The sequence below is a fragment of the Phaethon aethereus genome, assembly GCF_964289735.1.
Source record: "Phaethon aethereus genome assembly, chromosome: 5".
Taxonomy (NCBI): Eukaryota; Metazoa; Chordata; class Aves; order Phaethontiformes; family Phaethontidae; genus Phaethon; species Phaethon aethereus.
The window spans coordinates 55,851,440-55,923,151 of NC_138579.1; the positions used below are offsets into that span (position 1 = coordinate 55,851,440).

Sequence of the window (71,712 nt, forward strand, 5' to 3'; positions counted from 1 at the left end):
TTATTCCCATGTTAAGAATCTGAACCTCCTCAACTGCTGTTGCCTATGGAATGGTTTACTGCTTCAACAGGTGGAGCAGTAATACCAGTGACTATTCTGATCAGCTAGCGCTGTGACCCACTTCCAAATAGATAAATGCATACACATCAAAGTGAGCCCACCTGCCTTTCCTTTGGAACAGCAATGCTTGCACTCTCCTGTGCTTAAAAAACATATTTTTTTAAAATCATATTGCAAATTAGCATTAATCAGTATCCTAAGGGTACTTTGTTCTGAAGGCATGAAATCTTACCTTTTTTTAATTACCTTGTATGGAATTCCCTTGAAATTTTTAATATATCTTAATATCTGTCATCAGGCATTGTCAGTCATTATTTCAGAGCAAATATATTCTGTTCAGGTGAAGGGTGATTCTACATGGAGTTATTATCTTAATCCAGACAGTAAAGCTGTACTTCTCTGGAAGCAATAAAATTATTTTACCTGGGTTTGGAAAAAAGAATTACAGGTTTCCCTTGTTTGAGGGCAGTTTTTAATTGTAATTTATTTGAAGTAACATTTTAGTTCCACACGACAGAACGGCAGTTTAGTCATCCCATAGACAGCCTTTTCTTACCACTCAAAATGCGTATGGAAACATTATTTTTCCATAAGCCTAGAGATACAAAAAGCCTTTGACATATTGTGCTTAACATACTCTGTGGGATGAAATTAAAGACAGAAGAGGTTCCTGAAGTAATGAAACATGTCACCAGTTAGGACTAAACTTCTCTGTCCACAGCTGATTAATTGTTTTCCCAAACCATCTGGTGCTTAATTTGCTGCTTAGGAATATCCTTTTCCCTGCACTGGCAAATTAATAAATTTTTTTTTGTGTGCTGGATGGAACTTCTGCCCAGTTTTTCAACATTCCTCAGTTGAAGTAAGTTGAAGTGCAAGTATCTGATGCCATCTCCTGTCATACTATGTGTATGAAAGTTGATAGCAACTGACAATTTAAAAACATCAAGACCTTCAGTGAGTTTTTTTCTTGTGTAGTGTTCCAGGTTTTATAGCACACTTGGAATAACGATGAGACAATACTTACGCATACACTGAGCGTGAAATGATGTTTTTGAGTGCCTTACATGTACCTCAATGTATTCAACCTCTTCTGTGGTTACTTCTTCATAAGGGGTAACTAGCTTCCCTGAATGATACAGCTAAGGGTATATGATGTTTGTTATGGGTCTGTCCTCAACTCCTTGTTGCAGTAATTCTCCCTGCCACCTGCTTCCAGCTCTTGTGTTGCATGAATGCTTTGTGGTCCCTCAACGCATGCAGTATGTCATGAGATTTGTCCAGACAAAGCAGTGGTGTATGTCTTGGAGCACTACACCTGCTGCTCTGCAATTGATAAAGGACCCTGCTTATCATTATTTTTGCACACAAGGGGCACTAAGGAGAGTCAATTCACTTTATCTGGTTCTTGATTTCTATGGAATGTGCAGGAAGCCTGTTTGAGATGTCTACCATGGTGTCAAATGTGAATGTAAGTAATGCATAGGCAAGCAGCCTGGTCATACAAGGTGCATCTTCAGAGTTCATGTGGAGTGATGCACTGTCATTAACAGTGCTCTTTCCCTAGCCAAAATGAGTGAACCAGCAAACCCGTTATCAACCTGGCTTCTGTCTGCTAGCTGCATGTGCAAAGGGAATGTGGTTTGATGGCAGTGTGTAGTGTGAGATGTGGCCCAGGGCTACGGGGAGCCCTGTTTACAAGCAGTATGAAAGATGCTGAAACTTGCAGGAAAAATTATTTTGTAGAAGAATATTTGCTGCCATATGCAGTTAGCAATGAGGTCTGTACCTCAAAACTGGTAGTTTAAATCTAGCCTTGGTTGGTGTCATGGTTTAACCAGTTGGATGGTGCTTTTAAACTGATAGTTACAACGTATAAAATGGTCACAGTGTAGTTCACGTACACGGGTGACTTACTAGTTATTCAGAAAAAAGATGAACACTGAGATAAATAATGCTCTTATTTGTGATTATTTTCAGTCCCGAACCCAGTTTGGGTTCTGTGAGGAAACTTGTTCCTGCCTCTTGTGTTGCAGTTGGTCTTCATTTATTCCCCAAACTTCAGTATCTGGGACGATCACTGGAGCATATTTCAGAAGTGCAAATTTTGTCCATGGCATTTAATATTTGTAAGTTTGACTTGTAATTTCCATTCCATTACTCTTAACTCAGTTTGGACAACTCGTAGCATTGCATGATTTTCTCCACTGGAGAAAATTCGTTGAAACACTTCCTGAACTGTAGTTTCATGTTATTGAGAACCCTTTCCCTAGGATTTGCTCTAAGCTAGCATACCTAGAGATACAAGATGCCCACAGGTATGAAAGTAAAACAGTAAAAAGGATGCTGTTTTCCTCTGGTATGGAGCTGAATAAAGTTCAAATGCCACATGCTGTAGAACTAGTTCCGTGTTCCACGAGACTGTTACTCTATTTTCCCTCTTCCTTAGCATCTGAAGAACTGCAGCCTATTTTTGGTACCAAGTCTCAGAGAAAACATTTCAGTCAGTAAGAGGACCCATACTGCTGGCAAAATGCTATGTTTTTGAATACACAGAGTGTGCTTTTATGGAGAAAGGACTTCTTTAAAAGAAGAGTTGGATGCATTACTCAATAAATGCAGTTTCGGGAATTTCCTATAGCCTGTTTGGTAAGAATACATGCAAAATGCTACGGTGTCATTTGTAACAGCACAGTGTTGCCAGTCACATTGGCTTTACCGGATTATTTGTGTTGAAAGCCAATATGCATTTAACAGTTTTTCTAGAGCAGAGACAGTGTTTGATAATATATGACTTCATCCTGAAAGCTAAGTTTCATATTTTTTGCCTCTAGAAATCATATAAACTTAGAATTGACACCAAATCAGAGAGATGTTGGTCCAAACTATGGCCAATAGACAATCAAATAGATTAAAAGAACAAACCTTCTTGTAGTAGATGAAAAATTAGTATCACAGAATCATTAAGGTCGGAAAGGACCTTCAAGATCATCAAGTCCAACCATTAACCCAACACCACCATGCCCCCTAAACCATGTCCTGAAGCGCCACATCCACACGTTTTTTGAACATTTCCAGAGATGGCGACTCCACCACCTCCCTGGGCAGGCTGTTCCAATGCTTAACCACTCTCTCAGTGAAGAAATTTCTCCTAATATCCAATCTAAACCTCCCCTGGTGCAACTTGAGGCCATTTCCTCTCGTCCTATTGCTGGTTACTTGGGAGAAGAGACCAACACCCACCTCGCCACAACTCCCTTTCAGGTAGTTGTAGAGAGCGATAAGGTCTCCCCTCAGCCTCCTCTTCTCTGGACTGAACAACCCCAGTTCCTTCAGCTGCTCCTCATAAGACGTTTGCTCCAGACCCCTCACCAGCTTCATTGCCCTTCGTTGGACATGCTCGAGCACCTCAACATCCTTCTTGTAGTGAGGGGCCCAAAACTGAACACAGGATTCGAGGTGTGGCCTCACCAGTGCCGAGTATAGGGGCACGATCACTTCCCTACTCCTGCTGGCCACACTATTTCTGATACAGGCCAGGATGCTGTTGGCCGCCTTGGCCACCTGGGCACAATGCCAGCTCCTATTCAGCTGGCTTTCAACCAGCACCCCCAGGTCCTTTTCTGCCAGGCAGCTCTCCAGCCATTCTTCCCCAAGCCTGTAGCGTTGCATGGGGTTGTTGTGACCCAAGTGCAGGACCCGGCACTTGGCCTTATTAAACCTCATACAGTTGACCTCTGCCCATTGATCCAGCCTGTCCAGATCCCTCTGCAGAGCCCTCCTACCCTCCAGCAGATCAACACTCCCACCCACCTTGGTGTCATCTGCAAACTTACTGAGGGAGCACTCAATCCCCTCATCCAGATCATCAATAAAGATACTGAATGAGACCAGCCCCAGAACCGAGCCCTGGGGAATGCCGCTTGTGACCGGCCACCAGCTGGATTTAACTCCGTTCACCAGAACTCTCTGGGCTCAGCCGTCCAGGCAGTTCTCTACCCAGCGAAGAGTAAACCTGTCTAAGCTGCAAGCCGCCAGTTTCTCCAGGAGAGTTCTGTGGGAGATGGTGTCAAAGGCTTTACTAAAGTCCAGGTAGACAATGTCCACAGTCTTTCCCTCATCCACTAGGTGGGTCACCTAGTCATAGAAGGAAATCAGGTTGGTCAAGCAGGACCTGCCTATCATGAACCTGTGCTGGCTGGGCCTGATCCCTTGGTTATCCTTCAAATGCCCTGTGAGCACTCTCAAGATGAACCACTCCATGATCTTCCCTGGTACGGAGGTCAGGCTGACAGGCCTGTAGTTCCCAGGATCCTCCTTCCGGCCTTTGTTGTAGATTGGAGGCTTGACAATGTGACACCCGTCATCTGGGACCTCCCCTGTTAACCAGGACTGCTGATAAATGATGGAGAGTGGCTTGGCACACTCCTCCACCAGCTCTCTCAGTACTCTTGGGTGGATCCCATCAGGCCACATAGACTTGTGGGTGTCCAGGTGGCTTAACAGGTCCTTAACTGCTTCCTGCTGGATTATGAGGAGTTTATTATGCTCTCCATCCCCATCTTCCAGCTCAGGGGGCTGAATATCCTGCAGATACCTGGTCCGGCTATTGAAGACTGAGGCGAAGAAGTCATTAAGTACCTCAACCTTGTCCCCATCCTTGGTGACAGTGTTCCCCACCATATCCAGTAAGGGATGGAGATTCTCCTTGCCTCTCTTTTTGTTGTTAATATATTTGAGGAAGCATTTTTTGTTATCCTTTACAACTGTGGCCAGACTGAGCTCTAGCTGGGCTTTTGCCTTTCTAATTTTGTCCCTGCTTGACCTAACAAGATCTTTGTACTCTTGAGTTGCCTTCCCCTTCTTCCAGAGGTGATAAACTCTCCTCTTTTCCCTGAGTCCCAGCAAAATCCCCCTGTTCAGCCAGGCCGGTCGCCTTCCCCGCCAGCTCTTCTTATGGCACATGGGAACCGCCTGCTCCTGTACCTTTAAGATTTCCTTCCTGAAGGCTGTCCAGCCTTCCTGGACCCCTTTGTCCTTCAGGACTGTCTCCCAAGGGACTCTCTCAACCAGTGACTTGAACAGGCCAAAGTCTGCCCTCCGGAAGTACATGGTAGCAGTTTTGCTGACCCCTCTCCTTACTTCACTCACAATTGAGAATTCTATCATGTCATGGTTGCTAAGCCCAAGACGGCCTCCGACCATCACATCTCCCACGCGTCCTTCTCTGTTTGTAAACAGCAGGTCCAGCAAGGCACCTCCCCTGGTGGGCTCACTCACCAGCTGTGTCAGGAAGTTATCCTCCACACACTCCAGGAACCTCCTAGACTGTTTCCTCTCTGCTGTGTTATACTTCCAGCAGATGTCAGGTAGATTGAAGTATGTCCAGTAAAGGACATCGCATCACTGTCTTGCTACCACCCATGGATGGTGTAAGGCAAGGTGTGTGTATCTTCAGGACCGCATTTAACATAATGCCCTCGTTGCTCATGGAGCTATCAGTATCTCCCCATCTGGCCGTGTTCAACTTCAGCACTACCCTGAGTGCTTCCGGCCTGCCTCATACCACTATGGCTGACTGAAGCTAGTGTGTAAACACACACAGATGAAGTAAATAAATGGCAGAAAATATCTTCAGGAATGACAACTGTACTGCTGGCTTCCTTCTTGCTTAATGCTTGGGAGGTGCTGGGCTAGGGAAGTCGGGAGCTAGCTTCAGAAACTGAAATACAGAAGGGAACTTTAGTGACAAAAGGTAGAGATCAAGTGATGGTGGAGGGGAAAGTAACTACTAGAGCACTGGTACAGGGTGGTACATGGGGTAGCAAGGCTGCCCACAGAAGTGTGGGCAGAACGTTAGCCTGCTAGCAAGATACTTCATTGCCTAGAGATTAGCTGGCATTAGGATCTGTTAATTCAACATGGAGTTATTAATTGCAAATGAAGTTTAGGGCAGATTTTGAGTCAGAGGGCACAGACACAGTTCTGTATTTAAAGGAGAGTTTGAACAGTGAGTACTAAGAAATTTGGATCTGTAGTTTGGGTGCAGGCTTAGTCACAGGTGACCGCTAAGCCTTGCACAGAAATGGTATTACCACTCTTAATAAGACAGTAGTGATACGTCACTACCAAGGGCATGTTATTACTGTTCTGGTTTCTATGATTATTTTGGTTATGTATGCACATAGAGATTTTTTTAAAGTGTTTCTAAACACCTAACCTACTAATAACTGTACATATCTATCAGAATTTCCCAGTTGTTTTTACTGTGAAACAAGGAGAAATTTAAAATTTAAATGCTTGAGATTATTAAAAATTTAAAAGGACTGCTTTATTCTCAAACATTAGTCTGTGCTAGGACCTTTGTGAACCAAAATGGTTTTCCAAATGTCTTTTAAAAGGGTTTAGATAAATGTTCATGCAGATCATTCTGTAACAACTCATCGTAGGGTTCGCTATGTTTCTAACCTCCAAAAAGCCACAGAGTCTGCAGGAGGCTGGGGTGAAAGCAGCTGCCATTGAAAGGGGTGAAAGCATGTGTCCCAGACCAGAGCTCTCAGGGTCCCAGTAAAGCTTTAATTTCCTATTCCTCCTACCACAAAACCCAGGTTGCTCAGAATACTTACCCCTGTTTACTGAGAGTCTCTACCACAGTGCCCACCACCCCAGAGAATGCAGCGTGCAACGTCATACTGGTCCCCGAGACAACCTTCCTCCCTCCCCTCTTCAGGGCAGGGGCTTCTCTGGCCCGGTGGGCTTGGGGACACAGCACCTGGGACACTGCTGGCCTCGCACATGCAGTGCAGAGTAGGGCTGGGGGCTCAGAGGTGACATGCCGGGTCGCTGCTGCTGTTTCATGCATCACTGCAAACACTGCAAACACTCTCCCGGGGGTCAGCAGCTTCTGCACAAATACGGGCCTCAAGGAAGGGTAGGACCAAGCAAAGTGAGACCACCAGGAAGGAGGAAAGGCGGTTCTCACCATATCTCCTATTCACAAAGAGCCAGTCCGTGGTGAGTTCGGCATCCTGCCCTATGCCCCTCACCTATTCAAGAGGTCCCATAACCCTTTCCCCCTCTCCCTGGGGTTCACAAAGCCCCAGCTGTGAACTTCTTCAGGAGATCTTACTGCTTGTAGAATCATGCTACTATCATGTTTGGTCTGTTCTGTTATGATCTGGCAGTTTTCTGGTAGGTTATGGGCATAGGCTTGGCATTTGTCTCCATTTACCTAGCTGAGCCCACAGTGTTTTCCACTGAATTGGCCATCAGGTTTTCATGGCACACTCTCCAAAAGGCAGTTTTCTGGTATCTTTACTGTGTGGTAGGGAGGCTTACGAAATGTGAGCTAGATTAATATAGGGCAAGAAGTTCATTCCAGATTTTTATTTACATACTGGTAACTCCATAAAGTTGCAAATCAGTTGTGATACTGTCAACACAGAGGCAAGAAATCCCTGAATCCTTATAATATCCGCATATGCATACTTTATAATATCTGCATATGCATATCTCCCCTATTATTGCACAAAGCCAGATTACAGTCAAAATTGTGAGAGAAGAAATAGAAAGGAAAGGAGGACAGTAGCTGAGTGCTGCCATCATGTCCATAGCCAGGTGCTGACATGCATTAGAAGCGATCAGCTGGAGGAGCATTTGTTCATCTCCCACATGGGTTCTGTAATGTTTTTCTGCAGATGTCATTTTTCCAGTGCAGGACATGGCAGGCATACTCCAGGACATGCCCTTGCCAAGCGAGCGCCCCAGGAGCTGCAAAACCTCTGTTCTCTGTCTACGAGTGCCACATGTGGCACACGCTTGCCTGTTGTTGTGAAGAGCATGGCTAAGCAGGCTTCTGGATAGCTGTAAGGTGATTTTTTTCCCCACAGATTTCAGCCGTTTTTAGATGCTGCGGCCTGGCTGGCAGGTTGGTGTATACCATGACAGGTGGAAATGGCACCCAGCCGCACGCTCTTTGCATTCGTCTGTCGCAGTAATGTACCGTCGCGTTTATTTGACCTGCCGCTCACAGATCCATGACGAAGAAAATACAAAGTTTGGGTTTTTTTTTTTTTTTCCACCGGTGCCCCCGGGGAACACGGGCCGCCGTCGCCCCACGCAAGGGCCGCTGGGAGGCGGCCCGTCCCCGCCTGCCGCCGCCGCCATGGCGTTCTCGGAGGAGGCGCTGAGGAAGCAGCTGGGCAAGGTGCGCGCGCCCGCGCGGGGAGGGGGTGCGCGGGCCCCTCCGGCCGTTGAGACGCCGCCGCGGCGCGCCGGGTGGGGGGAGGCTGAGGCGCTGGCGGGGCTGCGGCAGTGGAAGGGTTGTGGAAAATGCCGACTTTTTAGGCGGGGTGGAGGGGAACGGAGTGGCTCGCCCGAAGCAGGAGGGGATGGAGCGTGCGGTTGCGGGCGTGGGAGATGCAGCGCCTGGCGGCCCCCGGCCGGCGAAAGTTTCCGCGAGTCAAAAAATGGGGTGCTGGGAGGGGAAGGGCAGCGGTGAGGGAGTCGTGCAGCTCAGCCACCCTCCCCTTCCCTGCAGGCACCGCGGTGCCGCCTTTAATTTCGTGATCGTAGCTTGTACAAAAAGACTTCTGTCCCGTTCGGGGTGCAGGGTTTACTGCAACTTTCGCGTGGAGTTGCGCCACGCATAACCTTACGCCTGTGGTTCAGGACACGGTAACAGGTGTGATGTGGTACATGCGACTGAAACCTTACTCTGCATTAAGTTATTAATTTCTGTGGGGATTTTTTGTGACAATCCCTGCATTTGTATCTCCGTGCTTTAGAAACAGTGATTTGTTTTTATAGCATCCCTCTGAGGTAAAGATGCTTTAATTTCCGTATGAAAAACTGAGGTATGCGTATTTAAATTTTGGGCATGCCAGATAATTTTAGGTGCAAAATGAGAAAGGTCTGTATCTGACTCGCCTCATAAATCTCCTGATCTTTACAGAATAACAGAATACTTAATAGAAGTGCCTCATTTTGCATTACAAATAAGAAGGGGGTCAGCCGGGGAAAAATGGCTTTGGTTTCACAACCAGATGTGTCAGCATTTGTGAAAATGTGTTAAGTTGTGTAGACACTCCTAATTTGAGTACCTTTGATTATTTTTTTTTCTTGCTTGACTTTGCAGTATCCTGTAAGATTGAATGGGGAGAAGCTGACTAAAAGGTGTTTCTTTTCAGCAGCTTTGTGTTTTCTTGTACAAAGTGGAAAATAGTCGTACCATCCACGTAGCTGTAGTATTGCTGCTGTTTCTGGTGGGTGCCTTACCGAAGAGATCGTAGATTTTAGCTACTGCTACCGTCACGAGTATTTCTGTGTGCTGTGCAGTGAGCAGCTCTTTAAGGCATTCTCAGGCCATAGTTGTGTTTGGTTGGGCGAGGGTTCCAGGATAACTCCAGATGTCCTAAAATAAAAAGCAGATGCTCTAATCTAGGAAATGGAAAATACTCTTCATAACTTTGAAATGTGGGAGGATGCAAATCTCTTGGCAGTTCAGGTATCGGACTGGCTGGGGACGATCTAAATGAAGGAGCAGTGATTAATTCCTGCTGGTATTTACTTTCACATTTCAAGCATCAGTACTTCTGTTAATCTGTGGGCAGGTTTTCTGCAGGCGGGAAAGAGGGATGCATTATTTTGTTTTGATTTTCGCAAATCTCAAGCACAGGGGAAAAAAATTTCCCAAAGGCTAGTTACTTACACATTTAACATGTTTGTGGAAATCAACATCTTATGAAACGCCTTTAAAATGTGTGCAGGTGGATCTGAGTTTTTAGTAGTAACTGTGTCAGTAATAAGACAGCTTTTTTCTAAGAGTTTTATACTTTTATGTTGTTTTTAATTATTGTGTGCAGAGGAGACTAAACTTTATCAAGCCTCTGCTCACACAGCTGTGAGGGGAAGGAACAGTGTATAAGGAGTGATGTTCAGAATTTGAGTTCTAACGTAGCAACAGTAGACCTGTGATACCTTTAAAGCTTTTTTTTAAATCAGATTTTTTTGTAGTTTATTTCACACCAAAACTATTTATAATACTACAGGTCATTATTACCTTCCTCTTCTTGTGTTTCTACTTGGTTCCTTTTCTCTCTCTCTGGTGATGAAAGAAGCAGCCTTTGAAATTAAACATTTTTTCCTGGTCTTTTTTTTTCTCCCTCTTTCCCAGTATAAGTTCAGAGACCTGACCATAGAAGAACTAAAGAATGTTAACAAGACCTACCCTAACTTCACATTCTCCATGGACACATACAGTAAGAAGTCATACAGTTACTTTGAACTAATTGTAATTCTTACTTGGCATAGATTTCAGACTGTGTGGAATAGAATCTAAACAGTGTGAATATCTTTCAGTTGTGTTCCTATCTTTATTTTGACTTGCAGTAAAATTTCTCATGCCATGTGATTATTTTTGAATGATCTTCCAAGAATGCACACATATAAAAACCTAAGTGACTCATTCTCTAAATTTTATTTTATTTTAACTTGTCAGTAATTATAGAAGATTGATGTTCTTTTAAATTTTTTATATGTAACAGCATTTTTCCCATATCCCATGACTGTATTGAAAGCATTTTGATGTCTTTAGCTTATCAAGTGTAACTTCCAAAATCCCTCAACCTAACTGAGAGCCCCTAAAACACCAGAATTACCCAGGACAAGGGGTTTTCAGACTAATGATGTGCCTAGTTGTACCAATGCAATTTTCATTAAGATTCCATTAAGGAATTATCTCAAAGGGGGAAGGGGAATCTTAGTAACATTTTAGCCTTGGTTCTTTCAGGAACAGTATATTTGATTTCTAAAGAAAAATTAGCGTTATATATTGCTAGTTGTGGATGGAATTGCCATGCCAGATTCAAAAGGATTTATTATTATTTTTTAAAATCACATTTTTAATTTCAGCCTTCAAAGATGGATCCCAGAAGGACCTCCTGAATTTTAGTGGTACTGTTCCAGTGAAATACGGTAAGATAAGTCAAATATCATTTCCTTACCGGTTATGAATCTAATTGTAAAATATGTTGGGTACTGCCTCTTAACAATGTACTGTGCAGCTTCTTTAAAAGTGGCTGTGAGGGATTTTGCATGAATTAGCAGAAGCCACTTCTACTGCATAAACAAGTGCCTTCATGCACTCATCGATGCTGAAATAAGGTGGTATTAGATAAGTTAATTAACTATTAAAAAATAATGTAGTTTGAGATTGTGTAAGCAAACTCTTTGGTTCTAATGGAGGTTGCATGAACTCTACAAGCCCTATGCTTATATAGGCTGTGCCCAAAAATAACTGGTAGGTAAATTTTTGTTTTTAACTTAAAGCCTTTGAAGTCTGAGGTAAAGCTTTCAAGAGATGCCTCTTTGCATCAGTTGTTGAGTCCTAAAATAAGTATGAAATGGGTAGCTCTAAGAGTTTTCTTTGCCTGGAAAAGGGAACATGTTGGCTGAGAGAATACCCTGGGAAACAAAACAATAATGACACTTTGTATTAAGAAAGACACAATCGGTAGCACTTCAAGTTGATCCAGACAAGTCTACTTTTATTAACTAGCCGAAGTAACATAAATACTATCCAGTGTGAATCTAGAAAGTGATCTGTCAGGCTTTTTTTCTTTGTTATTGGGAAGTGCGAGTCACATGCACACATGCCTGGTTTTTAGTACCTCTTCTCAATGCAGAAGTTAGCAGTGGCTTTTGTTTTGTGTTGAACAGGTAATTCCTATAACATACCTATTCATCTGTGGATTCTGGATTCTCATCCCTTTGCTCCCCCCATTTGCTTCTTGAAGCCAACTGTGAACATGGGCATTTCCGTGGGGAAGCATGTTGATGCTCACGGCAGGATTTATTTGCCCTACCTGCAAAACTGGAGCCATGTAAGAGGTGGAGTGGCTGACGGGAGGAAAGTATTTGGGAATAAAGCATGGTATCATACGGAGATCAATGGAGAGGAGTGGATAGGGTTTGGGGCTTTTTGTTTTCTGCATTTTTGTTAAATATGTAATGATTATGCAAGCAGAAGCAGAATGTTACATCTCTTGAAATTACAGTTTTCAGACTGTCTGAAGTGATTGTAAAGGAAGTTATAAGTAATTGTAAGGAAGATTATTTTAAGCTGAAGGAAAAAGGGACTGAACTTTGTTATAAAGCAATATAAGCCTCGTGACCCTTTGATACTTTTTCCTTTTGTTGCTGTGAATAATGAATAATAATACTAGACTAATTGACCAGTTTCCTCTGGAAAGTTTAGTGGAAGTTCCTACCTTTTGGGTATGTCTCTTTGAGCAGAACTCTGAAACATTAGCATAGAGATTCAAAAGCCAGTACTGTTGCTAAATGATTTTATGCAGTGTATTAAATAACTTAAAGTATTTTTTTTTACTGCTACGCCAGTAAAAATTATATAATGAATGCTAGTTTTCTGAAGTAGATGGGATATGTTTTTCATGACTGATATAGAAATTCTCAGGCTTTTCTTTACCTTAAGTGTTTATGTAAGTGTTAAGGGTGTCACTATTGTGATTAAATTTTGTATAGCTATGGTTCTTTATGAAATACTGCCGTTTACAGCTGATACCACTATATGAAATAGCTAGTCAACTTTTTTATCTTCTGTATTGCTATATTTCAGCCTAAATCAACTGTCATTGGATTAATCAAGGAAATGATTGCAAAATTTGAGGAAGAGCTCCCTTTGTATTCACTGTCATCTTCTGATGCAGCCAGGCAATCGGAACTTCTCTCCTACATTGCAAAGATTACTGAAGGTGTGGATGTTTTAATATATTTGTCTGTAATGTTCCTACACAATATCTGTTTTATTTATTGCTATTACTTGATATCACAAAGTTGCCTACACAATTTTAATACCTGAATTTTTGGTGTTTGCGTGTTCACAGTGTTTGGCATTTTCTCTGTATGACCAAGAATGCCTCTTCTGAACCGAGAGCTCAAATGAATTTGAATGAGCAGCTCATTTTGGATGTTTGCATTTAAGCCTACTGAAAAATGCTGTAGACTTGGTACTAGTCATTTGTTGGAAAGTACTGCAGCAAAACTCTATGTGAGATCTTGAGGAAGAGAAATGTGATTTTATTATAAACAAGTTGATTTTACCCAATCACAGTCATTCATTCTCTCAGATCTCATTCAGTGACACTCTCGCATCCAGTCGTAAGCCCTGATGTCTGACCACCATCTACTGGTGTGCAACACTGAGGACAAGGAGCGCTGGCTGTTGAGCCCATACCATGTCTCTTGGGTTCTTCTTCTTCAGTGGTGACAAGCTGATTTCGTACTTGTCTTTTACACCCTTCAGGAGTCGATGCTATTTAGCATTTTTGCCTCATTACTTTATCTCACTCATTGTAAGTCTTGGGCAAAACTACTGAATTTCACAATTCTCATGTTTTCCTTATCTGGGTATTTTAAGGCTCCAGTCCTGTTGTTCTTCATCCTGACACATTTCCTTCAGGTCAGTCTTTTCTTCTTCCTTCTTCTAGTGAAATCACAGATGGTGATCTGTGGCAGCTAGTGTAAACCTTTCCCTTTAGCCCTTTTCTGCTGTTTCATCTGGTAATTGCGCACACATACATGCTTGTGAGCATATGTGTGTGTGCGTACAATACACATTTCTAATCAATCAATGTTTCTGTTACAAATCTCTCTGCATTATAGTTAGAATGAGAATCATTGTGTTACCAGTAGCATTGGCTAAACAACCTCAGATCACTGTATTTTAATCAAATTCCATTTTGCATGTCTTTTCAAAATACAAAATATTTTACAATTTTCTGACCATGGCATATATTCACACCTGTAACAGTAGCAAAGGTTTGTATGGTCTTAGCGTCTAGCTTCTTGATATTGTTATGCTCATATTTTCTACTCAGTGAAAAAGCATTCCTATCCAGAGAGAAACGTTTGTGTTTTACACCTTGTAAGTTGAGATGAATTTTCTGTGGTCAGGCTTGACTGCCATTTTGAAGAAGTTTATGTAATTTGGTTTAACTTTGGCACAACCCTGATCCTTTATGAAGCAGCAATACTTGTATTGATAGAGTGTGGGCCAGCACTTAAGTTTGTGGTTTTCTTTTAATTGTAGGAGAGACTGACATGAAATCAAATAGTAAAATTGGTGGAGGCAAAAAGGAAGGATGTTTTAACAAAATTACTGTTGTTGGAGCTGGAGACCTTGGCATCGCATGTGTGCTAGCAGTTGCAGCAAAGGTAGGTAATTATTATAAATAGCAACAGACCTGATTAACAGAGGCTTCCGACCTAGTTCTTTGTGTCTGACACATAGAAATAACTCAGCAGTTTTAATAGCCATGTCACTGCTTATGTCATTTGCCTCTTCAGTTAACTTATGGACACACAGAAGTGTTAGTTTCTGCCTTGTTTTCTCAGTCAGCTTTTTAAATACAAATGCTTCAATATTGAATTAATTTATTTTGAAAATCCTTAGTTAAAGAGCTTTTGCCTGAGTGGTGGCCTCTTACAAGTGGGATCTCCTAGTCCGCTGGAAAAGGATAGCCTGTAGACGGTCTATACTTCATTACAGTTAATGTGCTCAGAGACAACAGTAACATAAACATTTGTAACTTCCCAGAGGTGGTTTTGTGAGTTTTTATTTGTTTCATAATGAGTACTTTTCCATTAAACTCACTAAACAAAATTCTTTCTCTTGTGATTTGACAGTAATTTTGGTCAGTAATTTTGTTTTATACACAGTACAACAAACACTGGAATTGGAGGAATACTTGTTTTTATTCCTGACCCCCACAAGAACAAGTTTTGGTTTGTTTTATTGTTGATCTGCATTGTTTTTAATCATACAGAGTGCTGCAGATAAGGTGGTTCTTTTGGATCTTTCTGAAGGTGCAGCAAAAGGAGGGACCCTGGACTTGGAGGTCTTTGCTCTGCCAAATGTGGAGATCAGCAAAGGTATTAGATATTGTTTCTGGAGTGGGAGCCAGTACTGTACTATGTGTGTTTGTGCTCGTTTTAATGAGAGCAGGACACATGGGGAGATATGGAGGCTCTGGCATATAGGCCATCTTTTTAAAATGATGTTGTTATCTTTTCATAGCATCTTGCTTTTCTTTATCTTTTCAGGGCAAAATTTGGAAGGGGAGGTTCAGCAAAGCTTGCATCGCTTTTACTTCAGGCTTTTTTCATTCTGTTTATAGAGGTAGAGGTGTGTGAGTCTGCACTTCCAGAGTAAGAGGCTAATGCTGAAAATGGACTTGTGCAGAAACAAGAGAAGCCAAGCTAGTACTTCAGTGTCATAGGAGGAGAGAGGGAAGGAAGGAGGGGAAAAAAATGTATGTATGTTAGGGAATTAGCGATAGCTGTGAGAGCAGTGTTAAAAAGGCTAATAAATAAAGTTAAGTTTCAAAGTACTACTTTCCTAGATTAATCTTTATTAAACATGCACATGGCCAATAGTTAGTTCTTAATCATTATCACTGCATATTCAAACAATTGGTTCTTAACAATCTTGTTCTCAACTAGCTGTGAGTGTACAACTCAACAGAGTCCATGCCATGTCTCCGTAATTAATGATGATGGATATAGTCTTTGATGGTCTTAATCACAGAGGCTGAGGTCATGCAGCTCAAAAGCTCTTCCACAGGGGAAGCTGAAACTGAATTGAGCAACTTCCCCATTCTTTCTTGCTTGTCTGTGGTGGTTTTATGTTCCTTGCACCCTCTGCGAGATGAAATGGGGGGGCTTTCTTGTGCTTCTGATGTAATTTATCTTATTTCAGGGACAGGGACTTGTACTGGTTCCACCAGGCATCTTACTTGCTTATTCAGCACCTGACATTGCCTGCTTTACATCCTTTGATCTTACCTTGCAGGTTTTACTGCTAGCACATTTTTTCCTGAACCCTGGTTGTGCAACTGTACCACAAATCTGTTTGTGTCTTTGTGGTTACCTATTACATATTTACATTTAGCTGTGGTACAAAAAGCTTGTATGTTGTTGCTGGCTATGCTGTTAGTAGTGTTACAGTATTACAAAAAGCTTATACGCTGTCACCTGTTATTTTAGTATGCTTATATCTAGGGTTGGGGCAAGCTGGTATTAATTATATCCTCCTTAGTATGCTTCCAATTTGTCAGTGCACTAGGCCTGTGCTTTGTCTTCAGCTGGTTCCAGAAGTGGTGTGACAGTGAAATTACCTTGCTTCTGTGTCCAAACTGATTACCTGTTATGGTACCCAGATACTGAGTTACCCGCTCAAGGCAACTTTGACTTATGAATTTCTGCAGCAAATGTAGTTGTGTGTTTTCTTGGGCTAATAAATATATGTCCCTTACTTGAGTTAATAAATAGACTGTTGGAACACTTTTTATGGTTGTCTACATGTCCTTGATTGAGCTGTAAGATCAAAAATTACAGAAGCTTGAGATAAAGAAGTAAAAGTCTTTCCCCTTCTTTAAGAATCGCAAGGAGCCTTTTCATGGATGTATTTTTTTTTTCTCTCTTGCCAAGAAAACTTGGAAAAGCTTATCTAGACCCTATCTAGATGTCTTCTGGTCTCTGTTGTGTAACCTTGGACAAATTGTAGTCTGCCTTATGTGTTTGCCAGCTATGAAACAGGAAAAGTAGTTCTGTGGGAGAGCTGTGCTTTACAGATGCTGTGGAAGTGCCCCAGAATCCACATTGGGGGATACGGGAGGAGACAGGAGGGGAAGAATCCCTAAGCTGGATGCTGCAGTTCAGCCTTTAGGATGGCTCTTTGTTTTGCATACAAAACTTGGTCGAATGACATAAATTTTAAAAACATACTATCTTTATGCTTTCAGATTTTTCTGCTTCAGCTGATTCAAAAGTTGTGGTACTTACAGTTAATTCTCTGGGTAATGCTCAGACTTATCTTGATGTCATACAAAGCAATGTGGATTTGTTCAGAGGAATTATCCCAGCAATATCACACTACAGTCAGAACACTGTTCTCCTTGTTGCTTCTCATCCAGGTATGTTGGTACTTAGCCTAATGTTCTGTCCCTCAGCTGGCTTTCTCTTTGGCCTTTTTTAAAAATATGTTACAGCCAAATACACCTAGTCAAAAATTTTTGCTACTCTGAAAGATGTTTTCCTTTTCAGCTTTGAGCAGGACACTGTCTTTGAGAGTTTTTTCTTTACTGTTACCAAGATAAAAGAAAATAGTGTACTTTGTTTTGTATAAAAGGTAAGTATTTCTGTATGTTTCTGTATGTAGTTTCCACCTAACTGTAGCTACAAGATTAGCATCCATTGGCTGTTGTCTTGTCAGTTGTGAGTTTTATGTATACATTTCTCCTGTGCAGTAAGGATGTATGTGCGTTATGTGCCATATGATCAGACTCATAGACTACTAATGTACATAATGTAGTGTTGATAGTAAATATTGCAGCTACGTTTTGGTGGAAAGTTTAAATCTGTTAGGTCAGTGATACTGTGAACTAAGGCAAAGCAAAAACACTACTTAAAAGGGAAAGAAGTATATGTGAACATTTCTGTCCTGTAAACACACTGAAGACAGGCCTCTTCTATTTCTCAAGTGCTTAAAATCATGGAATAGTTTGGGTTGGAAGGGACCTTTTAAAGATCATCTAGTGTGACCCCCACTGCAATGAGCAGGGGCATCTTCAACTAGATCAGGTTGCTCAGAGCCCCATCCAACCTGACCTTGAGTGCTTCCAGGGATGGGGCATCTACCATCTCTCTGGGAAACCTGTGGCAGTGTTTCACCACACTCATTGTGAAAAATTTCTTCCATCTAGTCTGAATCTGCCCTCTTTTAGTTTAAAACCATCCCCTTGTCCTATCGCTACAAGCCCTACTAGTCTGTCCCCGTCTTTCTTATAAGCCCCCTTTAAGTACTGAAAGGCTGCAATAAGGTCTCCCTGGAGTCTTCTCTTCTCCAGGCTGAACAATCCCAACTCTCTCAGCCTTTCTTCATAGGAGAGGTGTTCCATCCCTCTGACTATTTTTGTGGCCCTCCTCTGGACCTGCTCCAACAGGGTGCTTCTTACTCTTCCTATCACTTAGAGCTGTGGAGATGGAGAAGTGAGTGCTTGCCAAATGAAAAGAAATTAAATACTGGCTGAATTAAATTTAGAAGTATGTGAGATTTTTGATTGAGGGAAGCATGGTGACTCATTCTGAAGTTTCACTTCTCTTAAAACTTTGCTTGGGCTGTGAATTTTCTTCACCTCCTCCCCTCTTGACTTGGTGTTTCAGGTTGAAATAAACTACTGATCTGTTCTTAAATGCTTATGCCTTTTCTAAAGTAAATGACTTTGTCCTGAGTTTTTCGTAACTGTGATTCATGGTTGTGTTGAATTTTGAGTCGTCTTTTATTGTCAACATATTTTTCTTTCATATATAGTTGAAGTAATGACATATGTGTCATGGAAGCTGAGTGCATTTCCCAAAAGCAGAGTTATTGGAGTAGGTGCCAACCTAGATACTGAGAGATTTCAGTATATACTGACAAACCTTTTGAAAGCACAGGTGCTGGCAAAAGATGCTTGGATTATTGGTGAACAAGGGGAAGACAAAGGTAAAGTGATACTTTATTATGACTATGAGTATATAATGTCCTGGCAGTGCTTAAGTAATTGAGTAACGAAAGAATAATTGAGAAAAGTAATGAAGGTAGTCATAAGTAGGGTGATAGATTTTCACGATGATGGTTCTAAATAATACAATTTTGATGTGTGCCCGAGACTGTAGACCTGGAGTGGTAGCAAAAGTATTTTACATTTGTCACAGGAAAAAAATAGAAAATTCACCCTCAAATGCTTTTTATTTGGTATAAGAATATAGGTTAGAGGTACAGAAGGAGGAAGGAAATGTGGTATAATATATGGTAGGTTACTGCTAATGTAAGAATTACTACGTATTACTTCATTTTTAAGCAAGTGTCTCTGGCCAGGTGCTACTATAGAGTTTATTTCAACAGTCCAGGGAACCTTAGAAGGTCATCAACTATATTTGGGTTTGTGTAGGGGAAGGAAAGTTTGGAAAGCTTGAATTTTTAAAATATTTTTTTCTTCTTCCCACCTTATCTGGTACCTATTTTAGTCACTGTTTAGATGTGCATCTAAATGTTGGTTGTTTCTGTTTAGTACCATCATGGACCAGTTGTAATTTAGTTGCAAATCAAATGGAAGCAATGGCTGCTCGTAACTCAAGGGAAAAGGTGGCTAACAGGTAATGCCACTATAATCTTAATTTTTTTTTTTCTTCATGTTTAGGCACTTAATGTTAGCAGAGTTTTTTTCCTTCAGCTCTTTATGAAAAGGAGGAAGTTTGCTCTCAAATGTTCACACATTGAGTTTATAGGAAATTACAGGTCTGGGTGTCATTTACTTTCATATACGTGTATATGCCCAGTATTCTTCTGAAGTTCTCAATAATGGTGTGCCTGTAACTATCTAAGGACAAGACAAGCTTTGTAGAATATACACTAGAATAGTAGAGCTGACAGTTCAATTGTGATCTTTTAAAAAAAAAAAAATGTAGACAAGCCTTCTGGCACACTTTTCTTAGAGCTTGCATGGAAGCTGTTTACTTCGAAGTGAAGTACATGTGTGGATCAATTTACCTGATCTAATTAGCCACGTACCAGTTACACCTCTTGACAGAAAACAGAATTATTATTAGTGTGGGTAAAATATACACAAAGAAATTGTTTAAAGCAGTTCTTTATTCCCTTCTGTTGTTTTCCAAAACAGAGAATCATGTTTTTATAGTATGCTTTACCTGATGTGGTACATTTAATCTATCTTTTGGGTTTTACATGTAAACCAAAATAGGAATAATTAAAACCTAAACATCATGTTTTTCTCCTTTTCCTGGTTTATATAGAGCTATGGAAGTTCTAAAGGGAAAAGGCCAGAGATCTTGGTCTGTGGGGCTCTCAGTTGCTGATTTGACTGACAGTATATTGAAAGATAAAAGAAAGGTTCATTCTGTATCCACTCTGGCAAAGGTAAATGTGTTACTAATATCTTTTGGTTGGCACTGTTATGACATTATTTATACTGAATTTGACCATTAATTTTAGCAGCAGAGACATCTCACTTAAAGTAACTGTTCTGAAGTAGCACTATTTCCATTACTTTCTTGTAACAACAGCTTTCAATTCTAGTCCAAAAAGGAGCAAAAATCAGTTGTTGTGTTAATTTGAAACCATTATTAGAAGTGGATTATTGTCCCAAAAATACAAGAGCCCAGAGAGAAAATATGTTCAAGGTTAATGATCAGCTTCCCCGGAATAGCTGGATTTGGCAAATGAAGAGAAATGTGTGTCACAGTTTCCAAGTGATCAGTATTGAATGTAGATTTTTCCAGGGGCCAAGAGAGTGCAGTATCTTTTATGAAAGTATAAGATGCATTTTCTACCAGTATTTTATCTGACTGGCTTTGAAACAGCTGCTATTTTACCCCTTGATACTTTACACTGAGAAGATGATGAAGCTATATTTAACTTAAAATTGTAGACTGAACCTTGTTTAAAGTTTATCCTAACAGGCTTCATTAAAGCATTGTCATTTCATATGAAGAAAAAAAACATGTAGAAACATTTACTTGTCACTTCTATTTACAGGCTTCAGAAGGGTGATTTGCATGTCCCAGTGCAGGGAAGTTGAGCAGGCTGCTTATTCTATCAAGTACAGACATACACCTAATTTCATCATTATGTTTTCAAGTAAAGTTTTTAATTGTTTACAAACTAAATACAGATATAGAGGAGTGACAAGTCTCTTAAACTGCAGAGTAACTGCAGAATGTCAAATTCCCCATACAGACCCTAAAAATAAACAAAATCTACAGTGTAAACTTGAATTATAGGTATTTAAGTTTAATGAATACTCTCACAGAATGAATCAATACTTGAAAAATATTCCTTGGATAGCTCTCTTTGGCTGTGTATTTTAATTTCTTTTGTTCAGTCCTAAAAGAACTAATGATGCTGTACTATTAAGTGTCCCTGCTTGTTCTACCTAGGAAACTGGTTAAACAGTGTTTTACAGTATAAACTTTGCTGCATTATTGAGGTCTGATATACCTATATTGGGAAACTCCTCCAAGTGTGGCATGGTTCAAGATTTTTTTTTTATCTGCACAGTAATATTTTACAGTTTCTATGCAGTAACCCATTGCACAGGATCTAAGATAATTGGAATTTGACCTACATAACACATGCCATATGATGGACTATCCTTGTTTAATTAAAATAATCAAGTTATTTTGTGTAGTTCCATGCTTCAGACAGAGCAGAAATAAGTAACTCTGTGACATTCGTCTTTGTGTTGTTTCAGGGATGTTGCAATATAAACAGTGAAGTATTCTTAAGCCTACCATGTATTCTTGGAACCAATGGAGTGATTGAAATGGTCAAACTAGAAGAAGATCCACTAGTGCAAGAGAAACTGCAAAACAGTGCAGGATCAATTCACGACCTTCAGCAGCAGCTGAAACTGTAAGCAAGCACAAAGGAATCCACAGTGTCTGCTCACGAAAGTCGGAAATTTGTTAGGCAAAAAGGGTTTCTTGGTATACACAGGTTTCCATACAAAACAAAAGTGCTTTCTCGGTTTCAGTTCAAATTATTTAATACTGCACCGCACAGTAATTTCTTATTTTAAAAGTGCACTTTTGGTAGCCAAAATGAGGAGGGTAATGTGCACGAATGTTTTACATAAATTCAGGTGACACTTGCCTGTGGTTCTTTGTTGCTAATTATAGCCTGATTCTTGGGTTATTCTTAGCTCCTTTGCACCTCCTTAGGACACAGTCTTGGAGAGCAACTTACCCATCTCTGTGGAAACTCCAGTGTGTAGAACCAACTAGAATTCTTCCTCCTGGTTTTTAAGTGCTGCATCAGGGGCTTGTCTAGAATATGGTCACACTCCAGCTTTCCAGGGCACTGGGGGATGCAGTTCAGTAGCCTGATCTTTCACACCTATCACAAATGCTCTTATGTCAATGTACTCCTGCTTATTACTAAGGGGAAAAAAAAAAAGCAAAAAGCGTGACATTAGCAGCACCCTTCAAACCTGAAGTATTGCGTATGAATCTGTTGTATGTTTACTGATGTCTGAGACTTTCTGGTCATGACTTGTTGGCTCTTATTTTGTAAGGATGTTCAGAGTGCTAAAGCATCTGCCATTTTTGGTACATACATGTAACACACTTACCCTGTGCAGCATTGGAACAGGTGCCCTTCCTGAAAGGGAGGAGCAGGGGGTGGGCTTCAAACAAATATAAAATCTCACAGTTGAGTAATGCAGAAATATCTGTGAGTTCAGGCCTTGATCCAAAGCCAGCTGATGTCAGTAAGCTTTACATCAGCCTGAGGAGATCCCTCAGAGGAGGCAACAGAACCCGTAACCCTCCTTGAGGGAGGCCAAGGATGTGATGAAAAAGCAGGATATGGATTTTTAGATAAATCAAAAAGCAGGTGTTTTTAAGGTAAAGGTTTTTTGGGGGGTTCTAAATTCTTGATTCATTGCACTAGTAAAATAGTATATTCATCCCGATTATACCTCAGCATCACGATACAGGCAGAGGAGACATGGGCGCCATCCCTGCTGTGTGCAGTGTAAGAATGTTATTCCACATTTACGTTTTGAGGTGTGACTGGTTAAATATTGATGAAGCTTTCTAAGCAAAAAAGGATATGCATCAGAGTGAAAGATCTATTCCTTTGTGCCTTCCAGTTATAGCTCACAAAGAGCCAGACTTACAAGGAATTCTGAGTTTATATTGATCTCGGAATTAAGATAAAAATAGAAAGAAAAAAAACCTTCAGTAATTCAGATTTTTTTTTTTTCACGGAATACTCAAATTTCCTTCTTTGTGGTCATCAGTGATGGGACAAAATTAGTGATGGCTGCAGGTGACTGACTTTGCTGCTGTATTAAAAAAAAGCACCCAACGCTATGGCTGGACTTTGGGGTTTGGTTTTTTTCTCTCTCTGGAAAAAACAGCATATCGAGGTGTTGTGCTTAATCTGTTGAGCATTTATTCTCATGTGAATAGTCGAGGTGTTTTGTTTATTTTGGGTTTTTTTATTAATAGTTTTATTCATAAAAAGTTGCAAACTCCTCCAGGGATGTCTTTTAGGTTGATGCTTATGTTATAAAATAACTAATCTTGGCGACTTAGAAGAAATGTCACTCTTGTGTTTGTGTTGTATTCCTTGAAAAATAACCAAAGGACAGCAGCTTGATCAGTGTGGTGGGAAATGGCACTTTACATTCTCACAAGGAAATTAAATCCCAGCAATACTTTTTAACAATAAACTGCACTGCAGAGAATCTCTTAGACATTCTGTGAAGTATTTTTGATACAGATACAGAAAGTACCACTGGGGTGTGGCATCTCTGAGGGACGGCTGTGGGCAGGGTGGGAAGTGGCTGCCAGCCAGGGTCAGTGGAATGTGGTGGTGTGGCCCCCCCTGCCTTGCTCCGGGACTGCTCTGCTGCCTTAGGACTCCGGTTGCCTGGCAGGCCTTGGCAATGAGTTTGGCAGTTAGGAGTCAATTGACCGTACCAAGCGCTCTCATGTAGATAAGGTGGGGAATGGCGCTGACTGTACCTGGAGCTTGGTTGCCTGGCCAGGACGAGGAACAAGAGCAGGAATAACTAATCATCAGCCCCTGACAACCCTGGAATGAATGAAACTAGCATTACTGGAAATTTGAGAATTCTGGTAACTACTGACCCAGATTAGGGCCAGGATGGAAATTTACTGTTGCCTGAAGTCAATCATCTGCCAACCCTATAAACAGTGACCCTCAAGTGAGGCCTTCTGAGCTCTCCTGGACTGCAGTGGGCTGCAACTAGTGGGATACCTCTTGGAGCTTGCAAACTCTCAAGCTGGCGAATTTCGGAGGACCGTCACTGAAAACCAGTGATGGGACCTGGGCTGAAACCCTCACTCCTTGAGGCTCAACCCTCGCCTGCTGAGAAATGCAAAGGCATTCGATGTACATGTTTCACTCAGCTCAAGGGCAATTTTTAACAGGTGTAGCTCTGTGTCTGTACCTGTGTGTGTGTGCAATTTGCTCTTCAGATGTAAACTGTTGATTAAGTCCAGGACTAGGAGTGGATTCAGCTGGTGAATCCACAATAGACTCCTCTCCAAGGAGAGGTTTAGAAGACAAGAGGGTTGTGACTCAAGGGGAGGGTATCCCTCATCTGCTTCCCCTCATTCCCATGTAAATCACATTCTGACTCGAGTTCCCTGACTCTGGGTAAATCATGTACAAATCGTTCTAACCCAATTCTAATTTGATTGCCCTTTGCATGCTCTTTTTTTCTATGGTGGGTGAGGGATGGAGTAAACCTTGCCATCGAATGCTATTAAGTCGCGCCCTTTACAAATTCCTATAAAAACGGTTTTCTGGTTTTTTTGTCTGGTATCTCTGGCGGCGATTCCTTAAGCGCCCTAGCCCCCGCAGTCGCGACATGGGGCTCCCGGTGGGAGCCCCGCCCGAGGCCCGCAGCGCCCCCGGCAACGAGCAACCCTGCGCACGCGGCCCCGGCCCCCCACGTGACCTTCGCCTTCTCGCGGAAGTGTCGTCGCGGCCGGGAGGAAGCGGGTGTCTTTGCCGGAAGCGGGAGCACACGGCTGCTTCCTGTTTTTTATGTAGGGGCGGGGAAGGGCTGCTAGGCCGGGCCGGTGTGTGGCGGGGGCGGCGGCACCGGGAGCGGCGGTTGGGCGGAGGAGGAGCTGGCCGCCATGGCGGTCTCCGAGAGCCAGCTCAAGAAAATGCTCGCCAAGGTAACGGCGCGGCCGGGGGCAGCAGGAGCCCTTGCCCTGCCGTACCGGCCCGGCTAGGTGGCTGCGGGCAGCCCCTGCCCTCTGCCTGCCCTGGCGTGTCGGGCGGGCCGCCCTCTGGGCCGAGGCGGCGGCAGCCTCAGCGAGGGGCTGGGCGGAGGGGAGCGGGGTCCTGCCCGCGGCCTGGCGCAGGCGCTGGGCGGAGCGGGGGCCCGGTGCCTCCTTCAGCCTCGCGCTGGCCCCCGGGGGTGGTCGGCTCCCCTTTCTCGTTTCCCTCCTCGCCGGCGGTCACGGACACTCGCCAGCCTGCGGGGAGCTCTGGGGGTAGTCGTGTCGACGGCCGGGCGAAGCAGCGGTAGAAAAGGCTGTGTCCGGCCTCTAACTAACTGGAGTTAGTTTGTGAAAACCTAAACGACGTCGTTATTTGTAGTTCTACGAAACTTTAGTTCTGGATTAGGATATTGCCGGTCAAAGCTGAATAGAAGCCATTTGTCTAGCTGAGGCTGTCGTGCATCGAAGTGGGATGGGGCTGCGGTGTGGCTTGTTGGGTTATATAGCGTCATTTGCGTTCGCTGGTTAAATGAAGGTGGAAGGCGAGTTCAACTTCATTGACTAGGGTAGCGGCGGGTTTTTATCACCCTTGTTTAAGGAAACAATAAAATCTCTTGGAAAGTAAATCATTAATCACTGAATAATACAGCACCATGGGTAGTGGCTCTTTCCACTCTTCAGGTGAAAGCTGGGCTTTGTCCAGCAGCTTGAAATGAAACCACCTGAGGCTGACTACTTAGGGAGAATTAATGGTTTTGGTTTGGTGGGGTTTTTTTAACAACATTTAATCGTTGTATTTGCACAGTTTTAAAATTCAATACAATATGCAAGAATCTGATCAAAACTGAAGAAGGCTTATTAAAGGGTCTTTCACCTGTGTGGAATCATAAACAGTTTTTTTTATCAGCTTGAAAATGAGTGCCAAATGCTAATTTGTTGTCAGCAAATGAGATCATGTGTATATTTGTATATACTGGTCTTCCCTAAATGAATTATAGCCATGCCACAGAAGAAAGAGAATTTAAGGTAGTCCCGTGTCCTCTTTCCCCTGCACTCGCCTATTTTATACCCCCATCTGACTTTCCATAGGTAAGTTCAAAGTGCAATGTAGTTAATAGCTGATGAAAAATGAAATTACTACTTCATTATTTTTCAAAAACAGTTACACTTTCTGTTTTGTAGAGGAATGCTTAGTGATGTTTCCCATATTGAATAGTTCAGTGTGTGAGATAACAAAAGACTTGAGCACTAGTTTGGGTAAACGTAAGCACTTAACTGTTGTCTGATTTTTTAAAAGCTTCATCTCTGTGATCTATTTCCTGATATGTAAAATGAGGATGATGCATTTGCCATCTGAGAATGGAGGAGGAAAAAAGAAAGTTTAGAAATTAAGAATTCAAATTATCAGTTTTAGTCACCTTTGTAGAAATCACTAGGATCTTATATTTTCCACAGAGATTTTGACATTTCTTGGAAATGCTCAGCTACTTACTATATGACCACAGGAAAAGATTGTTGTGTAATATTCTAGTACTCCTTAGAATGGAAAAGAGAAGCAACCACAAAAGAGTATACTTTGTGCTTTAAATAATAAAAAAAATCTAGAAAAGCCATCATTCTCATTAGGAAAAACTTCTTCGTATGTCATTTTAATATACAGAACTTTGATCTTCTGTAGTTATCTGGATCTAAGTATTGAAATTAATAACTGATGTAGCGCTTAATTTTGCGTGTGGCAGTTGCTGGAATCTTACAAGCTTACCTCTACTAGGTAATTATTCATCACTCAGTGTGAAAACTATTTGCAGCAATATTCATTTTTGTGGTTTTAAGAGACATATGAAAATAATTTTTAATTTTCAAGTGTTGGGCCTAATTTTTAGAAGCACCCCAGATAACCAAATCTAGGTTTTATCAGCCCTGTCGTACCAGACTCCTGGTATGTCTGCTGAGCAGGCAGACGTTGTTTCATCTATTCCTTGACTAAACTGACTTGAGACTCTTGTGCCAAAAGTGGAGTTAAATCCTGACTCTGAATCCCTGTGCTTGTTAGGAGCTTCTGTTAGTGGAAGACAATTCTTTTTTTAATAGTGATTATGTCAATCTTCTTGAGCCTGTATCCTGCACCATAAGGTATGTTCCTATAAAAAGACCCCTTCTAGCTGGTGACGTTTTCATTTGTACTGTAGTAACACATTCAGTGGTGTGGGTATGTGCTGCCGGTCTCTGGCTGGCCTAGCCGAAATTTCACAAACATCTGTCTCCATGTTCTAGCAATGCCTGTTCTCTATTTCTCGCTTCTGCTGGGTGTTGGGTAAGGAGGGATGGATGTATTCAAATGCTACCAAAGTTGTCTCTCCTCTGTCAAGCCCCTCCTGCATGCTCCCAGCCCTGCACCCACTTTGCAGAGGAGGTTGAGATGCTTTGCTATAGCCCTCTCATCAGAACAGCACCCAGGGGCTGGCTGACCTCTACGTTGGTGCCTCCCTGCACACACAGGCATCCCTACTGGAGGGGTTGCTTGCTTTCCCACAGACCAGCATTTTGCAGACTGACCAGATGGCTGTTTTGCCCTTGGTCATTTCCGGAAGATAAGTCACAGCATCCCCCAAAGCGCAGGTGCTTTTTGTAGACTAAGGTGATGTTATGGGAAATGGCATGGTGTGTTCATTTCTGCTCATTAAATAAGAGTTGTCATGCCCAGGAGTAGTATCCTTGTCAATCTCTGTAGATAAGAGGAAGAAGCGTTAGTTTCTAAGCTTCACAAATTACCAGTGTTTGTCAGAGCAAAGGTGACATTTAGCTGTGGCACCACACTTTGCTCTTGGGTAATGTCTGAATTAATTTGTTCAGATGTTGCTAACATCTGCGTGCTTTGGGTATCAGATATTTCATTGTGTTGGGCCTTTGGTCTTGCTGCCATGGTTGAATGAAAGGATGCTGTCTCTTTATGTTCCTTAAGACAGCTGAAGATTGTAATTTTTTTTTTTTATTTTATTACAGTGAAAACATTGTCAAGGGACTACATTGTTAGCTTTTCTTTTTAATGGTAGTTATCAGGAGGAATGGACACAAGGTTAAAGAGCACAAGGTTCACCATGTGGTGAACCAACTCTCCGTTGCCCAGGAGCATCTCCTCTGTTGTCTGTGGATTATAGTTCTGAGGCTGTTAAATTCTGTAGTCATGTATCTGTGGCTTACAGATCCTCTGTGCTGTGAGTTACTCCCTGCTCCTGAAGAAAGGAAGTGAATGAAACCAGTATTATTACTAATAATATCGTGCCTTGAAATGTCTTCTTTCTAGTGGATAGAATACATGAAAATACTGATCAGTAATTGATAAGTACTGTGATGCTTTGAAAAGTTCTATGAAAGATATCTGTGAGGTTCAGATCCCAGATAGCTGTGTATCGGGAATGTTCAAACCATCACTACATGAATGCAAATGCAGTAGCTTTACCCAAATCACTTCATGTATGGACCCTTATTTAAGCCTAAAAGCATCTTAACACCTTGTTAAAGTTTGGTAAGTTACATAGGCAGCATTCAGTTAAGTAATACGGAGAAATAAATTCTTATTCCAAAACAAGAGTGGAGAAGAATGTCCATATATCAATGTAAACTCTCATAAATGCAATCTGTTGGGTAAAATAAAATGAAATTAAATTATACTGAAAATTTAGTCTCTAAAGTAATTCTTCTGTCTTTTGTTTTCCAGTATAAGTATAGAGACCTAACTATACAGGAGACAACCAGTGTTATTACCCAGTACAAGGACCTCAAACCTGTCATGGATTCATATGGTTAGTCTGCGCATGAGAAAGTTTTTGTTACTATTCAGTAATGTTGATGGTTTAGATATATTTGGTAGGTTTTGTGGGGAAAAGGGAGAATAAAACTAGAAAACATAATTTGAGTTTCTCTTCTTGATCTTTGACATCAATACTTCCTTAGAAACAGTTATTTTCTAGAATAACCTTTCTATATTCCTCAGTCTATCGAATGTGCCAAGTGTTGCATTTTTCACAGCTTCACTTTTAGTTAATCACTCAGTGATGTCATATCAGTTGGTGTCTTGAGATTGCTGGTATCTTATAAATTCAGCTTTGCTGCCATATAAAGATATTTTTAGAGTTCTGTTTAGAAAGAGCTGTAAGTCAATAAACAGATACTTCATTAAAAGTGATCATGGCAGTCCTTAAGAGTATGAAGAAAACCTAGTCAAGTATATAGAAAATTGGTATGAGAGGTTCTGTAATGTACATTAACAACGACAGTCACTGTTTGTTGTCCTAAAGGTTCTGGGTAAATTCAAGCGTGTTAAATTAAGGTGATATCTAGGGTCAGCTCCAGAGGCTGAGGGCATGGTTTCACAACATACAGTGAGCCAGCACAGGTGCTGAGGTTATCCTCCTTCTGATAACCTTTTTCTAACTGTCACCTGAAGGATTCCTCTGTGAGCTAATTTATATTACTAATACATCATCAGAGATTTTATAGTATACTTTCTGAATTGTAGATCTGGATTGGGAAGTATTAAGAAGGGACGTGAAAGGTCAAAGATAAATTAGTTTTAACTTGAATAGCTGCAAGCCAACAGCTGCACAGAAATAAAAATTCATGCAGTGACTGGAGAATCAGAAACAATAGTGAAAGGACTGTGGTTGGAATAACGTACACCAATTTGCATAATGATAGTGATCAGAATTACAGGTAACTTTGAGCTGTAGAAGAAGCCCGTTTGTGTTACCTAAATCTTTCTAAGCTGCCTCAGAAAGGCTGAGCACAGAACCATTTACAGATAATTGCTGGTTTTTTGGAGCAGTGAAATGATCAACAAGAAAATGGTTGCATTGCTGTTGAGGTAGTTTTCAAGTTTATATTAATAATGAAATATATACCTCCATTTACATCCTAACATGTTCTAGGTGCCATTGCAGAACATTAGCACTAAAAGAATTGTACATGATACACCACATTTGAAGTACGACTAGAAACTTTTAGGTGAAATTAGGAAAAGCTTTATTACCAGAAGTTGATTTATTCAGCCAAGAATAATCTATTGGATCGAAAGTATGTGAAAACTAAATGCAGCAACTCAGTAAATTGAGGTTAGGATTCCTGTGCAGTTTATGAACTAAGACTAAGATCTGGTAGCAAGTCAAGTGCTATGCATTTCTTCCTCTTCAGTGTATTACTGTTTCGTTGAATTACCTTTACTGATTATGTAACAAATGCCTATGGCCCAGTAATTTTCAGTGTTCTTGCTGACCTGTTTTTTTGGAGAAAGCATAAGGAATTCTTTGTAACCCTAAAATGGCAATTGTTATTTAAATTACGTTTGAGTTCAGATTATCTTTGCAGCAATTTGTATGATTTGCAGTTTGTATGGTTCCGACATGTTTTACTTGGCCTCTGAATGAGGAAACAGTTTTATTTGCAGTGAAGGTAGTTTGACAATAATTAGGCATTCATCTCTCAGAAATACGTTATTCATAAGAACTTACCTGACTGTAGATAATAATTTCCTAGTCCATAAATGTGCGAGAGCAGAACCTTTCAAGCCGAGTTTATATATGTGTAACTTCTGAAAACTTATGCTAATAAATAGATGGGGTATAACCTAAACGGAGATTAATGTAGCAAAAATGTTTGTTTTAAAAATACTCTTTGTTTCCTTTCAGTTTTTAATGATGGTTCATCTAGGGAGTTGATGAGCCTCAGTGGAACTATTCCTGTGCCTTACAGAGGTATGCATTTATTATTGTTACCATCACCGTTATTTTCCCAAATTACATGAAAAACGATTTAGATTTGTCCCGGTTCAACTTCGCTACTTCAGTGATCACTATTTTCTTGAAATCCTTCACTTGTCCAAAGTATAATGTTTTAAAGAAATTGTTCCCTACTATTACTGTGAAATAAAATGTTAATGTTGAACATTGCTTCTTCAGTCTTGTACAGCTCTGTAGCATCTCTCTTCTTTCAATGCTGCACGTTTTTCAAGCGTCTCAATTGAGTGAGGGTTGAAACCCATTTATTGCTGCAGCTAACAGTAATTCAGATCAGGGTCTAGTAATGTTGCATTGTAGAACAAATGAGATAAAGTATTAGTGGTAAATGATAACTGTAAATCAAAGTTAAATTGTTCTGAAAAACGTTGAGTTCATGGCCATATTGTGAGCTCTTTGTTGAATGTTATTAGTGGATTTTGGCTTTGGCTTCTGACTCTGTGCAGTTGAATTTACTGTGTTAAGGATTTTTTTAATGAATCTGGATACAAGAGGACAGTTGAAGAGTTGGAATAACTTTTAAAATCTTTCAAAATGTCTTTTCTAGGTAACACATACAATATCCCAATTTGCTTGTGGCTGCTGGACACCTACCCTTTCAACCCCCCAATTTGTTTTGTTAAACCCACTAGCTCTATGACAATAAAAACTGGGAAGCATGTTGATGCAAATGGAAAGATATACCTTCCTTATCTGCATGAGTGGAAATACGTAAGTATAGGGAACATGAAATTCTCAAATTGTGCAGTTCTGAATTCTTTTGACCAAAAACATAATCCTCTTTATTTGAGATCTTAAACAATTTTTAAAATGAAAACAACTGCTGATTATTTGTAATGTCTTAAGGTTCAGGATGTTGCATTTTGCCTGGTTAATTGCATCTTTAGTTACAGTTTGTCTGATCAAACAGTGCAGCATAGGCATCCTTCTCTGTCAGGACACTGACATAAAGATCTGTGAGATAAGAATGTTTACGAAAGGGAACTTATACATTCTGTTAGAACACCCCTGGGCTGCAGTTAATCTCGGTGACTAAAATGGACTCGTATGAGCACTTGGACTAATTTATGTAGACATTGCTCGTGCTTCGCGTATATAGGTGTATTTGCTTTACCAGTAAAGGCATTGAGCAGTGCAGGCCTTGTAGAAGTTGTGACCAAAACACGGGCTTGTAAAGAAGATAAACTGCACTGACAAGGTTAGAAGACTGGTACAAGATACATGGTTCTGTAAAAAGTGATTAACAGGAATAAATTTATGAAGCATGGGTGGTAGTTCAGCACTTGCATTGTACTAGTGGAAAGTGACTGCCCAGATCAGGATGCAGGTCTTGCACAAGCAAGAGGATCATTTAAGGTACAGGTGATACAGAATTCATTCAGTTTGAGAGGCTGGTAAAAATAATTAAGTGGATTATAGAGCTAAAAAAATTTGGAAATAGGATATTTAATCTAGTGCTGCATTCAGGATGCTTGTCCTTATTTTGACAAAATTAAGTCATGCCTATATTAAATGTAGTTATAAACTGAGAAGCCTCATTTAGCTATATTTAAAGGAGATTTGTGCCACTCCTTAGTGGGTTAAAACATTTTTTTCTATTGAGCCATTCTGAACCTGAGCAAAAACTATATGCTGTATGAAATTGAAATGTCTGAAAACTTAGTGACCTGTACTTTTTTCATGCTGGAGAGTGGATTGAAGTTTTAACAAATGTAATATAATCCATCATTGCACTGTCATCTTCAGTTATTTATTGCCCTGCAGTTGAAATGAAATCATGTAGTACCCGGTTTATTCTGAGTATAAACGTTACTGTGTGTAAATGATACAGTTTCGAATACCAGCTGGCTGGGTTTGGTATCTGTAAAGGAATCCAGAAAGGAAGTTAAATATGCACATATATATATATAGATATATATAAAAAAACTTAAAACCCACAAATAAAAAGATGGCTTTTGAAAGCTGATGGAATGTTATAATTTTGTTATTATAGTCAGCTAAACTGTCTGTTAGCAAAATCAACAACTTGTGATTTGCTTACCCTCACAGCCCCAGTCAGACTTGCTAGAACTGATTCAGGTCATGATTGTTGTGTTTGGTGAGGAGCCTCCAGTCTTTTCTCGGCCTACCGCTTCATCAAGCTACCCACCATACCAGGCAACAGGCCCACCAACTAGTAAGTGGTCATGGCTACTAATATCTGCAAATACTCATATTAGTATTCCAAAGTGATTGTTGCTTTGCATAGTTTGTCAACAAATGACTTTCTATATTGCTGGCTAATGAATTCACCTGTGCTGTACTTGACCTTTTTGAGCTATGTTGGAAGAATGTGGTTTTTTGGCTTTTAGGAGGGAGGGAAAAATAAAGTTTGCATTTAAAAAACCCAACAAACCAAAACACACACAAATGCCCCCAAGCCTCTCAAAACAGCCAGTAACCTGTCAACATTCAGAGATATGCTTATGAAGAGATTATTCAGATAACTGTCTTTGTGTCTTTCTTTTTTAGTTCTCATAATACAAGTCCATCTGTTAAGTTCCCTGCAACCATTGATTTCATAAGCAAAAGCATACTGCTTGTGTTTCCTGTGACCACACTCCTCTTTTTTTTTTTTTTTTTTTAATAATTGCTGGCTCAATATAAAAAAAACCTGCCTTGCGATTTTTCATTCTTCTGTGTTGATTTGGTACTCTGATTTGGTACCCATTCTTATTTTCTTGCCAAAATTCTCAAGAATCTTTTATTTATTTAAATTTCTGGAGGCATCTTATTTTTAAGACTGAGGATAGGTGGGTGGGGGTAAAAAAGGGAAGTGGGAAACAGAAAATTGTTAAAATTCTTCCAAGAGGAGACTGCATTGGGTGGAGGCAAAAAAAAACCCCAGTAGAATAGACCTACTCAAGCCAAAGACTGGGGCAGGAGGAGTTGGGGAGCAGATAAACTGCAGATTGTTTAATGATGTTGTAACACTTCTACATTAATTTAATGATAGAGTGGCTGTATTTGGGGTTACATGGTTTTGCTGTATTTTTAAGGCTGTGTCTGATTTCTTTTGAAATACAGCTGTTATCAGATCATAGTGTTACATCTGAAAAGCTGAAGTACTATTAGTTACAGTTTCCAGCAGAAACCATTTTTACCAAGGTCTTAGGTTCTTAACATGTGAGAAAAGGGGTAGCAAACATAAATGGGACCATTAGGGGTAGCTGGTTAAAGGTAAGTGTTTGGGACTTTTTAACTTGTCTAGTGCTACTCTACCTGTAAGAGCACTAGATGATTCTACTGTTCTGATTTTTCAAGAATAGTGGGTGTCAGTACAAGTATAGTTTCAGTAGAGACTGTGACCTGTATTGTGCTTTGAGGAAGGACCATCAATTGAAACACACTTGGTTACTCTTGCAGTCAGTCACTCAGTGCTGGCATAGCTGAAATAATTTCAGTGGAAATGTTTCATGATTTTCACATTGTTAATAGCTACTTACTTTTACTCATGTAATCAGTTTTTCCTTATTTTACAGACATTCAGGTTTGGGGTGTTTTAGGTTCTAGATACACTGTTTAAGAAGAAATGAAGCCCTTAAATTGAATTGTTTGAAAGCATTCAAAGATGAAGATAGCTTGTCACTTTAAAAAAAAAAAAAAGCTATTTGATATAATATTCCTAAAATTGCTAGAAATGTGGAAAATATATTCAAAATTAAAATTTTATATTTTAATAATAGAATTGTCAGTTTTCCAGGAAGAGGCTTAAAATTGCCAAGGCTGTTAAAATCTTAGACATTTATATGTGCTGATACTCTTTTTTTTAAGTATAACTTCTAAATAGCAGAAGTTACTGGGGAAGAACATGGTTGGATTGTTAAATAGCTAATCAACTGTTGTGAAGTCTAGCTATTCTGAAGGTACTTGAATGATACACTCATTATTTAGTGAGTAGAGAACAATGGCTACATTGGAAAGGTTATTTTCTGTTTTTCAGCTATTGTATAAAAAATGGAGACAGCTCTTCAAGAGAGTCATCTTTAATAACATGCCTTTTTTTTTAGTTCCCTAGCTGCAGATACTTTTTCTTATGTATTCACATTTTACTTAGTACAACTATTTGTTGTGCATTTTTAAATCGATATCTGTTTTTATCCATGCAGTGGTTAGTTTAAAGTAATGATTAAGAAAAAAATAAACATGCAGTGAAAGGTGTTCTAGCTAGTTGCTCTAAGGAATGTGCGGTTGACTTCAATTACAGTGCTCATACTTGCCTTCCAAACAAAATACTCTTGAAAATATTGTAACCACAGTTCCTAGGTAGAGGTAGAACCTTCAGAAATGCAGAAATTGCTTGCGTTTTATGGAAATGTGCTTGGATACAGAAGGGAAATTCTAACTGGTCAATACATGCAGGGAGGGCCCGCTGCAGTTTAGTCCTTTACGTGTTTCCAGGGGAAGCAGCTGCCTTGGTCAGTTGGCACAGAGATAGCTCACAGCAAACATCTGCATGTATCCCTCTTGCCAAGCTGCACAAGAGCAGCATGGGAAACGTCTGGGAGTGTTGTGAGAAGTGATGGTGTTAGAGGATGCAGGGTATACGTTTTTGAGGGGGTTTGGCCATAGAATGACTTGTCTTACTGTTGTTTTATATTATGTTATATTCTATTCATTGTCCAATACTACTTTGAAGAGCGTCTTAATGCAGCTTAAGACTTCATATACATTAAACTTACAAAAATTAAAAACACATCAAATGATTATTTTGTTTAGCTTCCTATGTGCCAGGCATTCCAGGTGGAATATCTACCTATCCAGCAGGAAGCACTCCAAACCCGAGGTAAGAACCCCTTTAAACTATCATCATTTACATAATAGACAGTTTCAATGAATAGCATCTAGTCTTAGTTGTATTTTTTTATGGTATATTTGTTGTATAATTATGGTGCTGGCAGGTTTTTTTTAAAGTGAGGACTCAATACTTGTCAATAGCCAAAAGAAAGTTTGATAAAGGTTTAGCTTCCCTAGTGTTGCTTGCTTCAAATGCTATGTACTTGGTTGGTAAATATATTTTGAAAATTATTGCCTAACTGCCAGATGTTATCTTGCTTTACTCATATATCGTATTAGTTTTTATGGGCTTGGTATGTTTACATGATCTAAAAAGAAATGTACCCCTACAAGCTGGGATTTTTTATTAGCATTGTTAGTATTGCTTGGGGTAATTAGCAACTCAAAACATTGAAGAAAGAAACCAAACAGTTGATGGATTAATACAAACCTTGACTCCATAAATGTGGAATTAATTCGGAGCACTCTAAGAGAATTTGAAGGGCACAAAATTATTTTTAAAGCTTTTATTAATATAAAGCAAGGCTTTTATTTTCCAGAGAACTTGCAGTTCTGTCTTAGTAAATAGTAAGATGCTGATTGCTGCCTCCTAGTGTGTACCTACATTCTTTCACATCGTAATTAATTCTTTTTATTATTAATACCCTTATGTCTTGATTTTGTGTTAGAAGCATATGAGGAGTTGTTGTAGTGTAGAACATCTTGATTTAAAAAAAAAAAATTTAAAACCCTGTGAGCATTGTGAAAGTGGGGTGTTTTGTTTTAAGAAGTGAAAAATGGGGATTTTGGTAAGTTCTTATGGCAAGTTTTTTCCTCCTAAATATGTTTATTTAAAGTGGTCTTAATCTTTGTACAAAAATGAATAATAGAACTATTTTTAAAATAATATATTTTATGAATGAACAGAAAGGTTTCAAGAACTATTAAATTTGCAATTATCTGAGGAGGCACAGAATATGCTTATCTTATATTTTACATGTTTTCTTAGACCACTTTGTTTATTGTCGCCACGGTTAATGCTCTGTTGTATGCAGGTGTTTGTCAGTCTAGTACTAACTAATTTGAGTCTTCATTTCAACTGATAGTAAATGTATTTCAGAAAGGTATTGTAGGCTGTCATGTTATATGTCATCTTGTAATTGTTTCAGTGAATAAATGAATACTTCTGCTTTCCTTCATCCTTCAGAGCAGGGCTGAGAATATCTGGAGGAGTTTCATCTTGCAACCATATTTTGCACAACATTTTAAGGTTTATATAAAGCAGTCATCTTGTGAACTATTATCATATTAAAAATTATTAAATTGAAATTGCGGTTGTGAGTTTGTAGGTAGAGTAATTTCTTTCTTATACTTTTGGTGTTTCATATGGCAAGTTAGAAATTGCATGGCAAGATTAAGAAATTGAAGGGAATTTGGAATGATCCAAATTCTTGACCAGGCAATAACTAGATAGGGTCTCAGATAAAATGGTAGCTTCTTAACATACCAGAAATACAAATTGTGAAAGATGTTAATGTAACAGGAAAAGAGCAGAAGTATAACTGCAATTTAAGGCCTGCAATTTAAACATTTTATTATGTGAACAAATATTTAAAATGGTGCCATAAAGATAATATACATGGATGATATTGTACAAATAGTTACATAACATTAGCATATCTTTCTTTGTCAAAGCAGCTACCCAAACTATCCTTATCCGGGTGGTGTTCCTTTTCCAGCAACCACTAGTGTTCAGTACTACCCTTCTCAGCCTCCTGTGACTACTGTTGGTGAGTAGCTTTGAAAGGATTTCTTTGAAGTGAAGGTTTCCTCTATAACTGACATGTAAAGAAAGAAAATGGAAAAAGGAATGTATTGTTCTTAATCTGACCTTCCAAAGAATTGATCTTCAATTTAAAAAGTTATTGAAAGGAAGAATAAAATACATTTTATGTCCTTCCCCTTATATTTTATTTAGTCAGGAACTTGATAAATTCTTGGTTTTGTGCAGTGCATTGTGTGTGCTGTGTGAATATTTCAAAGACGACTGCTTGTAACTGCCTCAAGGTTTTTTTCTCGCCCTTTAACTGTAGGTGACTTTTGATTGTCTGCATTGCTCTGTTCATGGTCATGGTTTATAAAAATGCTTTTGTCCTCATTTAATCATCTACTGGACTCACTTTATTTACTCTTTATTTAGACTTTCTTTACTCCGGAAGTCATAGCTATCTAAAGCAGAGGTTTCCAATGAGTTTGGAATGAGCTTCATTTTTACTGATTTTTTTTTCTCCGGCCTCTTCACTTTTGCTTCTTAATGGTCCCTACTTGTTACTTCCTTCTTTTTTCCCTTTAGCAAGCAAGATCTAGCATATTCATGTGTATCTTTTCCCAGTCTGCTGCTCCATGGCCATTTCCTGGCAATATACACTAGCTTGGTTTCCGCTTTGCACCTCACTGTTAGTGTATGTGTAACAGATTGGGAACCAGTGATAAAGGTCATCTAGTTAAGTAGGGGGTTAGGGCAGTAACTTCCTAATTGGATGATAGCCCTTTTGGACCAGTTACAGGGTAAGGACGTAGACTCTTTTGTGACCTTGTTCAGCATATCAATCATTTGTGGTCTCTTGCACCGTAATTTAAAAGTGCATCTATAGGTTCTTCATTTAACGTGTGAACTCCCAGTTATTTATACAGACTCTTCCCTCCAGAACTGTGTGTATTTTGAAATTTTCATTCACACACATGGGGACAAAGAAAGTTCACAGCTTGGCAATGGAAGAATGCTTCTACTTTACTCTTAAAGTATTTGAGTTCTTCTGTTGTTACAGAATTTGGAAACAACAGTAAGTTGTATGTTGTATTCTTCTTGTGCGTGATCCCATCCTTTGTGTCCAAGTTCTTTCAGCCTTCTGAATTAGGAAAGTCTTTTAATTTGTTGAAAAATTGTTGGCTGCCTCAGTGGTCAACTCCAATCTGAGGTGACGTATGTCTACCATGCGCACTGCAAGAAAGCTGCTGTCCCACTTGAGTAGCCCAAACATTACTCAGTGTTGAGCCTGTAGTTGGGTCCTTGGGAATTAGTGGTCTCCTCTGGCTCTCGTGTAGGGAGGTGATAAGAACCTTTCTAGGGAACACAACTTTCTGCAGCATCTTTCTCAAAAAGATCCAGTTTTGCTTTTATGTAGTAAAGAGTTAATTTAAAATATAGATGTGTCCTATTTTGTTTCTTTCCCTCATTTTCATCCCCAGTGAAGATGGAGAGGTGGAATATCTGCTAGACATCATAGAAGGCTCTTCAAGTTCTGAGTTAGATTGTCTGATACTGTGTTGTAATGCCAGATTTTGTAGTGGCAATTTAACATTAGACTGATATATTCGATGCAGCTAGGTGAAAGTCATACATCTGTTATACATGGTTTATTTCTTGTGCCAAATGAAATGCAAACATGTCTCTTTAATCATCCACTGTATTTACAGTACTGTTTGGTCTTTTACAGTACTTTTTTTTTTCTTTCAACTGAAAATGTTTCTTATACAGATTGTTTGGCTATTGTTTATTGTGATGGTTTATTTAGGAGCATATCAGGTGCACCAACTTCAGAGTTTGGGGGGGGGGGGTGTTTCCTATAGTGAACTTTGAATTGAATGAAAATACTCATTCAGAGTAGCTTAAGTTTTTAATAATAGCTGTTTTTTCACATAGTCCTTCAGGCTTCTTTTTCTATGCGATCATCTGCCATTAATTACCCTTCTGGTGCAGTTACTAGTTTGATGATTCCATAAGGTCACTTCTGAAACCAGAGTCTGCCTGGAAAGGTTAGGGGTTTCAGGGCTCTGTAGATTTAATGGCTGTGGGCCATAAAATCTTCCCCAAGCTGGGCTAATTATGGAAGCGACAGAAAATGCTAAGGGTTCATGCTCTTTAAGAAGATAGAAAAATCTAATTGAGCTGTATTAAAATGATCTTTTACATGTTCAAAGACTTCTTTTGTATCTGTTGGCACTTTTATGTGAACTTTCATTGTGTTAGGTGTATTGTGATCTCCCCCCCCCCCGCCCCATCCTACTTTACTCTGCAAGTAAGCCTTGTATAAAATCTCACTTTTTATGCCCCTCATTCAAATCAGGGAGGGGAAAAAAATAGACCTGATGGCTGGTTCTGACTTTGAGTTAGAGAATAATTCATTATGTAAAATAAACAGTAACTGAAATCATGCTAATCCTATTCTTGAAGTGAAATCAGACCTTTTTGTTCTGGTTAGGAACACTTATATTTACAATTGGCTGCCTTTAAACAGGAAGTCCTAAACAGTGAATAAACTCTTTGTCCCAGATCGTTTGACTGACTTGGTTTAAGTTTTACTTCTCAGTGTATAAAGTACTGTTCTTTTCTCCTTTCCATAAGAAGTGGCCATGAAGAATTCCTGCATTTGTGTGTATGGTGCCATTTGACAGCTGCTGTTGCTGATTCTGATAGATAGTTAATGAAATATTGAAGATGATCTTATTAACTGGCAACAGGGTGAATTGCTTAAGCCAGAACTGTAAATCAGATCAAGTGTTGGGACATTTATATTTTCGTAAGGCTATCCTTGCACCAGTTGATTCAATCTCTTTTTTCCAATATTAATTAGCTTATTTTAAAAAAACTACACATATTCTGGTGCAATTTGTATGTAAGTAAAGTGCTTACATTAGTAATTATCAAAATCTGATTTCTTCTTAATTTGAGAAGAATCTGGTGGATTAGTAAGCATGATGTGCACCTTCTCATAGTTCCTCTCATGTCATTTGCATAGCTTTATTTTTCCACATACATGGCTTGGTGTAGGTTTTGTGGACAGGAACAGACTAAAAGGCACAGGGAAGATATGTGGATTTATGCAGTCTTGTTATGTTAGCAGCAGAAGTCAAAAAAATCTTCTAGATGCTTTAAGGATTCGGAGGTGTGCAGTCCTGTTAAAAAGTTTGCATTTGTTAGTGTAAAAATAACAACAGACACTCTAAATAGATTTTGTTGTTGTTTGGTTGGGTTTGGGTTTTTTTTTGGTGGTTTGTTTTTATTTTTTTTTTTAATTATGACGATACCCTAACAGAAAAATGATAGTTTTAACATTCAGGTGCTTGTTTCTAAAGGCAGAGTTTAGATTTTTAAACTCTGCTCTGGATTGTTGCTGATTATCAGGAAGATAGCCAACCTGCCCCAAGAACACTGTAATGCTGAAATGTCACCTTTTTCCTGAATAACTGTTGTAAAATTATTTTAATCTTATTTCTAGCCAATAGTAGTTTAGTTATTGAGTACTATCAATAGCGTATTCAAAAAATATATTTATGACTGTTTATCTTAGTATAATTTACTCTAAAAATACCAATCTTTGAACTACTGTGTTTAAATGGCAAAATTAACATACGGTTTGAGTTGCTTGTTTGCTTTTGCTTCTTCTGAGGGCCTGTGATTATTAAGGACAGTGAAGGGGTTGATTGGATTTCAGCTGACTTGAGACACTTTTCTGAATCTTTGGGAAGGAAAAACAAAGGATATGCTAGCGATTTTGTCTTTAGCTATGTAATATTCATGGGACCCTCATTGAATTATCTTTTTCACTTTGTAATTTTTTTAGATCTAGGGTGTTGGGAAATACGATGTAATACAATGCCATAACAATTTCAGGGCTTTGATAACAGTGTCTCTGAGTAAAAAGATACTCTGGTAAGATTTCTTTTTGCAGATTTTCTTTCCAGTTAGAGAACTTCAAATCTCTCTACATTTCATCCATAAAAGTGGGAAAGGTTGGGCACAAAACCTGCTATAATTCTTGCTTTATTAGTAGTTGTTCCAATCCAATTGGAATTTCGCTGATCTAAAAGGCGTGAGGCACAAGCATGGGGAAACTGTGATACTGCAGTTTTTCTCATGGAAGAATGGTTGAAGTGGTTTGTGATAAATACGGATACAATTCTGCAACCAGTAGCCACTTTACATTCTCTACAGCAATCCCAAGTTTCCTGGTCTGCAGATACACAGCACTTCCTGTGATAGACATAAAGGATTTACCTTACTATTTAAAAAGGTGTTAGCGACAGACTTTTGAAATAAGGTAATCTCATTGGAAGGCTCATTTGCGAAAGCAGTAGTAATATTCAGGCTTAAATGTGAAAGCCTCTTGTGCTTCACAGGGGGAGGGACTAGTGAAATATATTAAAGAATTTATTTTCTTTTGTTTTTTCTAGTATTGCTGCATTTAAATGATTTAATAAACTGAAATTACAAGTTGTACCTAGTAATCAAAACAATCAAAAAGGTAGTAACCTCAGTTGTTGTAACTCAGTTACGCAGCAGTCTCTGTTGCTGTTCATCTGTAATACTTACCATTTATAGAAGCTAGTTATATGCTGCCAGAACAATATTGGTTAGTAGTTTGCTCACTACTACTAAAATCACTACGCTGACTTTCTGGGCATGATAGACCAGGTGAAACTGGCAAATTAATATACCTGCAATCAAATTGTATGTCATCATCTTTGTCTTACACTTACCTAAAACAGCTATGCTTGCTTTTGTTAGAATCAAATTGTATAACTAATTCCACAGAATCTCTGGATGCTTGACTAATGCTCTTTATTCAGCTAACTTTAAAGTTAAGTATTTTATTCAGAGAGAATTTTTGCAGGTTCTTCATGGGTGCCATCGCCTAATTTTATAAACCATGCTCTCCTCCACCCCACTCCAATTACAGTATCATCCTGCAGGAGTTTAAAAAAAGAAATGGTAGGTCCAATATAACACTGAACATGTACCTAAAAGACTGCCATCTGATTTTAGTCTGCTAGAACATACTGATAAACCGTATGTTAATACAATTGATTAGCATTTCTGTCTCTGCTTTATAAATCTTTTAATAAATGTTGCTTGTTAAAGTAAGATTACCTCAATAACAAATGTTCTATATTAATGCAAATTTACTGCCCTCCCATACCTGCCCTAGGATGGCTGAATGATAATAATTGTGAAACCAATTGGAAAGACTAGATCATGTTGTCGCTTTTTGATCACTTGATACTGTCCAGTAATTTGTCACTTAGACCCTGCTATTAGATCTTCATAAATATAAAAGGGCAGCAGTTAAGATCTTTTTCATTTAAATTATTTTTGTTAGCTTAGTGTTTATCTGTTTTTATTAATCTTAAAAAAAAAAAACAAACAACCCCAAAGCCAGTAACTGGCAAGCCAAGATAGAGTACCTATAGGCAAATTCACTGTCTCAAGCCAGCCATTACACTGATCGTGGTTGAATACATGTATCCATTAATTTCTATAGAGTTTACCAGAAATTTATTATTTTTTTAAAGACTAACAGCATTCGTAGACTTCAGGGGAAATGGCCAGCCCATTTTTAAATTAAAGGAAGAGTGGGGTTACGGGAATAGGAAAGTGAATGAATGGATGCATACTGTTCATTTTACTTGCGTGCATCTTAATGTGTTTTATCTCACTGTCTTCTCTTCACTGCTTCTGAAAATTATTCTGGAAAACAATTTCTTTTACTGTCTCATATTGCTAAAGTACATACAGCAAGTTAGCCACTTTTTTCCCAAACTGGCTTTATACTGAAGCCAGTGCAGAACAGAGTTAATTTTACACTTGTGAATTTTCTTGTGCAGGACCCAGTAGGGATGGAACTATCAGTGAGGATACCATTCGAGCTTCCCTTATTTCAGCAGTCAGTGATAAACTGAGATGGCGGATGAAAGAAGAAATGGATCGTGCACAAGCTGAACTCAATGCCTTGAAACGGACAGAAGAGGACCTGAAGAAGGGACACCAGAAACTGGAAGAGATGGTAACTCGCCTGGATCAAGAAGTGGTAAGCTGAGATGAAACACTGCTCTGTATCTGAGTATTCCTAGTAGTGAACAGAAGCATGTAATTAATTCATTTTTAAGCATGATAGAAATATCACAGCTTCCAGTGTGTTGCTTTTTAAATACATATTCTCTTTCCAAATTGAAATGCACGTGTTCAGACTGAATCAAGTCAGAAATAGCAGTGACTGAAAGATGCATTGTTGTGCATGTATCCTACAAATGTCATTGTTCAGTAGTAGAACAACAGTGTTATTTTTCCCCATCTTCACCATGAAAGATGTCAGTGATGTGAGATATTTCATAATTCTGTTTCTGTTTCTGTGTAATAATGTATAACAGCAGCACTGGAGAACATTTCAGTGTCTTAATGCAGAGACGCTGATTTTAGTCATGGCTCCCTTTATAACCTGCAGACTTTTCTTTCCCAGACAAGAGTCTCTCCTACTCAGTCTCCTGCAGTTTTTCATTAAGGCCTGATATCTTCTGCATAGTTCATCTGTTCCTTGCATTACTGCCCAGGAGTAAGATTTTGGGATTGATGAGCAGTTTCTTGAAACGAGCTCAGTGCTCAACTATGGTTTTAAAAAAATAATTATAAATTATTAATAAGGACTAGAGAACAGGGGATACCATTATGCACCATATAAATCTATGATGTGCCCACTTTAAATGTGGTGTGTAATTCTAGTCTTTCCTGTCTTGGAAAGAAAGGACATAATAGAACTGCAGATATTTGATGCAAAGGCAAGAAGGATGATCTGGCGTATCAGACAGCTTCAATATAAAACATGACTAAGTAAAGCTAGGACTTCAGTCTAGAAGTCAGACAGTGGGGACAGATAGAGTAGAATATGATAATAGTCTGTGTGGCTTTGAGTGATATGAGGAAAAATGCAGTGGTGTACAGTCTCTTCCAGTGTGTTAGCTATGGGACATCAAAAACATCAGGAGGGAAACTCAGAAGTAGCAAAAGGAGGTACATCTCATACAGATGCAGTTAAATTATATTTACCATTAGTGGGTGAAGCCAGTATATTTTGTTTCCTGTCAATAGAGTTAAGTGCTTGTTTGATCCATGCTCAGCAAACTTGTATAGGAACTTACTCCAAAAGACACGTTTCTAAAGCAGATAATTATTTTGGCTTTGCTTTTATTATCTTTAGCTAGTTTAAATGGTTATTTTTCCTTATGTGGCACCTTCAAAATACTTAGACTGTTAGCATGCCTTCTCTGCAGTTATAAATTGGTAATGGATTGACATTATCTAAAACAGCCTTTACTTTTTTAAAATGAAAGAAACTGAAATCTATAGATTGGTAGCTCTTTCTTTTGTAAAAATCTTAATAGAGGTGAGTAGAGAAGTAAAGATCAACTGGCATGTCTCAGTCTTTCATCTTGACAGTTCTATCACAAGAAGACATTCAGCTCTCGAGACCAAAGGAATAAACAAACATCTTAATTCTTTTTAGGCTGAAGTTGACAAGAATATTGAACTTCTCAAGAAGAAGGATGAGGAGCTCAGTTCTGCCTTAGAGAAAATGGAAAGTCAATCGGAAAATAATGACATAGATGAAGTTATTATTCCTACGGCACCACTTTACAAGCAGATCCTGAACTTATATGCAGAGGAAAATGCAATTGAAGACACCATCTTCTATCTTGGGGAAGCATTGAGGCGTGGAGTGATAGACCTTGATGTCTTTTTAAAGGTAGGTTTCTTGGGATGTTTTTAAGATGTGCATTTTAAACCTGTTTAAATACTTTGGATTCTCTTATTCAGCTTATTAATGTTAGTGATTTCTTCACTGATTAGGATCCTGTAAGAACATAAATACTTACATGTTGAAACATAAGTTTTAGAAGAGGAATTTCAGAATGAAGATAAAAGACCAGGTTAAAAATATAGATATTAATTAATTTATCATTAGAGGGATCCAACAATGTCAATATAAGCTTTCCATTGGGCTTGCATCCTAATTCTAGAGAAACTAAGGGTGATTGGAGTATTCAGACAGTTTTTCATTTGCAGCCTATGGATACCTCTGCTGAGGCAGCCAGTGGAGTGTTAGAATCGTAGGGAAAAAAAAAAGCGCCAGCTAGTTTTGTGTCTCTAGCAGAGACCTCTTAGACAATTTGTTCCCTTTCTTTGCTGTCCTTAATGCTGGAAGTTTTCATAATGTCTGATCTAATAACCTTCCTTTATTTTGAACTTACATGCATGGTGATGGCATATGAAATAAAAACACTATTCAATGTGGAATAAAACTACACCAAATGTGTATGTCAGAGTAATTAATGTTGCCATTGGATCTGGGAAGATTAGTGTGAAGTGTTGGTAGTCTGAACTGGGGCTACTGGGTAACAAAAGTTACCAGTCCTTCCTTGTTCTAACAGTTGAGGTTCCCCCCAGGGTACCACTTAGGTGCTTTTTAACATCCACTGTACAATGCACTACATAGAGACATATTATTTCCTTCTTCTGTAGCTTGCTAGTTCTGTTTACTCTTAAAAGAACTGTTCTCTGCCCTGTGGGAAGTGCATTAGTCAGACTTCACCTTGGAGTACATATTACTAATTTTCTCTTTGATAAGAATATGTGGAGAGTTAATAACTAAACTCACAAAAAAACCCAAACTATAGTGATTGCATTTGGTAGCCATCTCCAAGTCATTTTAAGCCAAGAAAATGCCATTTAGTAGACTACTGTGTACACTGTTTCCAAAACACTAACATCCTGTTTGGGTCATGGAATGTGTCATGCTTTGAAAATTTGTATTGCAATATAATTAAGATTATATCAAAACTTTCCCAATAGCCAGCTGTTCTTATTCTTTCTTTCTGCAGCATGTACGTCTTCTGTCTCGCAAACAGTTCCAGCTGAGGGCATTAATGCAGAAAGCAAGGAAGACTGCTGGACTCAGTGATCTCTACTAAATTCTCAGACTTTAACTGGGAAGTTAGATTTCCTTATGAAGCAGCCATTCTCTTGATATTTCTCTTAATCAGTAGGTGCCCAGAGTAAGTTATTACATCATTCAAGTGTAAGATATTTTGAATCAATAATATATTTTCTTTTTGGTAAAGACTAGCTTTTATTAATGCACTTTCTATCTCCTGTAATCTTTGTGCTGGTGGACTTAACGCTGAATAAAACTTGTTGCTTATTTTCTTCCTCTACAGAACTGTGTATGATGCACTTTCTTTACAAACAGGCCTGGCTTATGCAGTATCGGATTAACCATACTTTCACTTTAGTTCTGAGATTTAGAAGACATTTCAGTGTCCCAAACTGGACAAACTTACGTTTCAGTGTAACTAACCTTTGTTATGACCAGTGAAAGCTAAGCTGAAAACTCAAAATTTCAAGGTCCTGCAGTTTGACCTAGCTGTTGACAGCCAAAGATTGTTTTCTTGACGTGAGCTTAGTAACCATTATATTGACTTGCCTATTCTACAATGAGATCACGGTTGTAGTGGAGTATACCTTACGGTGCCTTAAGAAGCCTTGACATATATTACATTTTTCCACTAGATAATGCCATGCAAAAGAAAGGTTGCTGCCTTTGGTGTTGTACTACCTGCCAGGCAGAAAATGCTACACACTGGAATGCCACTGAAAGCGTGGGTTCTGGCTACAGAGCTCGTAGTGACAAGCCTGGTCGTTAAACACTGCACTGTCTGCAAAAGAGGGTATGTTGTCCCACCTTGGACTGCTGTAGGGATTCATGATGTTCTTCTTGTCACCTCAGCCACATGCTGCTGTCCTCCATTTGCTTTTGTAGGCTGCCTTGGCAAAGCTATTTTGAAAACCAAGTTTCTTGCAGTGGCTCAGAACTGAGTGTTTGTCCTGAGGCTTTTCATGTTACCACTGGATCTGAAGAGGCTGGAGTTCATATTAAAAAGCTGGGTTGGGCTTCATGTAAAAAGTCCTGTGGATCTTCTGAAAGGGGCTTCATACCATCTTCCTGTCATCTGCATAAAACATGACTATTCATAGTCACTACTGCTCTTTTGGTTGTGTGGACATAAGAGAAAGTGGTACAGTAGCTACAGCTTTTCCTTTGTTACCAAAGCTGCTTCATAAGCGCTTTCAGCTTACTGTAAAATACTTTGTTCTGGGAAGTATTACCAGCTGCAGCCCCTATTAAAATCTACCCTGGACTTAAGAATGGAAATAGATCACCTGATTAAGCTGCATGCTCTGTCCTCATGCTAGAAAAACCTAAGCATAAGGCCTTTCCCTCTTCATTGTAATGATATATATTGTTTTAAAGTATTTGACAGAGGTGATTAGTTCTTCCTTGCATAGCTTACTGTGGGCTTTGAGGAGTAACTTTGGTGGTTGTTTCTATGCCTGAGATGCATTTTTGTGCTTGGCAGTAGGTTGACTTTTTATGGATGTCAATTACTTGCACTTTTGTCTGTACAGGTAAGGAAGACTACTGTGTTTTCACTTCTTACCTTGAGACAGTCAGAAAGCTCACTCCATAATTACTTGGAGCCTACAACAGAGCAGCTGTACATACAACATTATCACATAGGTGAGGTTTGACTTAGCATGACTGAAGAAATAGAATTGTTTTGGTTTAGAAGGGTGCAAGTGGAGCTGCATTTTGGATGCAAGGCCCTATAAAGAACAACAAGGAGACAAGTAACAGTTTGTGGTTTATTTGGTGTTAGAGTTAGTACTACAGTTGGACAGTCACTGTCTTGTTGCATACAGAAACCTTAATGTTTTTTAAACATGCTCAAGAGACAAATTTACAACTAGGCTGATACACAAAAATAAGGTTCTCTAAAAAAAGTGTACACAAAAATTCCAAAGCAGTGTTAGGAAAATACATTTGGACCTACCAACAGTGAAATATTTAAGCTATTCAGCTGGCAGAGAAGGGTGGTCAATTGGCTTGACAATCCTTTAACTGCAAGAAAACAGTCTTTGGTTTCATGTTGTGTAATAATTATTGTTCTGAACCAACATTAAACAAGATGAGGAAAAGGCAGAGGGTTTTCTAGGCAGTGCTGCTTTGAATGCTGGATTTCTGTCACACTACTTCACTGTACAAGACTGACTAGGTTATCTAGCTCTGGCTAAGAACATGGGTGTCTGAACAGAGAAAACCCTAGAATAGTTTCCTAATGTTATCTTCAGGAAACTCGTTTGTTCGGATTTGAGCTTTTTTTGTGTTCTAGTTGATACATACATTGAAAGATTTGACCTACTTGGAAAGTGCAACATAAGACAAACCACTAAACCCGTTAAACTGCAAAGAGTAAACTGCTTGGGCAGATTTAAAACTGCAATTCCTTCTGGATACCCCAGAGCGTATCTGCACTCTTCCTTAATTTGTCCTCTTCCTCAGGTTTTAGAATCATCTTCACTACATCAGTGATGCCAGTATTGCCCAGTACACAAGGAACACTTAGGAAGACATCATCTTTTATGCCATGCATGCCCTGAAAAGTAGGTATGGATAGTTAGGACATTCTATAAAGTACATACATACACAAATTCTAGCCTATCGAGAGCTCAGCTAAAGTTAGCTGAAATTAAACTAGAAAGTTATCAGTGTTCTTCAGCATTCCCAAGGTTTTTTAGTTCTCAATAAGACAAAAAGGGGGCTGCTCACCTTAACAACTGTAGAGATTGGGTGCACTCTTCTCAAATTCTTCATAATAGTTTCAGCTAGATCTGCCACAGAAAGGCCAATAGCCCATGATGTGTACCCCTTTAGCTTGATGACCTCATAGGCACTGCAGAGACAAAGTTACTCATTAAAAACCAAGTACCATCCACTGAAATATTTAAAGTTTGTAAGACAGGGCTTTTGGAGGTGCCTTAATCAATTTGGAAACATCAGAAGCTTGACTGATTTGCTGACAAAACTGAAATGAACTCAGCAGTGAAGAATTCCATTTGCATTTTACACTACTCCCCTCAGTTATACTGGAAACTTGGAAGTCAAAGCACTTCCCTAATTTAAAGTTCACTAACTGTGAAAAATTAACTCCGACAAACCTACATTACTCCTTAAAACACTATATCAAGTTCTAATATGCATCTTGACATTTGTTTTGGGCTACTATGATATTTATGAAACCCAGTATGATACTGCAGTTCAGAGATGCTATAGCTCTTCATCATTTGTCTCATGTTGAAAAAAGCAGTATCTACCTCTCCACCACCTGCTTATGGACCTCCTTCCAGTGTTCCTTGTCTGCATCAGTTCCCAAGTCTGGGTGAAGAGCCTTCAGGGACACGCCAGCAACATTCACTCCACTCCAGACAGGTACTAAGAGTTGCACATAAATTAATTATCTCACAAGAAAACTTAGCTTTGTCTTCCTCAAATTAACAGTTAACATGACATCTAGGTGGATTAATCTGCAACACACATGTCACTGAGATAGGACTTTAAATATAGTATGACCTATGAGGCCAAACTAAGTTGTGGGCTGAGAACCTAAGAGCATATATAATCATCATCATCATACATGATGTCACAAGGTTTGACTATACCTTTATTAAAGCAAAACACCTAGGCAACATGAACTAAAATGACAGTAACTGTATTTTGCACAGGTTTCTCAGAGTAAGAATTTATTCCAAATGAGTGTCAGGAAGCAGAAAGTACTGCTCTGGTGCTGCTAGGGAAAGTACAGGCTAAGTAAGGAGAAAGTTGCTCTGCACTTCAATTCCTATATATAGTTCCTGAAGTAATCAAGAGATGCCAGTAAAGACAACTGAGTGACTACCAGTAAGTCTAGTGTAGATCTTTGGGAGTCCCTTGCAGAGAACTTTACCCTCTTGCTTCTTCAGTTTGGTTTTTTTTTGGGGGGGAGTTATGGGAACAACTTAGCCTAGAAATTTTTTGCTTCCTCAGGTTACAATAATGACCTTTTCCAAGCAGAGTAACTCAGATCAAATATAGATCATCTAGGGTTACTCTATGCAGTAGAAGACTTACTTAAAGCAGAACTTGCATTCTTAAGGTGCTGCAGTGCACAGACTTTTGAGAAACATTTTGCTGTAGCTTTTGTAGTTGTTTCTTGCAAAGTATCAGAAAAAGTTCCATGTATCAGTCACACAGATTTCATCCTTACCACTGGAATCTCCATGCTCTCCAACAATCCATCCATGGCAGCTCAGAGGATGGATGCCCAGTCTTTCTCCCATGAGGTGGCGGAAACGGGCAGAGTCCAGGTTGCAGCCACTACCAATAACACGGTGTTTAGGAAAGCCACTGATCTTCCAGGCCACATAGGTCAAAATATCCACTGTAAGTAGAACAGGGAGGACAAGTGGCTCTCATGAGCAGTTCTAGGATGGTATCTTCTGTTTATCTGTAAGGATTTTATCTGCATGCTAGTTAAATGGAATAGAGCATAAAGTAATGCCCAGGGCCAGGCCCTGCAGTGGGCTAACATAATGACTGTTTAAAAGCAGAATTTGAGAGGCTGTTTATGCTATGCATGGCAATTATGGGTGCCCGTTACTGTGTCCTATGTTAAAGATTACTGAAAAGGCAACTGAAGACCCAAATTGGAGGGAACTTTGTTCACCTCTGAGGACCAGCTGGCTGAATGTGGAGAGGGAAGATGACACTTCTTGCTATGTGGCATAAGTATTTTCTAAAAGCCTATGCTTTGTCATACTAGTACACCAATGCCACCTGAACTGAAGAAAACACTATTCTTTAAGCCAAATCCTCTTATTAGGGCAATACAAGACAAACCTGGGTTTGAGACAATAAGCAGCTTGCAGTCAGGACTGTATTTAACAACGTTGGGAATGATGAATTTGAAGATATTCACGTTGCGCTGGACCAAGTTAAGGCGGCTCTCTCCTTCTTGCTGACGGGCACCAGCAGTGACAATGACCAGCTTGGAGTGTGCAGTCACACTGTAATCTGAAGACAAAAGGCTGTCTCAAACATGACCTCTTTCTGCACATGGTTCAGAACAAGCACTCTCAGTTCCTTTTAGTATCAATATCTAAAATTCTCAAGTTTGAGGGTGTGGAAGTTCTCCTGGTAGTTATTACCCTAGACTGTGCTTCTGTAGAAAGTTTTATTTTCTTTTAAGACTGTGGCTCATTGCCACAAGTGGCAACCTTAAAGGGCATGTCAAAATCTTAACATGCAGAATGTCGGCAGTGGTATTCCACACTTTTCAGACACAGATAGTTATAGGGGTAGCTGTCGGGATAGCATCCAGTGTAAGTGCTGTGTAGAAGAGGAAGAAGGCTCTGCCCTCGTAACCTGCTACCTGTGGACACTGTAGCTGCACGTTAACTAAGGTATGAGACGGCTAGCATTTACCCTAGTCAGGTTGCCACTAAACTTAAAGCTATCAGACATTTATAGCCAAGAAGCAAGCAGTAAAACATTCAGGGGCTAACTGGCTGTGAAATAAAATTCTCAAAGGTACAGGAGTAATTAAGAAATTCATCTTTCTGTACTGAGTGGTAAGCTCTGGAAGAGGATTCCTAGTTGGACTGGCCATAACAAGGTGTATGAAACAATGTCAGCTGAGTAGTATTTCTGTAGGAACAGAAATTAAATGAGCTTTCCTCCTAAGAATTGGGATGACAGGCTTAAGTGCTAGACTTGGATGACCAGTTTGAGATACAAAGTGGCTATCTCCATTTGGAAATAGTGAAGCATATAAGAGCCAACTACTTGCCTTTGCCAGAGACTATCTTCGGTGTTCTAAGGAAGAGGCTGCCATGCTGGAGATCTAGCATCTCTCCTCTGAGCTTGTCCTCCACAACATCAACAAGAGCAAGTTCATCAGCCAAGTCCTACAAGAGACCAAGATTAAACAGTAAGTTTATTGCCTCTGAGCAAAGTACCCAACTTGTAAATTGTGACATTACAATTATTTTAAAAGCAGTGATCTATTTAAGCGATTTTGCTTAGCTGTAACACTTGTTCGCAGAGTACTTTAAATTTAGTCTCCTGGGATATCCACTTCATTGAGTTAGTGTCATACTTTTCATATCCACATTCTATGTGGAATAATTGTACAATTTAGCAGGACAATGATGAAGAATAATTTAGTAGCTGTTTCATAACCTATTTCAGAGTTAAGAAAAGCAAGCCTGGTGTTAACCACAGCTTTTTCAATACAATAATGCAATGCAGAGGATAAGTCATTCAGAGTGTCTAGAACCATTTTTTCCAGTCCACACTGCAAAGTATTACTCCATTGGACACACTGCTTCAGACACAATGACTCCCCAGTTCTTAATCTTTTTTTATGTTTAGAATATTAGAGGACTCCTACTTAGAAGGGAGCCTGTAAGTCATTCAAAGGTAAATGCAGCTCTTAAGTCAAAATGATACATACTGGGATAAACTTGGTTTACAAGAACTACAGCTATTTGTTCTCTGTCAATAGCTTGAAGATTGCTGCTTCACTTCAGGCCCAAACAAATGAAGGTACAATCAAAAGTTCATCTTGTGTGCTAGCCCAATTAGTCTAATAAGGGAGATGATTACTTTTTGCCCCTCTTTTAGGCCTCAGGTAGTTACAACTGTGCTGCTTCATCCCAAGCTTACCTTCATCAGGATGCTGATGGCACAGGCCATTCCGACTGCCCCCACACCAACCACACTGATCTTATTGTGGGCATGACTCTGCTCCTGTTTGTGGACACTGTGGATGAGCTGATCCTTGAGAGACATGGCGCACTGCTGAAAGGAAAGCAACAGGTATTTCTCCAAGGTTTGGAGCTTTTACTGGCACCAGAGTATTTGTATCAAGCAAGATGGACTTTATTCCGAGATAAGAAAATGGGTACAAATCACATGCCTGAAACATCTGGCAGTACTGCCTGTATGCAGCAAAATGATCGAAAAACTGAATTATTGATGATAATGCACTGTTTAAGCTCGCTATAGCTTCCCCTCAAATACAGCCTGAGAACCATTGATTATAAGCTGGGTGGCACTCCAGCAGCATTAGTAGAATGTTTTGAGTGAGCATCCATATTACACTTAGCTACAGGAAGCCATTTTAGTACTTCTAAGCACATGGTTTGGCAATCTCCATTCTAACTGCCCTGAAAAACCGGTACTCTGTGCCGTGAGCCTTTCTAGAGCTGAAGTTGTACAACACTTTGCCAAGCCCTTCTTAAGCAGAGTGAGATCCTCAAAGTCTACTCTATGAATTTGTTTTAAAGTGAAACTACATATTTTTTAATTAAGATGTCTAAAGTCTGGGTTTACCATCTCTCCCACCCTCAATATTTTTAGCTACCAAGCTGCATGGCAGCCTGTTATATGGGTCCTAATCTGACAGCCACAGGTATACCAAAATGCTATGATGATGATGGAGTATTGTGGTTTCACCCCAGAGTCCCTGCGGAAGCCATGCTTTCCCAAGTGGTGCTGCAGTGGCAGCTGCAGCATGAAGAGCCCGAGGCAGAGGCAGCCATGCAGATGGCTGCAAGTAGAGACACAACACGATTCTAACATTAGTGCTGAACAGGCAGCAACTCGTTCAGAGCAGGAAAAGCCAGGCAGCGCTGGCAGAGCGGGTAAGGACTGTGAGTTTGGGGCAGGGAGGGACAGGAAGCCAGCAGTGCCCATATTTAGGAAAAGTTAACCAATATATGTCAGTCTTCATTTGCAGAAGTCTCCTGAAGCATGGCCCAGCATAACGCACACTCTTTCCATGTGCGAAGTTCTCCCTTTGCACTATAGGAACTTTAATGTGCAGGCATGGTGAGGAGCACCCACTCAAGCATTTCTCAGTTACACTGAATACTCAAAATTTTGGTTTTTAAAGCGCCTATTCCCCCGAAATATGCAAGTTAGGGCTGAGCCAGTAACCAAGACGGTGTATTAAAGCTCTATTTCAAACACAGCCCTGAGCCCATCCTCACAGCACCCTTCTCAACGGGTCCCTGGGGCCACACGCACTTTTACCGCCGATTAGAGGAAGCAAGTTAATTCACTCAGGCGAAAGGGGGGGGTGGGGGGAAGGGAAACGGCGGGCCAATGCAGCACATAGCAGTCTCGGGGGGTGGGAATCACGCCGGTCGCACAAGGCCGCCGAGCAGGGCGTGGTGCCTCTCTACACCGCACCCAAGGCGGCGCCGGGCTGAAGTCCAGGGCCATGCCCGGTAGCTCCTCAAACGGGGCGGGGGGGGGAACTCGGTCGAGCAGGCCTGCTCGACCGAGTTTCCCCCCCCCCCCCGGGGTTTGGCGGCCAGCGACGCCCACATTTCCCCATTCCTCCCCACAGCACATACCCACCCCCAACCCGCGAAAGCGAGCGCACCTACCCAGCCTCCTCAACCCAACGCGGCGACGGCTGTAACGGCGGGGCGGGCAAACGGCCGCCTCCTTAAGTAGGAGCCGGGCGGCTGACGTGAGGTGGGCGGGCCACGATGGTGGAGACGTGCCCGCCGACACGTCGGGGTGGAGAGGAGGGGGAAGTTGTAGCGAGCCGGTATGGGAGCAGGGAAAAGGGGCGGGGGTGTGAGGCGAGGTGGATGGTAACGTTCGGCCCGTAACGGCACCGTGAGGGAAGCTGAGGCGCGTGAGGAAGAGCTCGGCTCCGCAGCCCCTCGGGGGGTTGTTCAGCGGGGCTGTCTCAAGCCTGAGGCGGGGCGGGGGGGCTGCCGGGCTGGCCTCGCTGCGGCTCCGCGTCGCGGATGTGGTGAAGCGGAGTCCCGGCACCGGGAGTCATGTCGCGGGGGAAGGTTCCCCTGTGTCGGCTGTTAACCGGGATGGGTGACAGAGATTTAATATGTTAGCTCCCAAGGGCAAGGAGGATGCCCAGTGCGGCACAGCCACTACACGGACCGGCAAACGGTGCCGGGTCTGGAGAGTTAAGGGGAGTTAAAAATGTTCCAGCCCTCCTTCGTCGGCCGCACCGTCGCCGCCCGGGCAGTGGCCCCTCCAGAGAGTGGCCAGCACTGCCGCCCGCTGCCAGTCTCGTGCTCCTCCTCCTCCTCCTCACGGGCACAAGCCGCTTGGGTTTATGGCTGTAGTTCCGGATGGAGCCTCTTGTCTGGTGGCTAGAAACCTACTTCTAATTTCCATCTAAATCCATAGATGTTTGGTCTTTTGTTTACAGACATCCTTCTCTGGCGTTTACTTACCCTTTCCATGTATTTACATATCCAATTCCCACTCATTTGTTGATTTGTTAAGTTACATAAGCTAAACCTTGCGTGATGCAAGCTGTGCTCTGGTCACTGGGACGTCCTTTCTGTGGGACTCGTTTGGTTTGAATGCTTTCCTGTGGAGAGAGGCTGCCGTATGGACTGTATTAGACAGTTCTCAGTCATGCCTCAAACGGGAGCACTAATACTTTCCTGCCATTACTGGAAATACCATGACTGGACTTACACAGTCTTTTTCACAGTCACACCACACTGTCAGCTCCCTATCACCCTGTGGTTGGTGAGTAAAGCTAAGTCCTTCTCCTTTTCACTTAGTTCTTGCTAGGATATTAATAAAGAGCAAAAAAAGATACTTCTACTATTTCCTGGATGCCTGAAGTTTCAGTTTTATACTGTGCTACAGGGTTGTGCCACAAAACTGGCTTTTAGTAAACCCATGCTACCTTTTATCCCTTTATTCATTTCATGTTTGTAGTTAAACTTTCCTTCGCAAGTTTTCCTGAAGAACTGCAGAGACATCAAAAGCACAAAAGTCCTGTGGTAATGCCTCCAAGTCAGTAAATTTGCTTCAAACCTTTGCATGTGGATTTGTGGTTTACTGTGCGTCAGGATTCTGGGATTGAGAATGTCTGGTTCCTCCAGTTGGAGCACAGTAGACTCTGAGAGTTTTTCTCGCCAGCTGGCTGTGTTCATATATTATCTGGTATCCATTTCTCCGTTCTACCCCTCCTTTTAGGCTTCCTATCTTTACCCCATGGATTAACATGTTCATCCTTAATGAAAATCAGGGAAGCTACTCTTGTGTGAGAAGCTTGTTTTAAAGTGATTCCCCCCTCCCCCTTTTTTTTTTAAATTTCTTGTAGCTGTGGTACCTTTGTGTTTGTCTTAGTTTCCTTTTGGGATTCTAACTCTAGCCGATTTTTGGCAGTATCTATTCGTGACTTCTAGGAGGTACTTGACTTCCTTTTTGAGGTCTTATCTTGCTATGGCAGAAGGCCTCCCCTTTGTCTTCCTCTACCCATAACAGCCTTTCCATCTCTGTTTTGTCTGGGAGGTCTTTCCTCTGTTGTAAAGTCACTTTATATAGTTTACCTCTTAGTCACTAGAGTTAGCCAATTTACAAATGAGGAGGTTCTCATGGAGGTCCTGATCTCTCCACGACCTCATCCCACTCACAGTGCATGCAAGCATAAAACATGGCCCTCAGTCATGCTAGACCAGAGCAGATGGTATGAAGATGGATATATCTCATCACACCTAAGGCTTGTATTCGTCTATCAAACTCTGCTTTACACATGGAATGTAGCCCAAAGCTTCATCATTTCTTTGAAAGTCCATTGGCAAAACAAAAGAAACAAAAAACACAGATGAGAAAACATCTAAAAATGCTTGAAACCTAGGATAAGGAGATTTGCGTGAAACAAGGCAGAAAAATACAAAATTTTGGTTCTCCTTGTAAAGACCAGCACTTCTACTAGAGGAGGTTAAATACAATGATCTATTGGTTGCAAAACTGGATGTGCTTTGCACCTTGCTGCTGCTTGAGGAATGAATGATGCCTGTGAGATGTGTCATGTCAGAGAAGACTTCTATCTAAGGAAGGGAAAGTGCAGGTAGATGTTGAGTAGTCCTAATGCTGCCTGAATGCAGAATAAAAGGAAACTGTATAATGTAGTTCTGTCATTCTACATTATGCTGGGTTTGCTGAGCATCTTATTCTATCAGAAGTCTCAAGGATGTATTAGGAAGTTTAAGTTCTGCATCCCAGGAATCTGTATTTACAGTGACTTAATATGAATGGGACTAAACATTTCATCCAGAGTTTGGGTTCCAGACATCTGGCAGGACAGAAAATGAACATTTGACAGGAATGAAGATGAAGAAGAAATACTGTCTCCCTATAAAAAATTTTACTTCTGAAGAGTTTAAATTTAAGAGGCTTCTAAGACGAGACTGGCTGGATAGATTAATGAGCATTTTAAAAATATATAACTAATGTAGAGCAAGTGATATTTTACAACTGTCCTGGTGAGACCAAGGTTCCTAAGACAAGAATTTTGGTATTATAAAATTGTTCTTACCCTGTGGCTCAAACAAAATAGAATTTGACATAGTTTTCAGGGTATAAGTTCCAATAAAATCTTTGCTTGGTTGTGTTTGGGTTCCTTGTTACGGAGAACAGAACCAAGACCAAATCTCTGTTATTTATAACATAGGGCATCAGGTTGCCCTTAGCTGTCTGGTGCCTATCCAGATACCAGAGGTCCTACCTTTAGTAGAGAAGGCCAAAGCAAGCTATCTAGGATGTTTCAAAGCCATCCTGGTGCCAACATGTCCTCGATGATGATAAGCAGATCAGAAGCCTTGTTTTGTTAAAAAATAGTGTCAGCTTTTAATATGCCAGTGTTAATTCACCTGGGTTACAAAACTGAGAAGGCAGCTGCAACAGCCAAGTTCTTCCTTTCATGTGTCCTTTGTGATCTTAGCAGCAGCTGTAGATGTTCAGGAGGAAAGCAGTCATCTGGCATGATTGACATTGATTTTCTGCCTCAGAGAGCTTCAATCAGAGAAGGCTCAGAACAACACAAACAGAATGGGGTGAGCAAATTAAGGGCATTTTTCTTGCACTTGGGAGATGGAGGCTAGGTCTGCTTTGATTTCTTTTAAGTGATTGACTTTGACTGGGGATAGGGCCGACTTTCCTCACTTCTATACATAAGGAGTTTTATTCTTCCTGTTCTTTTTCTGCTGCTGTCTTTCATTGCAGTAGCAGGAGGTGGTGGTGATAGTGTGATGGGAATGTTTGAAATGTGACAGGGTCTCTCCAGAGAACCTTGGTCCTTCCTCAGCTTGCTTGCCCTCTTTTCCATATTAGCTTTCACAGATCAAACATGAAAAATAAACCAATAGAAGTTGCTGGCTATGGAAACATTCATATTTTTATTCTAGGAGTTACAAGTGGAGCATTTCCGCTGGCCTTAGGTGGCATTTGATCAGACTTTGGTCCATAATGGAAGGAAACAATGCCACATTCTTATTAAACAGTGTGTTTGTTTTTAAACTATGAGATACTGATTAAACCTTTAATGCAAAAGAAAAGTCCAGAGACAGTTATGCAGGGTGGGTTCAATGTGTGCATCTCACTATTCAATAAAACACCTACAAAGTGTTAGTAAATTTCTCTCCATTTTTCTAATATGCAAGAGGTTTTACATGGTGATACTTAATGTCTACACTTGCCATTTGCTCAGGTCCTGGCTCATGACAGACTAAGTCAAATCTGATGGTGCTGCTGGGGTGAATAATGACACCAGACCATGACCTGCACCTATTTGCTGTATGAGCTACAGCTCAGCTAGGAGGTTAGCAGTAATCCTAAGCCACCGTTGATGCTCACCGGCCCTGGAAAGGTCAGTGGAATCTCTCTGTTCTACCTGAGATTTGAAGTCTAATTTGCCCCTAAAAAACATAAATGTTATTCCCAGCATGATCAGTCCTGCTTTTGCTGTGACATCATCAAGGGCTTTGTTTTCATATGATGTCAGTGTGTGAGGGAAAGACCTGGCAGCACACATATCTACATCATGTTCCAGTGCTGTCTTTCCCTTTGATTTTTTCTGAGGCCTGAACAACTTCCTCCAGCTTTAATGGCTTCATTTCTCCTTTGTAAAATGGGAAGGGTCTTTAACTGCCAACTTGATGGTGGTACTGTAGGGATTTGTTATTTATGAAGCACTTCAGCCTCGTAAAGCAAAATTAAAATGATGAAGGTTCTTTACCTAAACCAGAGAGGCCTGGACCCCAAAATGGAGTAGCCTGGCACCAAATATTTGGTATACTCTGCTAAACACCAGAAAAGCTCCCAGAGCCAGAATTCTTACAATTTTGAAACACCAGGGTAAGATACAGGAAGTTGGTTCATACTCCATAAAAATCCATATTTTGTGTTCTTCAAATTTGGACAGTATAGCCACATCAAACCGTTTGAGCTGATCTCCCAAGAAAACGAAAAGCTAAAAGATGTGTTTCACCTCGGCTTGCATTAAGAGCTATCTCTGCACATAACTGATTAGTCATGGTCCATACACCTCCGGGTCCCTCTCCTTGGCTGCTTCCATGCATGCATGTTATGGTAAGGACGCTGGTATTACACGGATCCGGTGTTCTTGCTGCTTCACACCCGCTTTTTCTTTGCGCTGTCATTGTGGGGGAGGGACTAGCTGATGCAATTCTCATTTCCCGGTATTTATACACACGTGTTTCTACAACCTACTTTGAAATGAGCACAAGGGCGATATATATGGAGACCCGTGTAAACCATTGTCAATTTCTGAAGATCCCAGACTTCCACAATGCCACAAAATTGTCTCAGATGTATGTTTTTGATTGCAAACTGTTTTCTAGGTGACGTGTTTCAATACACAGAACTTCCAAGTACACCAGTTTTTCTTTTCCCCTTAAAAACTTGGTTATGTTTGCAAGTACAACAGCAATGGACTATGCATTCAGATAAAGCTACATAAAACTGTATTTCTTACAGTGACTTTCTCAATACAAAGCTAATGAAAACTGTATTTCTTGCAATAGCTTCTTAAATCATCACTCTAGGTAGCTGCACTAAATGGAATGCGTGATTTTTTTCTTGCTTCTCTTAAGGAAATTAATTTACTCATGGAAGCATGAGTCACAGTGCAGGATTCTCCAAGCGAAACCCATTCCCTTGATGCAACTCTGAATACTTACTCATTTACTTAGGAACTGCAGGAAATGGGATGCTCAGATGCATCACACGGTCAGCGGGAGATGGAAAGGCACTCGTGTGGACAGGAGCCACTATTCAGTCTTCACCTAACAAAGTCACAAGGATAGCTCAGCCAGTTCAGCACCTGCCTCCTGTTGGCTGTCAAGAGGAGTGTAATCATTAATGCAACCTTCCTGCTGTCTTCTAAATTGGCAGCAGCTGGACTATTACTGTTATCTAACTTATTCTTGAGTGCCTGGCAGGTTGCAGTAAGTGGAGACTTTCTAAACTCTAGTAAGGAGCTGGAGGGATACGAGAGGAAGGCTGTGGACTGCTGCCACTCCTACTTGCCAATTCAAGAGGGCTGGCAGGTTCAGCAGCAAAAGGTCAGAGGTGTGTCCCTGCACTCCATCTGCAGCAGAGACTCCCTTGCCCTTATTTTAATATTCATATTAATTTTGCAGCTGTCAGTTTTGATTTCCCCAGGATCCCTTCTTAGCACATCACATGCCAACAAGCTGGTTAGCGCAGGGTAAAGAGGTACAGAGTCCTGCAAAGACAAGTTTTTATGGATTCAGGCCATTTGGGACACAATGCATTTAATGACACAATATTGCCTCCCCCTACAGAGGGAGATACTTTTCCAGCATTTCAGACCTTACGTATCAGGTTGACTCTGTGTATTCAAAATAATAGCAGCTTATGTATTCTCTCCCGTACAAAAATCACTGTGGCCAAGCTTTCATTTCTGTGAATCAAAATTCCAAGTTCCGTTGCTGGAAACTCAGCATCCTATGGTTGAGAAGTTGACTGGACCATACAACCACTGTAGAAAGCTGAGTGCACATATCAACATTACTCGGTGAAGGAACTTCCTGCCCTGCCTGCTCTACAGAAACAGCGTGCAAGAAAGATGTGAATTCATCCCTTTATCTCTTTCATCCATTTAGGAGATGGGAGCATCACAGTTGGGACTCTGCAGAAGGAAGCTCTCACTTCAGCATTATAAAGTTACAGGGTCAAGGATGTCCTACACCCTGAAAATAGTTTGGTCTGTGTTTTCATGAAGGACATGCTTCAGCTTGCAGGATACCTCTCTTCAAAGCTTTCACTGAAGGCATCAGTGCTGTAAAGCATAGCTTTTACAGCTGCTGACATTTTTTGGAGCTTGTAATGTATGGGTTAGTTTTTGTAGCTCTTTGTGGGTCCTGGTGAATAAAATCCAGTTCTGCGCCTGGAGTGAAATGGGAAGGCCAGAGATCAAGAGAGAATCACGTTCTGGTTTTGCAGTCCCCTTTCAGAGCCTGGATGCCACAACAGCCTCACAGTCTATCCCACATGTTGGTGTTCTCAGATAACGCCCAGTGAATATGGAAAATGTGTGTGCCTATAGATGAGTATGTAACAAATGATGATTTGTTCCTTAGAGAAGGAAGATGAAGTTTAACTTGAAGTTCAACAAACTTAGCAATAGAGTAAGTAGGCAACCAGCTGCTTTCATTTCAGTCCCCATGCTAGGGCCTCACCTGAGACTCTTTAAAGGAGCTGCAGCTGGGCTGGCTCAGCCCTGAGATAGCAGGCCTGAGGGGTGACTTTGGCTTGTGTTACAGAGTTGAACTGCTGCTCTCAGATGGGAAAAATAACTGGACTGTTTCTGCACAAGGTACTCTTTCACATCTTCGTTTCGGTGGTGGTGGTGGTTGCTGGCAGCTCTGTGGATGAGCACAGAGCCCTTGGTGGGGATGACATGACTGTGAAAGGCAGGTACTGTCCTGAGAGGTTGCTAGGCAGAGTTTTTAAATACTGTTTTTATCATATATACTGCCAGGAGAACATACTGCTAGACTGGATGTCTAGCTTTACCCCAGAGAAAAGCTGTTGCCTTAGCTCTTTAAAAGTTCTTCTCCTTGGGCTTTTAATTTTGTTCTGTTTAACTTTATTTTATCAGCAGAAGGTAGCCAATGGAAAGACTGTCTGTCTTTCCTTCATGACCAAGTTCTCCTAGCATGTACTGTTAGGGATTTACACCATCATCTAGATGTGCTATAGCTCTATGTTAGATGGCTGCTACAGGTGTTCAATGGCCTGCACTTTTCCCAGGCTTGCAGGTTGGTGCTGGAGACCTTATTCTACTCGCAGCAAAGCTAGATGTGAGCCCTGAGGTCACATGTAGGTTCAAAGTGTGGCTTGGCAGGAAGAAGGGAGGTGATTTCTAATCCTTTTCAAGAAATAATTTTTTTTTTGTGGTCTTCCATTCCTTTTTTAAGTGCCCATGTTTCTTAACTGAAATGCAATATGCTGCACCATGACTCAGCACCAAAGGTCTAAGCTGTGGTAGTGATTCCAAAGGAAAATAAAAATAGATAGAGAGGGGCGCAGCCTGCATTGCTAATATGCAATAGTCTTTTGACTCAGCTTTATTATGCAGCCATAGTGAAATCATTAATATACTTCAAGCAGATACCAAGCTGAACACCTCTGTTGGGAGCAGAGCTTCACAGCACAGGCATTGTGCAGAGACACAGCGGTTGTCCTCAGCAAAGAGCTCATCAGCTAAAGAGGCAGAACGAAACAGGGAAGTGAAAGTGGAGGCAGAGTAAGGCAGAATAATTGACAAATACGGTGCTTGTCTTAGTAGGCTGTGTTTTTCAACATTACACAAATACTGACCATTATTGCCATCGGTCAACTCAATTTTCCTATTTACACTCAAATTTTAAATAGAAAATGAAAGGCTGCTGCTTGCCTACGGACTGCCAATGAATCATTTTCACAGTGTTGTGCTAAGTGTGGAGTTTCTGTCTTGTGGACCCTCCGTTCCTGTATTTGGATGAAATTGCACAAATGTTCAGCAAACATTTGCAGGGCATGGCCTTGTTGCTCTGCAAACTATAGTGAGTCTTGTTTAAGGAGGTGGATTTTACCAAAGGGAACAAGCACCTGACTTCAAGCTCCTATGGGGGCAATCCCAATACTCACAGAACCTGTTCATTCTCTAGCTTGGGCCTTATAGTAAGAGGAACAGCACGCCTGTCCCCTGGGCGGTAAATGCAAGGTATGCCACTTCTCACTGGCTATCTCCAACCTTGTGCTGTTTTTCTCGTAACTTTATCCAGATTCAGTTATAATCCATAGACTCTATGCAGTTTGGGCCTTAAGAGGCAATATCTCTGTGCAGGTACCCTTTTAAAAGATGCCAATGTGATGAAAATGTGAGGTGCTGGGAGACAGTGTTACGGGTTGTGTCTGTGTGTGCATGTGTGCACAGGAGCTGGGTTTCTGGAGGCTGGGCCTCCTGAATGCTTCACCCCCAGTATATTCTCCAGATCCCTTTTTTTATTTGTACATCATTTTTACTTTATACATTCCTCTATGTAGGATTAATTGTGTGTTTGTGGAAGATCTTTGATATTTAATACTGTGATGTCAGAAGGGAAAAAGATACCAGCATGCTTTATCTTTTGCTCACTGTGTGAGCGTGAACAATTTTTGGAGTGGCAGCAGGGATGTGCAGTCCCCTTGGTCTGCTTGCCACACAACAAGCCTTTGGACTGGCTGCTGGGGCAGTGGGGCTCGCCCATCGCTTCACTCTTGGCCTTTGGACTGGAATGTTTGCAGATAGGGCAGTGCCAGTTTGGTGGAAGAATGTCAGTATTAGAATTCGTGAAACACAGAAAACCCAGGTCTCTGACTGCTGGGATGCAGGGTGGTGTATTTACGTATTTGGACAGAAGGAGCTAGGTCTGTTGCTTTCTTTATGGAGTATCATTCTATGTGTTTGCCTGCTAACCCAGTGTTCCTTCAATAAGGAAAAGAAATCCATTTCACTTTGAAACTTCTGGAGCTAAGTAGTATTTCTGTCTCCAGGTTTGGTCTTGAGAAGTGAAGGCAGCTGGAGGCTGAGGGTACCCAATAAATTTTGGAAAGTTATGGATTGAGGATATGTCCTTATTTTCCTGTTTGTATGTTTAGCTGTAATGTTCCTTTGGTAATAAGCTCAGTCTTGCACCACCTTTTAAAATATGGTCCCCTGCAACAACAACATCTGGAGATTTGGGGTCAATAGGGTGTTAGGTTATGGAGAGAATTAAAATAATGTTAAAAATATATTTTTCCATTATTATTTCATATCTCTTAGGCAAAGGTTACTGAGGGACAGTTAGTTAGGTGCATGACCTCTGTAAGAGTTCTTAGGCATATAAGAGCAGCCAAAAATAGCTCCTTGGAAGGTCAGGGAAGGCATCTTTTCTGCATGTGGATAGCTTTGCATTTCTGACCTGTAACGTCTATATGTCTTATGGAAAGCAAGAAAGAATGGATGGAAAGAAAATAGAATACCAAAATGGACTTGGAGGGCAGCCAGAGCCTGTGTAACATGTTCCTTATTCATATAAGCCTGTACAAACTGCTGCCAGCCTTGGAGGTTTTTCCATACATGAAATGGAGAAGGACTTCTAAACCATGCTTCAAAGACAGCGTAGCCAAATAAAGGCTGGATTCAAACTGTCAATAGATGAACAACAGCAAGAGGGACCCTTATGTTTTAAAATGGAGTCATAGGCTTGCATCCAAGTGATTTCAAGCTTCTGACTGACCCTGGAGTCTGAAAGAAATTTCAGCTTGTCAGACTGAATGTTCTCTTTCTTTTGATATCTGCATGCTGAGACAGAGTTTACGAGAAGCTTTTATAGCAAATCCCAAAGTCAGAGTCACCGCAGAACACTTTAATTATTGAACAGGCAAGAGCTAATGTGAGAGGGAAATGCTCTGTGTTTCTCTGCTTGTTAATCTCCCCCCGCCTCCCCTTCCTGCCCAAATCCCCTTGGTTAATCAGGTTATGTTTGCCCTATTTCTCTCAGGGAGCAAGCAGAATGCAGTCTTGCTAGAAATGGAGGAAGGGAAGGAGAAAAAGGGCATGCTGAAAGCAAGAGAGGTTTGAGGATGCTCCAGAAATGAAAGCTTCACATTGGCAGGGTTCCCAAGATCACAGCAGGATGCCTTTGGGCTGTGGGATGTCTCTGTGACCTGTCACGCTTGCTGACATGTATGATCTGACATCCCAGGTCATGTGCCAAAGGGTAGCAAAGGTAGCTTGCCTGTCTGTGCTCAACCTGGAGGCGTTGGTGGTCTCTGTGGCCAACAGCTCCCTCCCCAAACACCCACTCAACAGCCTGTTTCAGCTAAGAGCCCCTAGGAGGGAGTCACTGATGTCCCTGGGGAACACACTCTGCCTGATGTTTGCCTGAAGTGTGGTGGTTAATTCTGGGGGTGGCAGTGCGTGTGTGCACACACATACAGAGCTGTATGTGCTGCATGCTTTTATGCAGTCATAAAGCCTTTAATTTTTGCTGTACTCATCCTCTTGGACATGTGGCTGCAAGCCACAGAAAAATAGCACAGATGTACACTCCCAAAGTAAAATGCAGCGATGAGAAGCAGGGAGCCAGGACACAGAGACAGTGCTGCTGACCTGGGTGCTGGTGAATGTTTCATTTAAGTCTGGTGGTCCTGGAATTTATCTCCAAGTCTGCTGAGACTTGGGGGCTTCTTCATACGGTGCATGCCTTGGAAATGCTCTTATCTCCAGTTATAATGGACAATACCAGGCTGGGAGACTGAGGTCCAAAGCTCTTTTGTGACCAGTGTCTAAATCCAAAGCTTGCAGCTGAAACTATTCCTGAAATGTGAAAAATTGCTTGTTCTGAGGTCTGGGTCTGGGCAGGCTTAGGAGGATAGGGTAAGTCTTGATGGGAGAATTAAGTGCAGTGACTTGGGTGATTTTGGGAGTGTGGCAGATAATTCAGAAGGATGTAGATCTCCGGGTCTGCATCTGGATTCTGTGTTTTGGCGTTGAATTGATCCAAAAGCTTAAGACCTTTCTAGACCAAATCACGAAGCTTCAGAGAGTTTATGCGTAACCCTGCTTCTCTAACACTCTGATGCTGGCTCACGATCAATTGAATGTCAGCCTATGCTTGTGTTTCAGTTTTGCCAGGAAGTGCCAAGCCACACAAGCATTGCCTAATTCAGTCTTGGCGTGCTGGTTTCTTTGCTTGGATCATGGTGCGTTGTTCCTTTGAGACACGTGTATTAGAAGAGATTTTTAGCACCGCTCTTTGTTAACAGCATGGATCAGAAATATTTTTGTAGCTCAAAGCCAGGTGGATGCTAAGACATTCTTCCAAAAGCATAAGCGTTGGCAAATGCAGACCTGAGCTAGTAAACCCTGTAGCTGAGACATGATTGTACATGTTCCCCAGCACAGAGCAGAGCTAACCGAATGGCCAGAGACTCTTGTTCCTGCAAGAATGAAGACAGGCAGGAAATGAACCACCAGAAACTGTTCCTTGACAGGAGAGCACTGTGGAAAAAGCAAGGTGTAGCAAGCCCCGAGCCATTGCAGAGCCAGGCTTTGCAGGTGCCTACAAGCCATGTGGGAATCCTAGATGCCTTGTTCCCACTGCGCAGTGCTTGCTGGCATGTGTTGTGGTGTGTGTCCAGAACTTGCCGATGCCCCAGCGTAGTGTGCTGCCATGGGGGCAGTTGCTTGTCGCTGTAAGGCGCTGGCCAACGCTATATGTTAGGGTGGCTTTGCCGTGCTTGGGCCTCCTCTGTGCAATCCTCCTTTGCAGCAGTGAGGAGCAGGAAGACTGAGTTGCCTCGCAGAGCTGCTGTTTGGTTTAGCCGCAGTAGGCGGGAAGGGATGGTCACAGCATCCCCTGCCCCACAAGAGCGACAGTCGGGGGGGGGTGTGTGTGAGGAAGCGAGCGGAGAGAGAGGAGCTGCACGATGAGTGGCTTCGGTTCAAATCCATACTAGGTAGGAGTATGCCTTGCCAGCCTGTGCGTGGGTGTGCTGTTGGAGCAGATGCTTAGCAGCCCTGTTGCTGCAGGCTTAGCCAGCTCGTGGGGAGCTGCCAGTTTTGCACAGGGAGGAGGGCATCCTGGCTTTTGGAGGAGGAGAAGGGCGCGCAGGATGTGGCAGCCCGGAGGCTCACCCAGACACAGAGAAGCCTGTGCGTGACTTGAAGGCTGAGGAACAGCATGATCCAAAGAGGAGATCTCATAAATTGTTTGCAGGTTAACAGGAGGCTTTTCCTATGCCTCTCTGATACCACCAGTTTAAAAGCTCTCAGTTGCACAAATATATACATAAATCTTCTCTTCTCCCCAACCTCCCCCAAACTAGACTTCAGCTCCCAGAGTTATGTGACTGGCTTAAAAATTCTGAATTTACCATCTGGTGTACTTCTAATTGTCTTTCTGTCTTCCAAAACCTTAATTCCTGTTTTCAAGCTTCTTTTTTTATAAGCCAGGAACTTTGTTTGTTTGTTTGCTTGTTTAATGAAGTTCCAGGCCTCCAGAAAGTGGAGCTTTAAGGAAAGCTGCAGCGGTCAGTCAGATCTAGTAGCACTGAAAGGAAGCTGAGAGGCAAAAACCTTAGCTGAGAAGGTGGGCCAGGAGGCAAGTCTGAATCAGCGGCTCCATTGTTTGACTTTTGCTGTAGCTGGTGGGTACGGCTGCATGTTATAAATACATGGCTCATGGTGTGCACAGTGATAAAATCACAAGGTCATTACTGGACCAGTGAGAGAGGTGTGCAAGCAGTATAGGCTGTTAAATAATTAAAAAAACCCAACACTAAAATTTAAAGTTCAGAACTCTTATCCTATGATCTGGTTTTAGATGAGAAAGAAATAGGAAGTTTAGAGATGAAGAATCTTGAGAATATCTACCTCGGTTTTAATTGCTGATCATGATTTTGATAGGACCAGTGGCTATACTGATTTCTGTTCCCAAACAGTTAAGTTTTTAACCATTTAAGACATTAGGCATCTAATGCATTGAAGGTCTGATTCTGCAGAAAGTACTGGTACAAAACACCCATTAAAGTCAGGGAACAAAAAAATAATCTTTATAAACATTGATATGACAGCATGGGATGAATTTGTCCCACAGAGTTCTGCACAAGATTCATAGGGCTGGAGCGCATTGACTAATTGAAATAGGATAATTCTAATCTAAAATCTCTCATCCTTTCCTATGCTGAACAGGAGACGTGGAATTTGGGGAGTGAGGAATAAAATGGTACATATTAATGTCTTAGCTCTTATGTGGAGTTTAAGTTTCAGGTTCTTGGAAGTTGGATACTTCATGTCTGGACAGCCAGTACTTCCTCTAAATACAGCCTTTTTAAGCTGTTACACAGTGTTTCTTTGAAGTTTATTGTCCTCAGATTGACTTAATCTGCCTGGAAGCCTTGATCAGGTCAATAAACTGTTTATTTCATATGGAATCTTTAATGTAAGTGTGTGATAAAGTTGGTAGATGCTTAATATTGGCTGATACATTAAATAGTTTGTTGCATTTCTAGTACTTAGGATGCAAGTGGCTTGCTTGTGATAAAGCAGCTTTGGGAAAGTATTTATGTGCCAAGTGGAGACAAATTGCATGTCATATGATTGGTATCCTTTTGAGGATATAGCACCTTCTAGTTTCTCTGAAATAAGCATAATTGTTGCTATCTCCTTTGATAAAGAGATTTGAAAAAGAAAACTTGTTTTCCAGAAAGTATTGATGACCTGCCCAAGTTGCCTGAAAATGCCTGTAATCGCAGCCCTGTAACTGGACTAAAGGTGTCATTAAAGGCCTGCTGTAAAAATGGTTGCACAAGGCCTTTAATAGGGAAATTAGTTTGAACTTTGTGCTGATGCCATTTCCTGATTCTATGTAACTTGCTATTATTACATGCAGATAAATAAAGGGGAGGAAAAAACAACATACCCAAAAGTAAGGTCAACCATTGGACTCTGGACTGCTTGATGTTGTAGCTGCAAAAATGCAAAAAATATTTCAGGGTTAAAAGAGATTTGCCTTAGCAATTCTTCTATGAACTGTATACACCTAATGACCCTGAGGGCTGTTCTGGGAGATGCTCAGAAAAGTCATCTTCCATGTAGCAGTGGCGCTACGGCTCCTTCCATAGTCAACCAAGAGATGTTGTTCCATGGGCTCATCCTCTGGAAGAGCTGAAATTGATCTCTTTTCTCCTTGGATGGGTTTTCAACTATTGTGGTTTTGGAGACCCTTAGATGTGTGTGTGTATCTTTGCACTGTGAACAGAAGATAAGCTTGCTTTACCTGAGACTTCTTGCACATCTCTTCCAATTAACCTGTGGATCTTCGGGGGTCACAGACACAACTCCTCTGCAGCTGTGGTTTTATATTCTATGAGCGTGAGAAGGAGCCCAGCTTCAACAAGCTGAAGTTAGCCTTTGTCAGTATCGTTCCTATGTCTCATCTCATCCACTCCATCTGCTATTGGGTATCCTTAGGTATGACATTGGAAGTTAGCAACAATTACAAAAAAAATAATTAGCCAAGCCCTCTGGGACATCTTGCCGAAAAACAAACCTCTGTCAGTGATCTAGATCCTGGGAAATTCTGAATTATTTAGCAAATAATGCAGAAAACTTGTGTTTGGGAGAATGCCGAAGGCTGTCTTTGACCACTGGTACTGCCCTTTTGATTACATAAATGTTCTTAACAGTTGATGGTAGTCTTAGGAAATGACACATGCAAAATGTTGACCCTCTTTGATTTTTATTTTTTTTTCTCATGCTGCTGTTTGGCAGGTGCAGATTCCAGAACAGCTGTACAGGTTGGGTTTGCGGCTGGCATGGTTTGAGCCCTGTGCTACTTAGTTAGGCTCTTGCCAAGCAAAGTCAGTAGGAGGGATGGCCCCAGGGCTGGGTTTTTAAAGAACCAGTAAGTATTTTAATCCTGCTGCATCCAGTGGGAGTTAGATGCACAAATACTTGGTTATAAACCGTATCAGGTGGGGGAGCCACATGCAGAGCTTGCGGCTCTAGCTCACAGCACTGCTGTCTGTATGTGCCATATGGCTCCGTTAGTGAGCTGAAGATGAGTAATATGAAATATTTGTTCAGTTTATTAATGTGAGTTACTGCAGCTAGTCCAATGCTTCCTTGGTGCTGCTGTAGAAACAAATTCAGGCAGGAGCTTGCCCCGTTGCTGCTGGGAAGAGAAAGCAGAAGTGGGACTGAGCAGTGAAGCCCTGGATTTTGGAGCCTGGCTTTTGTTTTGAGCTCATCCTTTAAATGAATTGAAGACAATTCTTGGTCTGGCAGTAGTGCTTGGCATTGAGATTTGCACAGGACTGTGACCAGCTGTGTCTGCATTAACAAGCTGTGTGCAATAAATGGGGTCAGATATTGAGCGAACAGTTGATGCTAAGGACCTGACATCCACTTTGTATGTGTGCTGGAGCTTTTACTTACGGTTAACTCTAGTCCAGTGGATGGACATCCATTAGTGATTGGAGTTCATCTCTAGTTTAGTTTCAGACCTGGGAAATCTGTTTGCATGCTCAGAGACTGCCTCATCATCTGAACCAAAGCTCAGTAACCAAGAACACTTGGGATGTTTTGCTTTAAGATTTTGTTTGTGATGTGAATAAAATGCTAATATAGCTTCACCTGATACTGAGGAGCTCCGAGCTGTGTTGTGTAATGCAGCAATGTGTGCTGTAGGGGTATCTAATTATAGCATCAGACACTGATTTCAGATAGCTTGATATTTATTATTTAAAAGGAGAGGATGTTTGGGGGAGAGTAATAATGAAATCATGTAACTTGAGCTGAAGCAGTAGTGAGAGTGCAGAAGAAGCAAAGCTGCCTTACTAGCAGACTGTCTCTTGAGCCTGTTGCACTGATGTGGCAGCATTTCTTGCCGGTGCCGAGAGATCACCAGCTGCACAGGAAGCGGAGCGGTGTTGCATAAAGGGAAGAGACAACTGTGAGTCAGGGCTGGAGGGGAGAGGTGTTCTTGCAGGGGCAGAGCACAAAATGTCAACATTTGAATGTAGTTTCTGGGCATGGCTGTGTTGTGTCCTGTAGGATTAAATAGGAGTCTGACTAGGACTGAAACAAAGCTGATTGCTGCTTCTGCTCATTCTTGTGAGCTTTTTCCCCTCATTTCTGTGAGTTTTTTCCTGTGGTGGAAAAAGCATTGGGTACTTCTACTTAGACACGAAGCATGATGCTCCCCCCATCCTGTCAGCCCCAGCTTAACCATGGATTGAACCAAGTTGATGGGAGCTCAAGCAGCTGTATTGTAACATGCAGCTCCTGCTGATGCTTCTTCTAGCGGAAGATTCCATGGTCACAGTCAGGCTTACTGCTCTGGAGACTGCCACATCCGATGCTTCTGTGGTTGAAGATTTCTCTGAGCAACAGGACAAGTTAGAGCCGTCACACCTGCTGGCAGCGACCTGGTTCTGGCTGCCTGATGCCAGCTGCAGCCTGTGTCTTGAGGAGAGCACCAAGCCTCCAACGCTGCCCTTGCCAGAGCCAAATCCCAACCGAGAACAGGCTGCAAAAGGCGCTGTTATGTGCTGTGGTGTCTCGCTGCCCACACATGCCGCAG

General features: G+C 41.0%; 3 protein-coding genes across 4 annotated transcripts; 2 read left to right on the forward strand and 1 right to left on the reverse strand.

Moving 5' to 3' along the window:
- Nucleotides 1–8,013: 8,013 nt before the first annotated feature.
- Nucleotides 8,014–21,557, forward strand: UEVLD (UEV and lactate/malate dehyrogenase domains; the record flags this gene model as incomplete). Its single annotated transcript, XM_082000458.1, has 12 exons — nucleotides 8,014–8,266; nucleotides 10,235–10,319; nucleotides 10,972–11,034; nucleotides 11,779–11,942; nucleotides 12,698–12,833; nucleotides 14,171–14,295; nucleotides 14,907–15,012; nucleotides 16,884–17,054; nucleotides 18,452–18,625; nucleotides 19,194–19,278; nucleotides 19,936–20,059; nucleotides 21,393–21,557. The coding sequence occupies exons 1-12, from the start codon at nucleotides 8,057–8,059 to the stop codon at nucleotides 21,555–21,557; spliced, it is 1,608 nt and encodes a 535-aa protein (XP_081856584.1). The 5' UTR covers nucleotides 8,014–8,056.
- A 3,262-nt stretch (nucleotides 21,558–24,819) lies between these two features.
- Nucleotides 24,820–46,542, forward strand: TSG101 (tumor susceptibility 101; the record flags this gene model as incomplete). Of its 2 annotated transcripts, none has more annotated exons than XM_082000853.1 (10): nucleotides 24,820–24,861; nucleotides 28,628–28,712; nucleotides 30,594–30,659; nucleotides 31,249–31,412; nucleotides 32,751–32,877; nucleotides 35,460–35,526; nucleotides 37,212–37,306; nucleotides 43,182–43,384; nucleotides 44,855–45,094; nucleotides 46,230–46,542. In XM_082000853.1, the coding sequence occupies 10 exons, from the start codon at nucleotides 24,820–24,822 to the stop codon at nucleotides 46,317–46,319; spliced, it is 1,179 nt and encodes a 392-aa protein (XP_081856979.1). In that variant the 3' UTR covers nucleotides 46,320–46,542. The 2 variants fall into 2 exon arrangements, with proteins under 2 accessions (XP_081856979.1, XP_081856980.1); XM_082000854.1 differs by having other exon boundaries at nucleotides 37,215–37,306.
- A 2,135-nt stretch (nucleotides 46,543–48,677) lies between these two features.
- LOC309405759 (L-lactate dehydrogenase A chain) lies at nucleotides 48,678–53,074 on the reverse strand (the record flags this gene model as incomplete). Its single annotated transcript, XM_082000626.1, has 7 exons — nucleotides 48,678–48,842; nucleotides 49,016–49,139; nucleotides 49,561–49,678; nucleotides 50,490–50,663; nucleotides 51,122–51,295; nucleotides 52,071–52,188; nucleotides 52,949–53,074. The coding sequence occupies 7 exons, from the start codon at nucleotides 53,072–53,074 to the stop codon at nucleotides 48,678–48,680; spliced, it is 999 nt and encodes a 332-aa protein (XP_081856752.1).
- Between the last annotated feature and the right edge of the window lie 18,638 nt (nucleotides 53,075–71,712).